The sequence below is a fragment of the Conger conger genome, chromosome 1, assembly GCF_963514075.1.
Source record: "Conger conger chromosome 1, fConCon1.1, whole genome shotgun sequence".
NCBI classification, from domain to species: domain Eukaryota; kingdom Metazoa; phylum Chordata; class Actinopteri; order Anguilliformes; family Congridae; genus Conger; species Conger conger.
In genome coordinates this window covers 60118943-60191031 of record NC_083760.1, presented here as the reverse complement: position 1 = coordinate 60191031, position 72089 = coordinate 60118943, and the positions used below count along the sequence as shown (strand labels likewise).

At 43.0% G+C, this 72089-nt stretch overlaps 1 protein-coding gene across 1 annotated transcript; it reads right to left on the bottom strand.

Moving 5' to 3' along the window:
• Positions 1-34386: 34386 nt before the first annotated feature.
• Positions 34387-71762, bottom strand: hace1 (HECT domain and ankyrin repeat containing E3 ubiquitin protein ligase 1). The gene is given in 28 exon segments (XM_061241516.1): positions 34387-35556; positions 36652-36765; positions 37507-37577; positions 41434-41532; positions 42103-42234; positions 47205-47254; positions 47257-47280; positions 47283-47396; positions 48011-48076; positions 48079-48123; positions 48126-48158; positions 48708-48795; positions 51275-51372; positions 54395-54506; positions 55808-55895; positions 56010-56078; positions 57563-57912; positions 60774-60924; positions 62086-62192; positions 62359-62460; positions 65279-65375; positions 66552-66634; positions 67357-67488; positions 68074-68149; positions 69158-69262; positions 69377-69466; positions 69871-69925; positions 71487-71762. Coding segments are annotated over 28 exon segments (2745 nt in total). The 5' UTR covers positions 71578-71762; the 3' UTR covers positions 34387-35453.
• Positions 71763-72089: the final 327 nt, after the last annotated feature.

Here is a 72089-nt window from a genome sequence, read left to right as displayed (position 1 = left end):
AAACTTCCCAAATGCACCCTGAGAGAGTACAGTAATGTTCTCTTTAAGTACAAATGAGTGCGTTTTCCAAGCAAAAAAGGTACAATTGGATTATATTGATGGCTAGGGATATAGCTTTATACATATACAGTACACTCAGTGAGCACTTTATTTGGTATTTATTTGACTTTTTTTTTTACTTTTTGGTCTTCTGCTGCTGTAGCCTATATCCACTTTGAGGTTTGACGCATTTTGTGTTCACAGATGCTCTTCTGCATACCACTGTTGTAATGTGTGGTTATTTGAGTTACTGTCACCTTCCTGTCAGCTTTGACCAGAGTGGCCCTTCTCCTCTGACCTCTCTCATTAACAAGGCGTTTCTGCCTGCACTGGATGTTTTTTGTTTTTCCGCACCATTCTCTGCAAACTCTAGAGACTGTTGTGCATCAGTTATTTTTTCTTTTTACTTTTCATACCTTTATTTCCAAAAGTGTGTTTATTTCAGTATTACTGCTCATGCACTCACATTTTCAGCCTTATAATGCATGCGAGAGCAAAAGGCCTAAAATCATATTAAGGAGATCAAATGCGGTTGGGTTGTGGTGGAACCAATTTAAGGGAGAGAACATTAGAGGCGAAAGCCAGAGGAGGTGAGAGAAGGAGAAGGAGGTGGTAATGGCCCCCTCAGCATTATGCATGCTGTACGCTTCCTGCTCCTCCTGTTCTCGCTTCTCCTGTTTCTCTACCACACCATTCCACCATTCTTTTTTTAATTTTATACTCACTGAAGCGGATAATGGAAACAGTACGTATAAATCATCCATATTTATACAAGGCTCGACCCTTCAGGGAGCTCTCCTTCGAAGGTAGCGCGTGAAAGTCTCCCTCTCCTGTTTAAGATAACTTACATCAAAGAAAGAGCAGGAAAAAGAAAGTGGTTGCTGAAATCATTCTTCTCCCTCACACAGGGTTTGGAATTGAGTATGGGTCTGGTCGGCTTGTTTACACATATAAACAGAGATCTCAAGATTCTTACTGAGGTGGGGGCTGTGCAATGTTAGGTGTCCCTGCTGAAAAAAACAGCTCAAGCTAGGTTTTGAAGCAGCTGGTAGCTGGTTGACCAGTTAGACCAGCACTATACTCAACATGGTTTGACCGGCTCAAGCTATGTTTTGAAACAGCTGGTAGCTGGTATTTCAAGCCGGGGTGCGCAATGTTTGTTTTTGTTCACTCTCACGGTTCACACGGTTTAATTTTTCTTGTTTCTATGTTTCCATGATTTTCCGTGCTGCTGCATCTGCATGTAGATGTCCAAGGCAGATGGGATAGCTAATCTCTGGACTTATCGTACATGCAGGAAAGTGAAGAGGTGAAGAGGTGATGATATAAAGCTGTGACGACTCAGGAGTGCAGCGCTGGAACGGCTGATTCTACACACTTCTCACTGCTGCCTGCAAATGGCCCGTGAAACCATTTCCCTCTGGGGAATATGGCATTATGGGAAATAATAGATTAAAAATGGGAAACATTCAATTATCGTTCGGTTGAGTGATTTCAAAATTAGTTTTAGGTGACACTATAAAGAATTGAAGGTGCACACTGAATTCTGCATATATCTACACCTACAAATATGTTGCCACCCCTCCAATAATTTGTATTTGATTAATCTAAACGGTCATCATGACTGAATTGAATGTTTTCCTACATATACTTTTTTTTTCATGAGAGAAAGATACATGATTTTAATCTACTAGGTTTTATATTGTATTAATAACTTTTTTTATAAACTTGAGGAAAACATATTATTTTTATACTTCCTCTAAAAATGACAAAACACAAAATGTTCCAAATGACAGACAGATTTGAAAAAGGAAATATATGCAGGAGATTATGATCATATATTTTAAAAAGTTTTGAGAAATTGGAATAAGTTGTGAATAAATTCCAGGCAAAAGGACAGATCATTTCATTCCTCTCAGTTCCGCAGCGGAAGGCAGCCAGTTTGACATGCGCGTAATCAGCACCACCGACTCAAGGCCCAATCAATCTCCTTCATTAGAACCCAGTGGGGAACCATCAAGAGCCTTAATTAGTGCAACATCATCTTAATTAAAATTGTAGCTCGTAATTAAGAGTCATTGTTTACCTTGCAGGGGTAGGATTGGGATGCATAGCATCATGCTCCTTTCATCCTGTTTTTGTTTAGTCCTTTCCCCACCCAGGGCGACATTTGTAACTTTCTTCAGTTTGTTTTATACCAGTTAGAATAACAAGAGCTGAGTGCCCCCCTCCCTCCCTCCCTCCCCCAACTCCATCCATCCTGTTTTCAGCTCCCATTTTGACATCTTAATATAAGAGACTGCTGGGTTCTTTCCGCAACCCTCAACTGGGAGATTAAACTGTTCGCAAAAATGTCATCCGCAAGAACAGGAAAATGAAGGTAAGATTTTGTGTGATCATTTTTTTTTCAGCTTGACCTCAATTATTTATTGTGCTGTGCAAGGATATGCAGTCAGTGTGAATTCATAGCGGACTGTAGTAAGCTGAATTTACACTTAAGCGCACACCCATGCGCACACCCGGACACACACACTTAGGACTCTTAGCCATAAATGTAAATAATATTGTTGTAGTTTCTCCTACAGTGTCTCTGATATTCTAGTCGTCTGTGCCAAGCGATCTGATAATACCTGTCTTTTCTGTGTCAAAATGGGAGCCGTCCTTTCAATCAAAATACGTCCCAGGTCTCCAAAGTGGAAATTACTTGCCCATCAATGCCAGCTCAAAAAAAATATGCTTTGGAACAATGAATAGACTTCACATTTGGATTTCTCATGGCTGGGGATATAGATTATGAAGTGACAGTGATATTACAGCACTTGCAGTGCCAGAGATGAAGTGCTGTACAAGAGTGTTTAGTTTGCCGCACGGTGTAATGGTCAAAGAATGCAGTATGCAAATGGAGACTTATAGATTCAACCTTTGTTGAACTGTAGGACTTCACCATTGTATTCACACCCTCAAAGAAGATACTTATCTTGAATTGCTCCAGTAAAATATCAGGATAAATGGAGAATATACAGCATTAAAAGGAATGGCCCTGGGTAAGGCCAAACAAATAAACAATTTGATTATAGTGCTGCTTCCATTGCAGAAATGTTTACATGGCTCTACCTCTCTGGTCTGCGGAGGGTCAACGGTGTTACGGAGGAATCTAATGACCAATGACAAAGAGGGAAGCAGTCAGTGCCCAGGCCAGCTTCCATTTTCTACTCTGTCTTTATATGTTTACCCATGAAATGCGAAAATCACTACCCAAACACTGTTTTCCTCACTGTGGTCCTTTTTATACTGTCATCTGGACCATAGGTGACAAAAAAACAAATAATGTTCCTAGCCTGCAAAGAGGGAGTATGGGTGTTGTTTGTTGTTCTTTTAATTATTTTTGTTGCTATTATCATTTCATCCTTTTACCCAGAGGATATGACACCAACTGTTACCTTGGCAGCACTGTGGGGGCATTAGCCGTTCTGTAATGGGCAGAAGTCCTGGAGACAAACCAGAAAGGAATCTCAAAGGCAAGTCTCCTGGCGGAATCTAAAGCCGGCGCATTTGTACGATCAACGTGAGCTCCTGTTCTGAGGGAGGCAGTAACAAGCGCGAGAAAGGCCTCCTTGGGACCAATTTCCCCATCTGCTCAGCGAGCTGCACCACGTCTTAGTCTTCTAAGTGCAAGATCAAATAAAAGATTAGGGTAATTGGCGAACGTGCTAGCAGCCAGCTACCTGCTGATATTTCGTTTCCTCTTCGATGTGTGCTTTTTGGTTCCACTTTGTTCATTTCAGATTTCGTAGCATTTTTGCACCTCAGAAGAGTGTAGTTATCAGAGCAAATATAAATAAAAAGAAATCTTCAATATAGAATATGATGTTCATATGAGGAGGAAAGGAGGAAAGTAGCTGGTTCCTCGAACAGGTTATCAATGAGCTTCACTCCACCTCCCTGCACACACATACACTCAGTGAGCACTTTATTAGGGATTTCTTAGACTTATTGTTTTGACTTATTAAGTCTTCTGCTACTGTAGGCTATCCACTTACAGGTTTGATGTGTTGTGTGTTCAGAGAGGCTCTTCTGTATACCGCCGTTGCAATGTGTGGTTATTTGCGTTACTATCACCTTCCTGTCAGCTTCGATCAGTCTGGCCCTACTCCTCTGACCTCCCTCATTAGCAACACATTTCTTCCCACAAAACTGCTGCTCACTGGATGTTTTTTTTCTTTTCGCACCATTCTCTGCAAACTCTATAGTCATTCCACGATCAAAGTCACTTAGATCACATTTCTTCCCTATTCTGAAATTTGGTCTGAAAAAGAGCTGAACCTCTTGACCACATGAGTGTTGCATGCTTTTATGCATTTAGTTTCTGCGACATGATTGGCTGATTAAATATTTGCATTAACAAGCTGGTGTACAGGTGTATACACATGCACACACACACACACTCACACACACACACACACACAAACAAACAAACTCCCTTGTCAGCAGACTTTGGCCTGTGATGTCTGGTCAGCGCTGTTCCTCAGGTCAGTGGTCATGGGGAGGTACAGATAGGAAGAGAGGCCCTTAGCTCGAGAAGACTTTACTGATTCATCACAGAAACCTTCTTACTGAACCCTAACCCTCTTGCCTGTTAAGACCACTACAGGCCTCGGCTGTACCTTCCTTTCTCTCCTTCCTTCTCTCTCTCTCTCTCTCTCTCTCTCTCTATTTCACTCTGTATGGGTCTGCATGTGTGAGATTAATTGAGGAGTCTTTCTCTCCACAGATGAGTGTTGAACCTTCTCTTTGCCATGCCCCTGCTCCATTCAGCAGATTACATGCTCTAGCTGCAGTGCACTGCACCTTTCTGAGTCAGATTCCACTGTGTCAGATTCCAGTGTGACACACTCCAGTGTGTCTAGATCCAGTGTGACACACTCCAGTGTGTCTGGATCCAGTGTGACACACTCCAGTGTGTCTGAATGCAGTGCATCTGAATCTGAAGTGAAGTAAAATGGTGAAGATTACATGGGCAGGTTGAACATTGGCTATGATACCCCCAGTCATTTGCAATCATTGCTATAAAGACCATTAACATGAGACAGAAGAAAGTGTTCTGCATCTCATATTGTGTCCCTGTCACTGCACAAGGACTAGGATTTTCTGATTTGTCCAGTGGGAATACTGCCCTCTACTGATGCGTCAAAATCACTCCCCACTCCCCACCAAGTACAAACAAAGCTTATTCCTGCCTAGTTTCGGGAATGAGGCACAAGAAAGTCAAAGGGTGCAATGGCTGCTGGCAAATTCATTCAGCTGGAAAGCCCCCCGTGCCCAAATATAACTCAATATGTTGATTTAAATATTTCAAACTGAGCTAAAACACATCAATAAATAAGAGCCTGGAAGTGTAAATTTATGATGAAGCCCGACAATAATTAAAGGTCAATATTTCCGCATGACCAACTCTCTCTACTGGTCTCACCCGGAGCATGAATTTATTAATGGTGTCCAGCACGTCCTGGGAAACAGGCAGCCTGATAGCATCGTGTGGCCATCAGTGAGCTTTGTGGACAGGTCAGGACTCCCAGGACCAAGCAGAAATTCTCCCTCTTAGGAAAATAATTGCGCTTCCACTCTCGCAATCATCATACTCAATAGCGTCTTTCATGCTGCCCCCTGCTGTTGCTAAGCAACTTTCTCTCTGCTACACAGCCGTCAATCTTGGTTGGATTTCTGTCATGTTATTTACTGAGTTCTACCCTACAAGGGTTTATTTTACATCCTAGAGGACCAATAGCTCCTAGGCCAGCAGACCTTCAGAGACGATTATCGTAGCCATTACCTTGGGTTCTGCATTCCTTCTGACACACACAAATCCTCATACAGTGTCCCCAAAACAGCATTGGGGCTTGGGTTTCAACATTTTTCTGACAGAAAATGGTTCCTATTTCCTCCAAGACACAACTTAGCTTAGCCACCTAGCCTCAGACATTTGGCTACCGTGCAGTATGGGCTAAGATTCTGAACAGGGGATATGTGACTATGTCTGTGTGCGTTTATGTGTAAGTGTGTGTGTGTGTGTGTGTGTGTGGTTGTGACTGCCTGCAGAAATAGTGTCACCGCCCTGCTTCCACAAAACACCCTCACACTCCCCTGAACTATGCTGTCTGCCTTCAGTACTGCGGGTGCTGGATCGACAGGGCGGAAAATTGCATCCTGTCATTTAATTTCCCCAAATCTTTGTTTTCACTGTGTTAATCTCCCCGCTTTGCTCCACTCATTTCGAAAGCTCAGCAAATGCAACGGGCTTCGCACCCTCAGTCTGTCGGGCTGAACCCACAGCATAAACCCAACCCCAAAAATTAATAACAGTTCGCTCCTGACACGAGAATGTTAAGGTTTACACCACATAGACCTGCCACCCTTTCACAAAAAATCCCACTCTTTTCCTGTTGTGTACCTGTTTTCCTCTGGGTACTGCATTTGCATTGATGTTATTCACAAATAACACTCATTTACTCATTTAATCAAGGTCTTTCCAAACAGATTTGTGTTAATGAATCAATGAACAACATTGAATGTTTGCTTAGTATTGTGTAAGTATTGTGCAATCCAATAGTTGATGCAAGTGTCTTGTGAGGAGCAATGACTTCATTTGGAATTAGGTGAGAGTCCCTGTCATGTATATTCTGAGCCACACACATCACACACAGGTGCAAATGGACACCACCTTTGCACTATATCTGACAGAAACAAAATGTCTATGAAGTGGCATTGGGAAAACTCGATTATTTGTATTCGTATATTCAATGCTGTCTCCAAATCATCCATGCGTCACTTCCTGATAGGGCAAAGCTTGGTTGTATGTCAGTTACATCACTTACTTCTGATAAAACATTTTGTGGAGAATTCACTTATGTTTTTTCTTCATGTTTGCCGTCGTGTACCTAGAACTCTTGGAGGTCAGTTGTTTCAGGCACCACAGATGGTGCAGTGGGGTGGCACGGATGGTGCAGTGGGTAGCATTGCCGCCTCACAGCAAGGAGGTCCTGGGTTCAAATCCCGCAACAAATGGACCGCAACAAATTCCCGACTGATTTGCAGTCAAGAGAAAATTTTTGTTGCGAGAGTTTTGCTAGGCTGGGAGACTACCGACACTGGGCTAACAAAACTGGGCTGAAAAAAGGTGCGTAAACATGTTTTTTGGTAAAGTTTGGCACCGTGCACCTGGAATGCCTGAAGTTGGAAATTTAGACTGGGAAATTCCGATCTCCGATGGAAAATGGAATGCAGCATAACTTCTGGAATTGAGTCTGCTTGAATCATTAAGAAACCATAGGGAGAAATGTTACAAGGCTGGAGTAGTCTCAAGTTTGCAAAAAACACTGCAGAAGCCCGATGCTGGTGACGCCATAACTTGTCATCTTATGTATAAACCCTTTAAAACAACATTTTTACATTTAACATTTACTCTTGACATTAAGACATATAGACCATGAAAGAAAGTACATTGAAGGTACAATAGGTAAGATTTTTGTATTAAAACAGGACCATTGTAAATCCCTTCCTATCATTGAAAAAAACATTGTATAACTGTACAATAATTGGTTCTAATTGCCACAGCCAATGGCGTTTCAACGTCAGTGCATTTACAGGGGAAGGTGTTTGTAGCTGCTATTAATTTCTTGACCATTATAAGTCTGAAATTACCAATTGTACCTTAAACATGTAGCCAATGTGGATGTTTGTGACTGGTGAATGGTGAATTCGTTTTTTATTTTTAATAAATTTGCAAAAATCTCAAAAAATCTTTTTTTACGTTGTCATTATGGGGTATTGTGTGTAGAATTTGGAGGAAAAAAATGAATTTAATCAATTTTAGAATAAGGCTGTAACATAACAAAATGTGGAAAAAGTGAAGCGCTGTGAATACTTTCCGGATGCACTGTATGTGACATTGTTTATTGCGACTTATGACCAATTATGATAGAACATTGCACATTTGCCTGGGGACCCCACAACAATTTCAAACTGGTTTGCCTGGTTTGTCGGCAGCCACGAGTGACGTGTAGTGATGTTTACAGTGACTGTGAGGAGGAAGCAGAGAAGACAAGCAGGTTAGCTTGTATATATTTAGCTTGCTTTCCTTCTCACTCAGTATGGTCTTGCGTGTGTGTCGATGTCATGTCCCAGTGTATAGCTACCGTCAGTTGTAGAACCAGGCCTATTTGCAGCTCCAGCCACACTTGCGTAGCCTTGGCAACCTTAAAAAAATGAAAAAAACGGTGTCGTGCAACCCAGCTGTGATTCTTGTTCTTTCCTAAATCGTGTAGTGTGCAATGAACAGGAGCAATTTTTAAAAGACAGGTGTGAGACAGTTCTTAGATGTGAGCTGCTCCTTTGAAAAGATTTTAAAAGTCGTGTAGTGTACACCTGGCTTAAGCCACAGTGTGTTTACTGAAACATGCTCAGCTTGTCTTGTGCAGTTTCTTGCACAAGACTCCACAATGCAAGTTAGTACCCCACCAGGGAACCAAACCTGCAGTATTTTCTGCGCCAAGTTGCTTCACATCTGCAGCCCACCTTTACCTTTGTTAGTATATATTTCTGGTAATCATTAGCAATGATTTGTCTGCCGGTCTTGAGGCCCCTGTTGGGATAGAGCTGTTACCCTCTCTGCTTTCTACCTGAATAAAGCAACTAATACACAAGGAAGAGTGCTCTCCTTTCTAAAAGGCAAACACGTCTTCAATGGCTTCCCACCAACAAATACCCCAATGGCCCTCAAAGATGAAGACTAATTAAAAGAATGGATTTCATTGACTCTGATGCTTTCAGGTTGAAAGAGGAATGAAAAAATATCTTGTTCAGGCCAATCGATCAGCTTTACAAGCCCAGATGCAGCTTACAATGACGCGACCTTAATGAAAACACTAAGGGGGGGGGGGGGGGAGGGTACATGAGGGGGTCGGCATAGCGAACATGAAACAGGGTTTAAGTCTGGAGAGATTGAAGGGGGAAAGAAGCAGGTTACACTTATTAACCTTTCTGAAATGCCCCTTGCGTCTGGGTGTTATTGATGACCTGGGTTATGAAGTCGCAATGATTTCTCTGGGCATCTGAAATGAAAGGTTAAACTATTCACACAACTTGGTCCTGTGGTCATTTATCGACAGTTCTTTAAGCTGCGAGCTACAGAATTCAAATTAAAATGTGGCCGTGGGGGTCGGGGGGGCTGAGGGCGTGAGCAGGGTTCGGCTTTGTGATTTTCATGAGAGTTATGAACAAACTCGATAGCGCTTTGCTCCCAAAATAATATCCACAAAGGTGGGCAGACGAGAGCGTTGTGACCCTCTGTGGATCTGTTTTCCATGAATAAAATCAAAGTGGACATACTGCTGAGAAACTATTTACTTGCACATAAATGCATTGCCCCTTACAAATGTGTGTGTAGCACCCTTTTACCCCTGTGCCTAGCTCTTCGGGATTAAATGGCACCCACACTCTGTGCACACAAGCGTGTAAGCGTGCAGTGTGTGTGTGTGTGTGTGTTTGTGTGTGTTTGTGTGCCAGTTCCGTGTTAAAGTACGACGGAACTGAAAGGAGCAATTTACCTGCCTTTCCATTTGCCATTCTATTCTTCTCATTGAGCAGTGACCCCATTAACCCCGCTTGTGAACATAATGGCGATTCAGGCTGTTATCGAGGTCCGCAAGTTGTCGAGCGATCGTTTATCTCCTCCTACATGTGCAAGCTCACACATACAGTACACCCATGCATGTGCGCACAGGTACACACACGCACACACACACACACACGCACGTTGAAGGCATGTGTGGGGGTCAGGGGGATTGGATGTGATTTGGCCTGCTATCTCTCTCTCTCTGCTTCCATCTTCCAATCTTAATTCCTTGTTCTCATTCATTCGATCACTGTTTAAGGGAATTTAAGGGGGGCAGGACCAATGGCCATTCCTGTGACAAGGGCCACACCAGGCTATCACCAGATCCTGTGCCCAGGCCCAGACCACCCATGTGTCTTACCCAGAACTAGGCATCCCTGAGTTCAGGGCACCACCATCTACAGTATATACTCCACAGGTGAAGCAAAACTTTACTTGTGTCACACATTTCATACGGAACTGCAACACAATGTGCTGTACATGAAGATAAAAACAGAAAAGAAATACAGAAAATATAAAAAGAAAAATCAGACTGTACTAGTTAGACTTATAATAGAAGCGCTCTATTTGGGGTCCAACCCTCATTGTCAGCAATAATGAGATCCAATCCCAGACAAGGCACCTGAGGCGAATGATGGGTCTAACCCTCTTGAGAAATTAACATCTTAGGCAAAAGCAATGCTGAAAAGATGTATCTTAAGATTTCTACAGATTGAAGTCCTGATGACCCATTAAGGACATGTTGATGGAATCCAGGACAAACTTTATACCGTATGTCTTCATTATAATCCAGCCAATAAATCTGCCTTTCTATGGCTAATTTTGCCACAATGTCACACTGCATATTAATACGTTTTTTGATGCATACTTTTTAAAGCCATCTGCTTTTGCTTTTTTATAGGTCAATTTGCTCACTGGCAGAGTGTCAGCTTGTTAGAGATATTACGCTGTGTTCATTGGCTGGGGCACAGTGGGAGCGTAGTGCCAATGCAAGGGGAAGTTGTAAGGAGGATAAGGTGAGGGTTCACCAGCGAGCCAATCACTGGATGTCGCCACAGATTGTCTGCATATGACCGATAAACATCCTCCAAAGTGACAGGCCATTAATCATTTAAACTTGGGGGACTGAAATGGTAACATGTGTAAGTTACTACAGTCAGCACTTTTTTTTAAATCCAAAGGAACATGATGTTATTTAGAGGGTACGGTATGTTCATTAAAAGAAAACACACAGTAATCATCCGCAATTTGTGTCCAAGCTGTCACATTTTGACCTGTTCACTTTACAAAACCTGCAACAGCAAATTTCAAAAGTAGCACTTTTTTGCGGCAATAGTGTGATGTATGCAATATATTTTACATTGTAACACTGCAGCCATCTAAAATGAAAGTGGCATTGAGGATGGTTTTCACATTTTTAGTTGAAGTGCATTTTTGCGTGTTGTTCTTAAAGGGCACCCTATGTGTCAAACACCATAAAACATTACTGTTTTAGTACTGTTGTAGATGTATTACGCTTTAATGCAATCCATAAATTAAAAATATACAATAGTTTATACTGCTCTTTCTCTTTTATGTTTTGTAAAGAAATTCCAAAAACATGTTTTAATTTTGTTATGATGGGTTACTGAGTGTAGGTTGATGGGCAACAATGGCAATTTTATCCATTTAAAATGAAATCTACAACACAATATAGTGTGAAAAAAGTAAAGGGGACTGAATACTTTCTGAAGCTGTACTCTTGGTTAGCATAGTTAACTTCCACTAGTGCTTTAGTGACTTCCTCGATCTATTGATAGCTACATCTGACGCCATTTCAAATTTTTATCAGGTGAATGTGCTTATGGTTCTTGTACACTGTAAGTTGTTCAGGATAAGCATGTCTGCTAAATTAATGTAATGGTCTGTACTGTGGCAACAAGAACATTGAACATGAATGACACCAATCATCCTACAGAAACCTATTTATTTAACTGAATATGTGCATACTAGCTAACAGGGTCAATTAGTTAACTAAATAGCCAGTTGAGCCATATCAAGTCAATCAGTCTGGATAAAGACATTTTCATGAGCTAAGACTGAAATAATGTTAATGTACAGTATGTAGCACTGCGGTAATGAAACAGATGAAATTGAGATTGATGCATTATTGCATGTTGATGGCTCCATGAACACAAGGAATTTATTTGCTAAAGATAATCTAACCACAGGGGTTGAGAGCGAGATAAGAATGAAAAAAGAAATAACTGGTAGAGCCATTTGCCATGCTACTTTGTTAGCTGCTTAGCCATTGGCTAGTTAACAAAAAACAAGAACACGTCTTTCAGTAGCATAGTGTGGAGAATTGCATCACACTGCTCCTGTCAAACTAAAAATGTCACTAAACCCCTCCCGTTTACATTATTAGAGTCCATTATTTACACTGATTATAGTGACTAATTGGCCTATTCTGACTGATACTGATACCCCCTGATATCATAGACACACTTATTTCATTGGGCCTCCATTAATGGTACAATAGGTCATTTCCGACTTTTAACTTTTGTGAGGAATTGCAAAAATCTTACCTATTGTACTTTTAATATCCTACTTCCAGCCCAGGGTTTGCCTAAGGTCCAAGCAGCTGTGTGGATCTTATTGTGGCTACACCAAGGCTACACTACAGGCTGGACCAGAGGTCTGTTATATCATGGCAAACTGTGATAGATAGTACTGTGGGGAAGTAAAAAAAATACTTAAATGTAATTTTTGGGTGAACTTTGTTCAGAAAATAAAAGACAATTTTTGTAATTAGGTTTCACCATTCATACAATATAATTTCTGAGATGTCAAGATGTCAATCCCATGCATATGTGTATTACATTGAATCCATTTCTTTCTTTCTCCAATCAAAATGCAAGTCCTTGCTATCACTTGTCAAAGTCGTTGGCTGTTTATCCGGCCTTTGCTGTTTTGCCATTTCTGTTCACATACTTCTTCTCCAAGGACAAGTACCTGCCATCTTCCATGGCAGTTCATTCTTTTTCCATCTATTTGGAGGACCTTGTATTCACCGCTATACCCACTCGTCGCTTTGACTGTTAACATAGGCACATCTTTTCTCTGTCCCCTGTTGAAGGATGTCTAACAACAGGGATTTGGGCTCCGCTTGTTCCCTGTACAAGGTCTTTGGTAGCCCTTCAGTCAAAACACATCAGACTAGTTTGGACACCAGTATCTTCTGAACAGGTTCTTTTCCCCACTGTAATTCCTACAACTTGTTAGCGATAACTATAATAAAAAGTTAACACTGGAGATGCTTTGGTTCAGAAAGAGATGATCCATGGTGGAATGAGGCCTGGTCTGTGATTTTGGCTTTTGGTGCGGATTGCTGTTGTTCAGGTAGTTTTGAAATGGCTGCTAATTCCTTCTTGGTGGGTACACTGCTATCTCAAACTGCTTTCTGGTGTTCATCACATGAGAGGTGGGTGACCAATGTTAATGAAGTTAATGAGCTGTTCCTTACCCACAGTACTGTGTTTGTGTTTCTGCATCACTTCATTTATTGCTGTGTGATTCCCTTAAATTCCGCACAAAAGCCCACTAGGCTATTTACGCCTGTGTATTGACAAGCAAGACATTATTCTGTCAATATTAATCTCTATAATAAAAAAAATCGATGTCACACACTGAAATCTGTGCCACTAGTGAGCGATACTTTATTTCTTCAAAACATATTTTATGACTGAGCTGAATAGTGATCACATAGAAAGAATATCCAGTAACACCAGCACTTACCGTACAAAGCAGAAACTGTTTCCTTGGATACAATACCAATAAAACACACATTACACACCCCAGTATCTTGGAGAGGCCCCAGTCATATGATTTATACTGAATTGTTCACATTTTTTATGCCCCGCTCTCTCCATTTTGCTTTTTCTTTTACAGCTTTGTGTTGTCTGGAAAGTGCATTGAATATAATATACTCATTTGCAATTTGAGTTTAAAATAAATATTATTTTGCTTGACTCTCAAAAAGTGCAGATTGTCTGTGTTGTGCAAAAAAAACAAAACATCAATATATGTAGTAATAAACAAATAAGGCTGTATTACATATAGTATCAGATTTTCCATATATCACCACAACAAGCATTTTAAGATTTGTCACAATGGCTTTGTGCCAACCTTAGTAGTTCTTGAGATGAGATATTTATAGTATATAGAGCTGGAGTACTTCTTTAGAGTACTTCTAATGTATATGGAAAAAGATTAAGAAATTAGGCAAGGATCTGTGTTTTTATCCTGAAACTATGTACTTAGATTGCATGCACAAATACAAATGTTATACTAAACATTTTACACTTCTCCAATTATTACTGCACATTTAAAACATTAAATAACATTGGAAAAACATGAAAACCCATGCCACCATATGTGTTCCCCTATACTACTGAAGCCGGAATACAGATCGTGTGAGAAAAGAACTGCGGTGCTGGGTTTGTGTCATTACGATGGGAAGGGAAGCCTGGGACTGAACAGGGGGAACTACACGGCATAGCAAAGCACATTAAATCAGGCCTGAAAGGCTCTATTATACAACCTAATGGAGATTAAAAGCTCAGTCATTCACCGCCTAGAGTGCTCCCCCACCTGGGTGGTCCAGCCATTCTCAGAGGGGCTGAAAGGTTCTGCTATTCGCCCTGATCACAACTGCACTCCACGAGACCAGGGCCCCACAAAGGCACAATTATACTGTACAAACATCCAGTCAACAACACGCTACCAAAAGGACAGGGGCTCGCACAGACCGACGCTTTCATTTTCTTTGGCTAAAAATGTCTGTGAAATAACAAATTGTAAATTGTGAATTGGACGCACGCAGAAACACACACATACAGGTATGCACGAGCAGAGATACTTGTATACACACATACGCACATTTATGCAATAGTATAGACCATATATTGTACATATGCACATACAAACGTGTGTGAGTGAGTAGGGAAAATCAGTTTTAATCCCAAAATTGCCTAAATTTGTTGAATGAATTATATAGCACACTTAACTACTGAGTTTAAATAAAAGGGGATCTTTAACAAAACATGTTCTTAAACTTAATTTAAATTATAAAAACTTGGCATTGCAGATCTTTTCCATGAAGGAGTTCTTCTACAGTATTCGCTATTTTTAAACATTGTTGATAAAATCTTTTGCCACCAGAGCATGTACACTGAGTACCTAAACATGAAGGGATGAGTAGGAATGAAAAAAAAATCATATCTTCTGTGTGGCTCAGAAAAATAAAGGGTCCCTGGAGAGTAATTAGTTCAGTGTTTAGAATTTGAGAATTTAAAAGTACTATCCAAAATATCTAGTACAATTTTGCCAGGGTAAATTCATGGTTTTGAATGGACTTCACTGGGGAAACTTGCTTTTTGGCACCAGAGGCTTAATAAACCTCAATACTTCTGGTAACCACTGGAGTTTGCAAGCTTCTGGGGGAACGTCAATCCCTGCTCCCCTGGGTGCTGCGTTCGGCAGTTGTTTTATTTAAACCAAGTTCGCCTTCTCTTGCTATGGAAGCTAGAGTGAGTCAGGGAAGTGGATGGGCCAATGGAACGGGCTCACAGTGTGCACCCAGTGCTCATGGGAGTTGTTGTATCATGTAGAATAAACTACAGTAATTTAAAAAATAGAATGCTACCAAAATCTCTAAAGTGGCGAGGAAGACATCACATCACTGCCAAATTCTACCCTCCTGTGTTGGGTGGAGGGTGGGGATGTCAAGCCCTGCAGACAAACATAATATTGTATTATTGTATAAGACAATGATAATGATCATAGATATAATCAGTAACAAAAAATGCCAGTGATGCTTTTGCTTTTTGCATTTCCAAAAGTCAAATTTTATATACCATCAATAGAAAAGGGCAGGGGCTCCAAGTACCATATATCTAGGCAGAAAATAAGATGAGGTTATGTACGGTCCTTGAATCTTTCCTCACCCTCAAAATCTTGTGAGATAGTTGAGACTATGGATCTAATTAATTTCTTAATTTTTTTACCTCAGCAAATATGTGACCTGCTCTATCATATTGACCCCAAAACGCATTTGGAGTTTTAGAAACCAATTGAAAGAGGATTTAAGTTTTCTAACTATAGAAAAGTTATCTCTCTACTCCAGATATCAATGGGAGTTGTGTCGCGTTTAATTTGAGTGTCACGAAAGCATTTTTTTATTTTTACATAAACATCGATTTACGTGAAATTGGCCGTCACGACTTACAACTGATTATGGCAAAGCGGGTCACATATTGTTTGATCTGACAGCATAAAGGTACATTTCACATTGTAAGCATATGCAGCTTGATCTGGAAATAGGCAAAGTTACAATTATATAACTGCCACAGAGGTAAAGCTTTCATTAAAAACAAGCTAAATAGCAAAAGAGTCAGACGTGCCCTGCCATTATCACGGCAGGACAGGAACTATGGTTTCATATCCCATCGCTTTCCATTACAAATCTGCAGCCGTAACCTTCATCGACAAACAACATGTTCGCAGCCTGCAATGCAATTAATCACAGCATGTCTCACCTTCGACAGTGATTCACAAAGCATTTCTTAGCAAGGTGTTGAATAATATGGAGCTACTCAATGCAGAGTTGTTCTCTTTTTAATACTCTTCTATTTTTAAATCCTCTTTCCCATCTTCAGATAACCAGGGTTGGGTCGTAATGGATTACATGTAATCTGGATTACGTGATAAGATTTTTAAAAATTTAAGTTGCTCTAATCAGCCCAGGACAGTTTTCTTTTCATTTGCATAATCTGATTACAGTTACTTTTGTAATACACTTCAACGTATTACATTTATAGTCTGACAAACACTGCTGATAACATTCATTGTGTGAATTTATAGCCACTTTGGTTTGTTTGGAAATGAGTTATGAAAACAAAATTATTTAAGAGGATCTATCATTATGCTTACATTTGGAACTGTTAATACAGATGGCAAAGGATTGATTCTTAAAAATGATGGCATTTGTTTTTATTGTTTTTGATATATTAAAGATTTAAAGCAGAACCTTAGATGGGTATTCCTATTTGTTCATGAAATTAGGCCTTTTGAAGCCAGTTTGATGGGATGATCAAATCTGCAGTAATACAATGCAAAGAGCCATCCTTGGGAGAACAGAACAATTAACAACACTTATTTTAAGAGTGCACTATCTCTTAACCTTATCTCCCTGACATTGTCATAATATGCAGACTGTAAAATGTCAATCAATAGTTTGTGGTCAGGAAAGGCCTTTGCAGTGAAGCTTCGTAAAAATAATTTGATGTTAGTGACGCAGCATGAAATACTCACAAAGTTGTAGTTTTGGGAAGCAGAGCTTCTATTCTTGGTTTGTAGACTCACTGCGTCTACAACAAACACACACCAGAGAAAACTGCCAAGTCCCAGTGTCATGTTGTTCCTTAGCTGTGAAGGTGTTTACCAACACTGCCAGCACGACCAGGAGAGGCATTACCTCCGTTTCAGATATTCGTATCTCAAGGACAGTAAATGATGGACGTAGCGCAATGCCATGGCCTTGGCACACATCAATCAAGCCTCGGCGAGACCTTGAGAACGTTAGAGAGGCAGACGCGGAAATCCATTTGACCTGTCCGCCGCTAAATTAATTATCCAATTACTCCTCTTCAACTGACTGTGGTGCCTAGATAACTGCAGGGCTATTTACAACTGACTGTGTCTCGGAGATAACGAAAGAGCTATTTACGCATAATCACCTCTCACGGTGAATGATCAGAGCCGCACAAACTTATCTGCATCTTTCAAAAAAAAAGTGCTCCTACTCTGGGTAAAAGAAGTGGAAGTCGAGTTTGGGAGTTTGTTTTGAAAAGCAGTCCAGTGACCATGGACTGTAAGGTACTTCTATTGTCATTAATGTTGTGAATGATAAAGTGACATAATTCGGGGTAATTCCATGCATCTTTTTCACATTATCGCCAGTAGAGTAAAAGATATTGTACTGAATCCATGACCACAGCTTTAATATTTAAACAAAGATGCTAAACATAAGCACTAAACCGTAATATAAAACCAAGGAAGATCAGTCACGTCATGGCATGATTTGCTCAAATGTAGTCAAATAAAGTGATAGTAAATAAAGTTTGCCGTCTTTAGTACACACAAACTGCATGGACAAATGGTTCTCCCAAAGTATCTAGTTTTCAAATCCTTCCATTACTCCACTCATATCCATACAGCACAAGATACAGTATAAAAATAGACTCACTGAGCACTTTATTATGTTGACCTGTACACCAGCTTGTTAATGCAAATATTTAATCAGGCAATCATGTGGCAGCAACTAAATGCATAAAAGCATGCTGACATGGTCAAGAGGTTCAGCTGTTTTTCAGACCAAATGCCAGTATGGGGAAGAAATGTGATCTAAGTAATTTTGACTGTGGAATGATTATTGGTGCCAGACAAGGTGGTTTGGGTATCTGCTGATCTCCTGGGAACAACAGTCTCTAGAGGTTGCAGAGAATGGTGCAAAAAACAAAAAAACATCCAGTGAGCAGCAGTGAGGGCAGAAATGCCTTGTTAATGAGAGAGGTCAGAGGAGAAGGGGCAGACTGGTCAAAGCTGACAGAAAGGTGACCGTAACACAAATAACCACACATTACTACAGTGGTATGCAGAAGACGCCAACGCCTCTAAATGTATAGGCTACAGAAGCAGAAGACTTAAGTCTAAAAAATAAGTTATAAATACCTAATAAAGTGCTCACTGAGTGTATTTGCTAGTTTGTCAGATTATTTCATTCAGTAAGGGGGCGACAAAAAAATAAGTCAAATGACATTTTTAAAATTATATGTAAATCTGTGTGTTCACTGGTTCAATTAAATTGTGTGTATTAAGCATAGCACTAATGCCCTTTTTCTGAAAATTGATTTTTAAATCTGCAAATGTTTTTGTTTGGCCACACATTCTCTACATAATACAGGCTCGAACTGGCTCGCTTGCATTAATACAGTCCATCTGCAGCTTCTTGTCACATATTATAATGTAGATTTGGTTTGCAAATATCCTGCATGAATACCAGCTTAACAAATAGACACTAATAAACATTAACACTGGGGGAATTTCCAGCTTTTGTGTGTAGGAGTTTTCGGTGAACGGCGCTGGTTTCTGAAAAGCTTCCATGAAAGGAAGAAGGGTGATACAGGAACATGCGGGGTTGATGAACGATATTACACGCCCCAGGAGAAGACCGGTGTAAACGAACGAGGGACACTCACCTCCCTCCATCCAACATCTGCTCCCACATCTCACTGTTCACCTCTAACAACACCATGTGCGAACGATGTTTTCATCTCAGCCACCATTACTGCCAAGGACCATTGTACAACAGCCAAGATCTATTGAGAGCCCATAATAATTGCGATGTATCAAAATGCACCATGCAACATCAGCACGTTGCCTGGGACGACGTGTCTCTTCCAGTTTGCGTTGAGGACACATATTTCTCTGGGAAAATAGAGGACACAAGCAGCTGAAGATGAGCAGCTCCATGTCTGACTCTTATCTATCACTCTATTTGGGGCTTCGGCTTCTTTCTTTCCAGCGTTGATTCATTAGTTCTTTCAGCTTGTCCTCAGGAAAGATAGTCCAAGTAAAGGACTACAAGCATGCCCTAAAAGGTGTGTGTGTGTGTGTGTGTGTGTGTGTGTCCGTGCGTGCCTACCCATGTGTACATGTGTGTGCGTGCTTGTGTGAATGTGTGTGTGTGTCTGTGTCCATGCGTGCCTACTCACATGTGCATGTGTGTGTGTGTGTGTGTATGTACATGTGAGTGCGTGTGCGTGTATGTGTGTCTATGTATGTGTATGCGTGCTTGTGTATCTGTGTGCATGTGTGTGTATGTGCATGCGAGTGTGTGTGTGTGTGTGTGTGTGTGTATTGGGAGTGCATAGAGGACAGTCCCTTGTGCTGAGCTTTATGTCTTAGAGATTGCTGACAATAGTTCAAGGTCACAGCATATTTTTTGTTGCAGTATTTTTATTCAAAGCTTGGCATCTGAAGATGTACAGTTTCTTTTCAAGTATTGTATTGCACATGCACTCTCTCGCCCTCTCCCCCTCTCTCTCTCTTTTTCTCTCTCTCATGCATCACACAGTAGCCATATAAAGGGTGTTTCACCCTCTCCCTGGCTCCAACATGTTCACTCACATATTGGCCTATATGATTCTGCCACACTGATCTACAGAAACATTCTCCTGAAATCCAGCCTATTAGGATTCATTGCTGAATGTATCCTGCTTCAGTGGCATTTGGGGGGAGGGGGGGGGGGGGGGGTTGCTGTATGTGTGTGTGTATTGGGGGGAGGGGGGTCACACTGTAAGAGTATTTCATCGCACATTTTGCCAGGAGCTGAGTGTAATTTCACCAACTAATTACTAAAATGCTTTGCAAGGGGCTCTGCAAATCAATTCTCTGGATTTGTTTAACAGACCAGAAACGTCAATTATCATCACAACAATTAGCCAGAGACAAACATCTGCTTTCACCAGGGTGCAGTGCTGAAGTGGAGAGACAGATCAGAATGGTGGGCTACAATCAAGCATGCCGGAAAACATATCCAGGATAACTTTTTAAATGAAAACTGATCGGAAGAAACTATTTTGTTCAGGAACAACACAAAACTTGCCTATTCGGAGACAAAAGAAACCCAGTGTTTTTGATTATTTTTTTAATAGCTGTATAGGTCAGGGCACCGGATCTTTGGGCACTTCAGTTTTTCTTCTGACAGCAGTATTTTCAGATTGAAATGGAATTGGAATATGAGGGTCGAATTTACCTGGCTTCAGAATTTAGAACTCCAAATCTATCCCAGAAGTCCTCTCACCTTGCAGCATTCTATCCTCAGACTCAATCATCCTCTGGCCCTCTCTACAGTGGCTAGAAACATAGGAGATGCTTCTAGAAGAGTACTAACAAGCACGCTCAGATGCCAGCAGATTTTTGAGAGCAGCCTACAGGATCCTGGGAGTCTGACATATTTTACTGAGATCTAGTGTGGCTGGAGGAACGTGATTGCCTAGCTCAACCCTAATGCAAAAGCAAGACCAGAAATGTTTAAAGCACAGAATAAAGGGGTTGAAAGAAATAAGCGTGGTTATTATTCGACCTTATGCCTGCGCTTAGTAAACAACAAATGAGCATTCATGAGAAACAGTATGCAAAGAACGGGCCCAGGCCCAGTTCCAAAGCCAAGCGCAGATAGCACTGGGCTCTTGGAAAACCAAAGACCCTCAGACCTCATTCAACAGAGTTTGACGCCCACTGACTACCGCACATCAAAAACAAAGTTCCCTGGCATCCGTGCTGCTTCTTGGAAGCTGACCCCTTCAAAGAGCCGAACAGGGAAAGCAGCGCATTGGTGGAAGTGGTTGACCCCTTCCTGCCGTCCGCCCTGGAGACTACATCTCTCGCCACTTCCCCTCGGGCAGAGACAGCGCAAACAGAAAGGCCTCCAAAATGCCCCATGGCACTTCCTGCTCCAAGGGTCTGGCTCCATGCGTCACCCTTCCCCAGAAACATCCCTGGGGTTGGCTGCCCACCGACCTGCTGAGCTGTGATTGGCTTCCCACAACTCTGTTGACCTCGGATTGGCTGCCTTCACAGTGTCCTCGGTGACTTATTATGAACTAAAAGCTTCGATCTAGTCTTCACTGGCAGGGGTGAAGGAAGGCCAAAGCTAGTTGTTTTCACAATCTGCCTCCAGGGGGAGGTGGAAAAAGAAAGTTTGAAAATGAAAAATCTAAAGTTTTTTTCATTTTAAAAATGGAAGAAAGGGTTGCGATGAGGTACAAAGCTGGTGCTTAAAGTACAGCATGTCCTTTTAATACCCATACAAACAGTTTTCATGTCAATATCAAAGCCAGGTCATAGAAAATAGAGGTATCATCAACAACAAATGATGATTCCATATTGACCAATGCGTATTGATTCCCTTTTCAACCCAGTAATACAAAATCCTACCGAAAACCCCTTCTCAGAAGGTTTAACTATAATGTTCTGACACCCAAGAGAGAAAAGATCATAGAGAGAGTATACTATGAGTGGGTTGTCTGATCATCTCAGAGATGAACGGACAGTCATGTGAGGTCCATGTCAGGTCCAAATGACAGCTTCTGACCAATCTGACCAATCCTCCATCTATCACTGACACATCAACAGCCTTCATAGCTTCTGAATCTATCTGGAGTGAATCAGGACCATCGTGCAATGACTCCAGTTTTGAGGAAAGGTGGCTCTACTCTCTTAAGATGAGCTAAGAACATTTTTGTTCAGTTATTTTATTTGATCAAATCCTGCTAAATTGACATGTATTTTCAACAGAGTTCTATCAACATTGTGTCAACTTCACAGCAACTCACAACTCTCAAAGTTTCTCTTCAAAAAAACTTTGGCAGGTTCAGCTATTGGCAAACTGAATTAAATATTGTTGGGGTCTTTTAAGGAGTATTTGCATTTGTTTATAAATCAAAGCTAAAACAAATGTTGAATCAATGCAGGATATAATGTGGCAGTCTCAAGCATCTTGGTTTGGGTAATAGACATCCATCAATGTATTATAGAGATAAAACAGTGTGAGTGCAATATGCATCTCACTGAAGATAGTAATCATATTTTACAGTGAGTTTATTGTGCTTTTTATGGAAATGCATACAAATGGGTATCAAAGCATTTCCCCTCGTTCAGAGTAAACAGTAATAAATGAAGAAGGAAAACTGAAGATGTGAACAAATGGACAAGCGCACAAAAAAATAATGGCTTACAGAGAGAGCGATAAGGAGAGAGAGAGTGAATGAAAGTGAAGGAGGTGAGACAAGGCAACTAATTAAGGGTGAAACAGAACAAAAACAAGAGAAGGGAAAGGGAGTGAAAGAGGGGCAGAGAGGGAAGAAGGGAAAGAATGAGAGATACGTATACAAGGGAGAGATATAAAGAGTGATCAGGAAATGTGGGGGTAGAAGGTTGGGAGTAATTGAACAGGAATGAGTCTGATATCATTAACATGTGCTGATGGTTGATGCCCACTGGATAGTCACAGACTACCCCCCAAAGTTAATACTATCCCATGTCACAAGCCTTAAAACACTGTTGCCTGCGTGAAATTGTGGTGCACGACACGCTGTATGGCGCTGGAAGGTCAAACAACATCAAAAAGTGGTATTGTTTGGGTCAGACTGCATAGAACAGAAGCTGAGCCTCCTGTGGATGGTGGTGAATGCTGATTGGGTGGTACGATATTGACCGCAGTGATGAATGCCAGATTTGTTATGGAGCTGCTGAACGCACATTCAGTAGACTTGGCGCGTTCGCAGGTGAGTATCGATCGACCGGGTTTGATGCAAAAACGGGTAAATATTTCAGCTCAGTTTATTGAGCTTGGTTTGATGATGTCATCAGACGTCTCATCACACGCGGTGCCATGAAACGCGTTTACCGTGGGTCAGTAATCCCAAGGGAGAGCAATGGAAAGTAGCACGTTTATGACTCTGAAAGCTTTTTCAGTCGCTGCGCTGTGTCCGCGTCTGTCAGCGGACGCAAGTCTCTCAGAACGACAGAAAAAAATGAAAACATTTAGAGACAGGGTGACAAGACAGGGGCGCAAGGCTCAGACGTCAAAACGGCGTGAAAAAGGCACACAAAGATCTCTCCCTGTTTCAAATGGCATAATTTCTTAAAAGGAAATATTAATAGTTAAGTAAATGGCTGTGGTTAAAGATATTGTTTGAAGTATTCCTTGTGCGCAGTCAACAAATGTCACTCTGTGAGCTCCCGTTTCTGTATTTAATGGAGCTTATGCAAGGGCAGATTAAGCTGGCTGAGTGAAATGCATATAGCAAATGATAAAAGACATGCCACACACTGGTTGACAGGAAAGGTTGTTTGTTGCTGACATGCATATAGCAAAAGTTCAAAGGCGAGGGAAAATATGAGCCTGTCGATGTTTCGTTTTTTGGTTGTTCTCGAGAAATTAATTGGTAATAATGAATGAAAAAAACATAAACTTCCTTTGGTTAGTTTTCTCAATCGGTTTAACTCGTAGTTAACTCGTAACTCGTAGTTTTCAGTGTAAAAGGGAAAAAAAGGATATTATCTTGCAGATGAGCGTATGAGAGAGCGAGTAAGAGAGGGGGGAGGCGTCTCCACATGAAAAAAAACCGACCACATAAAATAATCATTATTTAATATTGAATCGCAGTCATTTTAAAGGCGGGATACCAGCTGAAAGAGAGAGGGGAAAAAAATGGTTTGGGAATATAAGAACGTATACAATGATTACCCAAAATCAGTGTCAAAAGCAATCGAGGCAGGCGGACACATATTGAATATTTAATACGGCTCGAAACAATACAATCTGGCGACCCCCCGCCTCCCGGCCCGCTTGTCGGAGCGCGCGAGCGATGAGTGAATTAACAAGGAGTCCTCCGGGGCTCTGGCTACGCCGGGCAGGTAACGAGAGTGCCAGAGCGCATTAGCCACGCCGGCCAATCACAGTAACTGGTTGTGAAACCAGCAGTCTGTGTCATATTGTAACCACCTACTTTCAGCTCAAGTGTGAGGATGAGGAGAGGGTTGGGGGGGGGGGGCTTTGGATCCATCCCTACTTACAGTTTAAATTAGATGGGTTTGGGGGGGTAAAGGGGGGGGGGGGGCACCCAAACCAATTCAAACACTATGCGCCACTCCCTAGTCAACCCCCCACCCAATGTAAATACAATATTAATCAGAGGAGTAGATGGGGGAATATCAATGCATACAGTACTGCAAAAATGACGTTATTGTGAACATGGAGTGGCAGATTCATTCTGATACAGTGTTAGCCGAGATCATTTACTCCTTTGCATTGATATTGCCTAGCTTGTCGCAAACTGTCAAATGGCTACCCTTTCAGCAGGCAGACAGTAAGTATCTCAGTAAGTATTATATTGAAAGAAAAATTGATGCAAGAGAGAAAATGTCAAAAGAACATTTTCCAATGGTGGGGGGGGGGGTTTCACACGAGAGAGTCAACGGAAAAGGAGTATGACAATAACAGCTTGGCCACCATCTTGTTTTTTTATAGCCAGTTCATTGATGTTCTTCTTGTTGGCCAGAAGACCAGAACACAGCAGAGATCTTCTGTCTGCAACCAATAACCTACTGTGCCTTCAAAACATTAAAAACAAATAAACCGGAGGGGGAGGGTACAAAACCTCTTCCTCCTGAGCAATAAGGGGTTGCATTTTCTCCTTCTGCATGAAGCATACCAAACATGGCCTTGGGGAAGGAGGGGGCAGTGAATGTATGTGGCCTCACAATAGTGCTGACTGCCTCAGCACCTTGGCCCCTTCCTGCTTACTAAGCTCCATAATATCCCCACTGCATACACGCTTGACTTTCACCTATAATTTAATAAACGCTCCACAGGGACAAGGTGATGCCGAATAACAATTTATTCTTCTCTGAAAATTGTGCTGACAACAGCAATAATTAGGAGAAGGACTCTGTGGTGCAACGGTGATGCTGTTTTTGTGATAAGCACGGAAGCTTCCAGAAGCTTGTGTAATGAGAAGGAAGCTGACACCCTCCTCTCATGTCCTACTGTTGAGAAGGTATTGATCCAAAATAAGGAAGGCTCATGGAAAGGGGCACATTTCCACTTGGATTGAGGTGAATCCACAGTGTTGAGAAATGTCACATGTTTATTTTGTATTCTTTTAAAAATAAATACAAATTCATATTACCTACACATTCATGGATTCTGCCTCCCTGTCTGACTCCATTACACTATTATTATTATTATTATTATTATTATTATTATTATTATTATTAGTAGTAGTAGTAGTAGTAGTAGTAGTAGTAGCACTATTATGATTATTAATAGTAATATTATTATGGATTCCCTTATCATTTTAAACATATTTTCACTATGTATTGTTTTGGCAACCCTGTTATGATATGAAAGGGTAATTCTTATATAATGCATTTCCCAGCAGACACAGTTAAGTGAAAAACAGCACAATGTGACTTTGAGATGGAGCAGAGGTAACAGTGCTGTCTTTATCAGGGGGAGGCATACGGCTTCCCTGCTAGTGAACAGCAGAGGTGCAGAGCCCCTCTCTCCTATCTCAGAGACGGACAGACAGACAGACAGCTCCTGCTGTGGCTCTCCAATCGATCCGGCTTAATGAGCCACTGACCACTGATCAGCTGCTCTCTTAAAGAGAGAGAGAGAGAGAGAGAGAGAGAGAGAGAGAGAGAGAGAGAGAGAGAGAGAGAGACAGAGAGAGGGGGAGAGAGAGATAGAGATAGAGAGAGGGGGAGAGAGAGAGATAGAGACAGACAGACAGACAGACAGAGAGAGATAGAGACAGAGACATTATTGATATTATTGTTATTACATTATTATTAATAATATTGTTATTACTGCTAATAGACTACATTTGGATTTAGAATTATTGTACAATTATTGATTTTTGTGTTTATTGTTCATTGTTGTTTATCCAACAAGCTTTGTCATGCCAATAAAGCATTTTGAATTGGATCGAAAATTGAGAGATTATATTTTGTATTTGTTTTATAATTATAATTAGTATTATAATAATATCATTATAGTATTATAAGTATTATTAGGAGTAGTATTAGTGCGCATTTGATTGTCTGTTATATTTTAATCCTTTATATTTATTATTGTTGTTAGTACATTTATCTTTGTTGTTGTTATTTTCATTGATAATAATGCTTTGGCAATATGTATTTGTCGGGCCAATAACGCAATTTGAATTTGAGAGAGAGAGTGAAAGTTGGAAAAGAGTGAAAGAAGCAAGACAACTAATTACTGGGTGAAAGCAGAAAACAAGCAGGGGGAGGGAGTGAAAAAAGGGCATGGATGGAAAAGGGGAAGAATGAGAGATGTGAACATTGGAAAATGGAAAAACAGTGAATGAGAGTGAAAGAGGCAAGAGGTTTTTTTTCCAGACAGAGGCAGAGCTGTACTAACAAATCGTGAGTAACACTGGAAAGCATGAGCCACTGTCTCCAGAATTCACACAGATGAGCCATGTTTGCTTGTCATACCAATAAAGCAAATTAAATTTAAGATTGAAAAATTGAGGCAGATATATAGATATAGAGAGATGTACATGTCTCTCATAGTTTATGTCTTTCAATGTTCACACATCCCCTCCTCATCAGATATGCACACACAGGCACACACACACACACACACACGCGCACACACAGGCACACACACACACACACACACAGGCACACACACACACACAGACACACACATAGGCAGACACACACATGCACACATGCGCGCGCACACACACGCTCGACATGCAACACTATTGTTCCACTCTTTCTTTTTCCATTACAATGTCTTAATGGATCTTTTTTCCCTCCCTCAGCTCCTGAGGAATTCGCTCCAAGTGTGCGGAAATACAATTTCCATTAAACGCATTGTAGAGAATAAATTGGCCCTCATGATTTTGGCCACGGTGTGCGACCACGCATTTTTAGGGGGCATAGATCACAATTCCAAAGTGTGGCGTGACATTTTATGACAGGCTTGCCCATTTGCCATTACACTGAGTGCACATTTAGGCCAATTAATACTAATTTACAGGCATTGTCAGGTTATTCCAAAACATGCTGGGGGTCACACATTTTTAAAGCCATTTGGGTTTTTATTGTGCGTGACACACATTCCCATTAACCGTGTTCACGCAGCTTTTGGAAAATCGCCTTTTCAGCAGGGCAAATTCTCTTTCAAAAGAAATATTTCACTTATGTAAAGGGAAGCAACAGTTGACCATCTCCATGTAAAACTGAGCTTGGATGGTCAATCGAAAAAGCCAGCCCATGGCTCACTACTATTCTGGAACATGGCTTACCTCAGAAAGGCCAGCATCTGTTTGATCACCAGCAGCTGACTGGGCAGCCACACTGAGTCAACACAGCTGCCAGGTTCAGCCAATGAGGCGTCCAGTACAGAAGTATCGTGTGGTTCTCCATGGACCCGTTTACTGGCAAGGTTCCATCAGACACAAACCATCTCCGTGCCTGAACAGTGTTGCCAGCTTTGCCTTTATCAGCCAAATTGCTTGAATTGCCACTGACTTTGCAAGGACTTTTGGGATTTTTGGCATTGCGGGGGCTTTTTTCTCCTGGTGAAGATGAGACACTGCTCATGTATGGTCACAGTGCTTTATTATTTAGTGTGCTGTTTCCCTGCGGCCAAAATTAGCTTGAATCTGTTTTACCTACAGTGGCTTCAGAAAGTATTCAGACCCCTTATCTTTTTGCACTTTACTCTGTTGTAGATTTAATTTTAAATGGATTAAATTGCCATCAATCTACACTCAATGTCCCATAATGGAAAAGTGAAAACATGTTTTTAGAAATAAATTAGAAATCTCTAACTTATAGAAGTATTAATTTGGCAAAGTCCAACCGAGCTGTCATATGCTGTCTAGCCACTCAACCATAAAGGCCTGATGGATGGAGTGCTGTTGAGATGGTCATCCTTCCAGCAGGTTCTCCCACCTCTTTGTTAGAATGACCTTTGTGTTCCTGGTCACCTCCCTGACCGGTTACTCAGTTTGGCTAGAAGGCCAGCTCTAGGAAGAGTCCTGGTGGTTCCAAACTTTTTCCATTTCACAATTATAGAGACCACTGTGCTCCTGGTTACAATCAAAGCTTTATACCCTTGCCCTGATCTATGCCTCACCACAATTTTATCTCAGAGGTCTACAGAGAGTTCCTTGGAATTTATGGCTTGCTTTTTGTCCTGACATGCTGTCTGAATTGTGGGACCTCTTACACACAGGTGTGTGCCTTTCTAAACTATGTCCAATCAATTCAATTTGCCACAGGAGGACTCCAATCAAGTTCTAGACACATCCCAAAGATGCAACGAAGCACAATTTAGAGTGCCACAGCAAAGGGTCTGAATACTTATGTAAATGATAGATTTCAGTTTATGATTTTTAATAAATATCTAAAAACATGTTTTCACTTGGCTTATTGAGTGTAGATTGATGGGCAATTTTGATCTATTTAAAATGAAATCTACAACATTATAAAGTATGGTCTATATACTTCCTGAAGCCACTGTATTTTTTTCTATTATTTTAAGGCGTGCATAGCATAAGTAATTTCTGTTTGATGAAACTGTGGTTGTGTGTATGGGCAAGTACTGTATAAGGGCGCATATTCACAGAAAGACACCCCTTCTCTTTTTGTGTTCAGCTCAAAAAAAGGCTTACCTTGGCACAGCGGAAGCAAATGTGTTTGTGAGTGGGTTGTAAATATTTTATTATTTGGTGACTGCTTTCTGTAATGTAAGGTATGGTAATGTGTACACCCATATTGAGAATATTTCTGTTTATTGTTTATGATGTGTCTTTGTATACCTGTGTAGGAAATTTACAGTGATGTTCTGTTTTTACCTGTTTGCCATTTCCAATGGTATAGCCCCCCAGGGTTTGCCTTCCAACAACAAGCTATTTAAAGCAGTCTGTTTTAGATGGTGGGGGGCAGTTGTGGAGAACTGTCATCTGTTTAGTGATGTAGCAGGTTCTTGATGTTAAGCAATTGTTATTTTATTTTGTGGGTAATGCTGATGTACGTAGGTGTTTATTATTTTCGGGATTACACAGGGGGTGAAGATGAGGACTAGGAAACCGCTGGCTTTGACCAATCCAAGGATATCCATCAGGGGTCAGCAGACCCAGACTGCGAGCTGCTGCTCTTATCCCAACCTGATATTTTATAATAATTTCTTAATAACTTAACTTAATGAATAACTCTTTTTGCGTGCATATATGGAACACTTGACTGCCATCTATTAGTGAACCAGTGTTGGTGCGCAGAACTAATAATCTAAGTCAGTAATTGTTAGAAACAAAAACTTTCATTTATGCATCCAGGAATGGAATTGGAATTGTCTAAGCATGGTGGAAGGGCACCCAAACCAAATTTACTCCATGCCATTGATGGTCTACAAGAACCTTTCACAGTTGGAACACTTTTCTGTTGCCTACTTTTTCCACTATGTGTACAGACAGACATGGAAATCCACCCACTTGTGAGTTTCCGTATCAACCCTAATTTGGCACACATGATTCTGAGGCTTGCCATTTCAACAAGCACTCAAGCTGTAGAATGAGGTGCTTTGTGTGGTTTGGAGTAAAAACCTACAAGACAGTAGATCTCCTCCAGGAACAGGATTGGGCCAGTCCTGGCCTAAAACATGGAGCTTGTTTAAAATAGTGTGAATTAATCTTGAGAAAGAGCTACACCTTGTAGTTTCCTTGTGTTCTGACAACTTTATTATCCATCTTTTTTAGTTTATTTCTTTTATTTTGTGTTGAAGGAATTGGATTTTCTTTTTCTGTTGGAACATCATAGCTTTCATATCCTGGCTGAATACATCACTCTGGCCTGGGAATTTGGATTGTGAAATCAGCCTGGCAACCCGACACACAGCACAGCCTGCAGCTTTGGAACACTTCCTGTCTTCCGCCCAGACAGAGGTGCTAAAGCAGCATTAAAAGAGGCGTTCTTTAAAACAGACTCGGCCAAATCGGCACTTGCGCTACCGGCGTCATATCTCGCCAAGAATCCTTCGGGAGATATCAGCAAAGAGAAAGGGGGAAGAGGGAACTGAGAAGCAGGTTTAGCTGTAGCTGTTGATTCATTTCCTGTAAGGTGCCGACTTCCTATTTTCAATATGTGCGACGCGGACCGACGACACTCACAGTCTCGCATACACACGCGTTCGCACTCGAAACACAAAGGTGGGAGTCCAGAAGGTGTAATCATTACACGCGCACAGAGGTAATAACTGCATTGACAGGGGAAGGCGAATGTATTTATCTCCATTTGAGCAACGGAATCCGGGAGAGAAAAGCAATTGGAAAAGCATCAGCCGACCAGACGAAGAGTGGAAGGTCAGAGGTCACCCAATACCTTCTCTGATGGGTGTGTACGCCGGCCCCTCGCTCTCCCCCCAAACAATATCACGCGAGGACGGAGGAACGCCCGCCATGCAGCGGAGGAGGGTATCGCTGTGTAATTATAGAGATAACACGGACCCGCAGAGCTGCACCTGACACGAGCGCGCGAGTCAGCTCTGATGTACTCCCCGCCGCGACTCGGACACCCACCTCGTATTTCAGCGGGCCGGGCGGGGGGGCAGGGAGCCGAAACGCGCCTCGGGGGGGTGGGGTGGGGGGACGGGCGGTCCGATAACGGCGGGCGGAGGCACATATCTCTCTGAAGCTCTGTATGTGCAACCGCCAGGGACGAGGACCGTCGACGGGGGAGGCCGCCATCTCGGGGAACGGACGTGACCGCACCGACGCCGCAGCGAGATAAAAGATAAAAAGCGCACGCTCCCTTTTCTGACTTCATTGTTCTTTCTTCTCTTTTTTTTTTGACAGGGCCGGTTGTAAAAAAATCTGTTGATTGCATTTCACATAAATGTGAGCATAGACTGTGCAATCGGGCCATTGGCAATCAAAGACCATCTATGTTGTGTTACAAGCTTATTTACATGCAAGATTAATGGGTTGATTTCCTTACTCAATGGTTGGGTGTTAGTTGTAACATTGTAGGGGAAAAAATGTCGGCATTATATTTACTTGGATATACTTGGAGCTGACCAATGAAAGACCATCTATGCTGTTACTAGCTCATTAATGGGAGAGTATCAGTTCTGATTGGTCAGCTCCAAGTATATAATGCATATATAATGTGAGCACTTTTAGTCTGTGACGCAGAACTTGGTTTGAAGAACACGAGTCATATCACAGAAAAAGTCAGTGTTTCAATGTCTCTCATACAAAAGCCTCATAACATGAAGAAGGAGACAAAACTGCTCAGCTCATGAGAATGCAAGTTGCAAATATCCACAATTTGTATGATTTCACGGTCTGGAATGTGAGCTGAGGTGGAACAAATTAACAGTGGGACTGAAGGAGAATGTAAATGAGTGTGTGCAATGGACTGAGCTCGAAGAAAAACCAACAAACTTGCTGAATTCCTACCTGATGTGGGTCCTGCCCATTGTATCTACCTCAGTCAGTTAGCAGTGAGGTGACCAATGACCAGAGCTTCAGGGGTCGGTTAAGTCAACCAGACCTCCTTTAATGAAAGATATCTTCTTGCACAGAGTTCGATATTTTCATAATCTAGCCTACAGCAGAACCTCAGAGATTCCAGTCTTGCATTTTCAAAAAAGAAAACATTACAAATTATAAGTAGAAATGGCAGTGCACTGCCGCAGCAACATCCATTCGGTCTCGCCATGAAAAGGAAAGCCCTTCAAACTGCGGACGACTGCTGCCATCCACTGCCCTCTGGTAGGAGACTAAGGGCAAGGAAAAATACCTACAAAAAGTCATTTGTCCCCTCTGTAATCACCATCCTCAATAATGGACTAACCAGAGACTTGGACCTGCGGATGTAGCTGACAGTGACCAGATGATATTTGAATGGCTGTCTATGGTCGTCTAATGTCTGCTGGCCTGCTTTTAACCAGTGTATTGTCTGTGTTATCTATAATGAGGAATGAGCTGAAGGAAAGTTTCCATTTTATTTTATATTTAATGGACAATAAAGTTTTTCTATACTGCTCTATAATGTAGTGTGTTGATTACAGAGAAACTGAAACAGTGATCTGGCAACGAGTAGGCAGCTTCCAGCTACCCAGCTAAATTTAAACTTCTATTACTATTAATTAATAAAAAAACATCCATTAACACGTCGAGCAATGCATTAAAACTCATTTTATTGCACACAAGTTTTTGTCTTCTTTTGCGGCTCCTTTAGAAACTTGCTTCCGACTCACTGATTTTAAATGGATCCAATATGCAGTTACAGATATATATTGTTTTTCCAGTTTTCTATTAAATAAAAGTAGTGAATCATTTCCATTTAATGCTCACATCAGTGATAACAAAGAATCTATGCATTTTATATTAAGGTGCTTGAAAATGCATAACTGTTTATTTCTGGGTTCATAACCTGTTTTATTGACCAGTCGTTCTGTAACCGGGATTCACATCTCGTTCACTGCTTTTTTGTTTACTGCATTTCTAGTTTACTGTAGTAGCTAACTGAACAGCCGTTTGGGGTTTTTCGGTTCCCCGTTTTCTGCGCCCTCTCTGAGGTTGCCACACTGCCAAAGTGTTTATGAATCTCATGCATGAAAATCAGAAACTCCATTAGAGAAGCAAATCAGATTTTGATTTCGGAATTCAATCAAATTTGTAAACAACGTTGACAAACAAATATGTTCGTAAGTGCACAATTTTATCCAGACACAATAAAAACACAATATACTGTATGACTTCCCTTTTGTAACTGATGAAAAACTGAACACTGGAGTCAGTAGTGAAAGTTAAGGCCGAAAGTCATGCCTGTATCTTTGGGAATGTCTGAACGGACGTGTGCGGCTCTGAAAGCCGTTAATCCCCCTGGCTGCCGCGGTGACATATGGCGTGTTGGCGGTCTCCGCCGGGCCCCGGGGCGAGGGCTGTGTCCTGGCAGCGGCGGCGGCGGGTCGGCTCGGTCTGCGGGCGTTTAGCGCGGGGGTCGCCCGCTGCCCGGGGTCGAGGCCCCGGCTGGCCTCAAGCGGGGAGCGCATATGTCCGCCCAGCGCCGCCTGTCCCCGCTCCAGCGGACCAGACGCCCCCACAGACCCGCCGGCCCGGCCCCGCTGTAGCCGAGGCAACGCTGCCTCCTGGTGTCAGGGTTCAGCGCTGCTCTGGACGGAGAGGGGGCCGAGCACGACACGCATGGGGGGAGAGAGAGGGGTGTGACGGGCAGACGCTATGAGTGGAGTGCAATCGTGTGTGTGTGTGTGTGTGTGTGTGTGTGTGTGTCCATGTGTGTGTGTGTGTGTGTGTGTGCCCAGGTGTGTGCGTGTGTGTGTGTGTGTGTGTGCCCAGGTGTGTGCGTGTGTGTGTGTGTGCCCAGGTGTGTCTGCGTGTGTGTGTGTGTGTGTCCAGGTGTGTGCGTGTGTGTGTGTGTCCAGGTGTGTGCGTGTGTGTGTGTGTGCCCATGTGTGTGTGCATGTGTGTGTGTGTGTGTGTGTGTGTGTCTGTGCCCAGGTGTGTGCGCGTGTGTGTGTGTGTGCCCAGGTGTGTGCGTGTGTGTGTGTGTCCAGGTGTGTGCGTGTGTGTGTGTGTCCAGGTGTGTGCGTGTGTGTGTGTGCGTGTGTCCAGGTGTGTGCGTGTGTGTGTGTGTGTGTCTGCGTGAGTGTATGAGTCTGTGTGTGTGTGTGAGTGTCCAGGTGTGTGCGTGTGTGTGTCTGCGTGAGTGTATGAGTCTGTGTGTGTGTGTGTGTGTGTGTGTGTGTTTGTATGCGAGTGTATGTGTCTGCGTGAGTGTATGAGTCTCTGTGTATGTGTGAGAGTGTGTGTGTCTGTGTGAGTGTATGAGTCTCCGTGTGTATCTGTGTGTACCTGTGTGTGTGTCTATGTATCCATGTGCATGTACGCATGTGTATGTATATATGTGTGTGTGTGTGTGCACGCGCGTGTGTGCGTCACAAACAGTAGCAGTGGCACCAAGAAGAGAGAGAACCAGGAAATTGAGCCAGTGGACAGTTTATGATAAAATATGTCATTTAATGCATTTTCGTATTGGTCTGCAGAAATATCTATAAAGGTACTGTATACTACAAACATGAACATCTGTTTACAAAGGCATTACGGATATACATCAAAAACAATACTGATAAATTACATCAAATATGACACATTTACATTCATTGTTTAATCTTAAAAAAATAATAATAATTTGGAGTTGTTGGGGAAAACAATGACAATGAACATAAATGGCATGACACACTTTTAGTCTCTCTTCGTAAACCTCTCTTGATGGTTTTAACACATACCATGCTATTACTGATTGGACATCAGTCATGTTTTGGCACGTTTTACCATGTATACGCCCATTATGTATTGCTTTGACAACGGTGGTTTCCCTCACGGTCATGTTATTCAAAATATACAATAAATTTAAAAATAATCTAAATCTAAAACGTAAATCGCTCAGCAACAACACATTGTGTTGTGTGGCTGTTTGAACACAGAAACCAAGGAGTCAAAGTCAACCTGAAGACAAGCCAAACCCCCAGCTTGTGCCCAGTGGGTCGACAGTGGGCCAACAGAGCCACTCTTAGAATGGTCACAGAACAGCCACGGAGTGTAAAGGGATCCCTGTTTCACAGAGGGGGTAACACAGCCATCGAGTGAGGGGACAGTGGCACAGCGCCATATGGTGGCGGAGGCCAGAACTGCACCCTCGGGGTCCACAGCGCGAGGGATTACTGGGACACGGGGGGCCGATGACAGTGCTGAGGCAGACTTTGGCAGCTGAGCTCGGCCAGTTTTTTTGCCTTCGCTAAAGAGCTTTAACTTTAACTGATTACTCCGAGCCCCAGTTTTTGCAAGAAAGGCATGTAGATAATTATCGTTATGAATAACTGGCTTAAAATAATGCTGTATAAATAAGAGGGCTGAGATAAGAGGGGGCAGAGCGAGTTTAAAATGAGTTCCCTGTTGCAAAGCCTGAACACTAATTGTACGGCATATGGTTGGGTGCCATTGTAGGTGTGCGCACGCAACACACACATGTGCATACATGTTCCAACACAAAATACAGACACACCTCATGCCATGGTGTACCCGTAACTCCCACAATGCAATGCGACAAGCAGCCGGTCTCTGAGGACTTCCTGACTGGGGTATTCTGGGAGTTTGAGCATGTTGATACTGGAGAGGGAACAGAAGAGCAAGGGGGTTATGCTTAACACTCTTTAACAGGCTTAGAGAACATCTTTCTTAGAGAATATCTGCCAAAAGGTTAACAAAAGTTAAACTGCAGATGTTCTTCAGAAGGCCTCGAAGGCATTTAACAGAAGATAATGATAATGCATAAAGATAACTGAATTTAATAGACATTTTTCTCTTCCCCCAATCTTGGTCATATTCAAACCGCCTACATTTCAAACAGCATAAAGTTTCGGTTTGACATTATTTTTATGACTTAAGATCACCGATCTACCACACAAGGATAATTTAACGCAAATACAGCTTATGTAGCTTTACATTTATTGCCACATTACATGGCCATAAAAAGTCACTTTGTTTCAGGTGCGACTCTTTTGCTGGCCTTTACGGAGGGAGCATCTCAGTCACTCGGGCAGTGAATCAGTCTGTGAGAGAGAGAGGCAATGATTTCCAGGCCTGCTGCCTCCTGTCGCAGTCAAACCACAGAACCTGGACCGTCTAAAGGGCAGCGCTGTTATTTTCCCTCGGTGCAAAAAAAGGCCAGTTGTTTACAGTCCAAAGGGCCACTGATTTAGTGCAACCTTTAAGCTGCTGAAGCGATTGCATGTAGGAGCAGGTCTGTGGAGAGCAGCCTTCACTCTCTCCTCACACTCTGCTTTTATGTAGAGAAATCCCTCGGTGATCGACACACGCACATGTACACACAAACACACACACACACACACACACACACACACACACACGCTTGCTTGTGGCACTGTGTGCATATGATCCGTTTTCATATACTTTCCTGTGTTCAATTGATCGTGCCTGGTGCAACTGAGCTAACCAGGACCAGAAGGCAGCGTCTGCAAGTTTTGAGTATTTCATAGGTTCCAACACACCAGACAAGCTCAGTAAAGCGTAGAAAGGTATTTGAATACAAAGCAATTACATATGTGATGCATGTGTCTGATTCACATGCGTAGCCTATGTGCAGGGTGTGTGTGTGTGTTGTGTGTATGTGCGTGTGCAAGCGCACATGTGTGGATATGTTTGTGTGAGTGTGTGTGTGTGTGTGTGTGTGTGCACACTCACCAGGTGCTGGATGTGGGCAGTAGGTTGGAAGTGTAGGGCACAGCAGCGATGGTGAACTTCTGTAAGCCGCTCCCCCCCATCAGGTATGCAAAGCCACCATGGGGCACCCGGGAACTAAGAGTGAGAGAAGGGAAGAAGGAGAAATAAGGAGGGAAGGAGAGAAGGTGAGAATTAGGGAGAGTGAGATGGAGAGAAAGAGAACAGGAGTAAGAAAGGAATAAAGAAAAAACAAGGGGTAAGAAGACAACATGATGTTATCATACCATAAAGAGCTACAAAGTGACGCATGTCTCTAGAAACGGACAGGATGCTTTGCCCAAACTCAGGGGATGAAGGTTTTCATTTGAGCTGAGGCAGAGCTGATGCACATTGGAGAAAGGCACTTATCCCAGCAGCTTCACTAACACACCCTGCACATTAACCAAGTCAGCCGGCATGAGAGAGAAGAATAATGCAGCTGACACAAGCAAGGCCCACCCCCATGTCACTCCAAATCAACAAAGGCGTTTGTTGGCACTGTTCTCAAACTCATTCTGTACTTGGTTGAAAGCGGCTCAAACTGGCAGCTACAGTCACTGGGTTCAAATAAGTTGAATATCCTAGCCTGGGTGCTGAGAAGCGGCTTGTTTTCAGACACATGACAGTGTTGCCTGAGTAGTTTGCCAGAGTTTCTAAGACTAAACACGGCTGATAATGAAGAAATAAAGGGAGCGGTCACTCATGCATTTCCCAAAGACAAACGGAGCGTGTCTGACTGGGGCATCATGGCCCCCACCACGCACTCCCCGCCCCCCCCCCCCCCCCCTCTTAATTACATAATCTGTGAGTACGAGTCAGAGTCCTCAGGTAACCCACCTGCCAGTGACAAACTGAAGCAGCAGAACTCTCTCCTCCTGCGTCAGACTCTGCACCACCTCCCAGAACCACTGCAAAACAACAACCTCAACATTAAACCCACAAAACGAGAACCCCAACATTAAACCCCAAAAACGAGAACCCCAACATGAAACCGCAAATAAGAACCCCAACATTCAACCACAAAATAAGAACCCCAACATTCAACCACAAAAACAAGAAGCCCAACATCAAAACCCACATAAGAACGCCAACATTAAACCCCAAAATAAGAACCTCAACATTAAACCACAAAAACAAGAAGCCCAACATCAAAACCCAAATGGGAACCCCAACATTAAACCCCAAAATAAGAACCTCAACATTAAACCACAAAAACAAGAAGCCCAACATCAAAACCCAAATAAGAACCCCAACATTAAACCCCAAAATAAGAACAAAAGTTGAGCGCGTAACTACCGTTCCTTGAATTCTAGATGACCGGCAGAGACTGTGCTTCAGCACATTAGGATTCTCGCACAGGTTGAGGCCACATAACAATAGTCACCTGTGACATGGATGACACAAGGCAGCCCCCATAAGTACCTAGGTCACCCACCGAACTGTTCTCACGGAACCTTCCTACAAGACTTAGAGAGACAGGGAACTCTGATGGTCATCCAGAATTTATAGACGGTGCTTTAGGACATTTGGATGACTCTTACCAACATAGTCAGGAGGAAACTTATCCTTTTCATGACAGCAAAGGTGTTGGCAATATGGCCACTGAAACATCATGGTGAGGAGCTACTTTAACCCTATAGATGCAGGAAAAGGTGCATGGTGAAGCCTTTAATTTCCTCAGGTATAGGAAGGGCTTTTGACAAGACAAAAAGGTTGTCAGACCTATGAAGCCTGGCCATCAAGGTTGCAACGCATGCATCTTGGCCTAGCTGATAGGGCGTGAAGCATCACAACATGCTTCACTGATGCAATGGTCAAGAAAAGTAGTCTTAAGACAACCACTTGAATTGGGCCACCCCATAGGCTCAAAGGGGAGGACTGGCAAAGGGTCTCACAACTGTGGGTAAGTCCTATGCACACCCAGTGCGGTTCAAGGCAGATTTAGCCATCCTGAAGCCATGCTTCAGGAAGCAAGCAACCAATGTGTGTGTGTTCACAATGTCTGATTGCCCACTTGGCATGGCAGCTATACTCCTTATTTTAGAGGTAGACTTGTTAGCATATATCACGGGCACTGAACAAATACTGGACTTCAATATGTGACTCATACCATGTTGCAAGAGTTATGCTCACAAAGAATGGGTGGAGAGTTCCCGGGACTTCAGGATGGTGTGCGCAACTGCCTGATCACATGACATCAGTAGTGGCTCCGGCCCCTCAGAGGTCAAACACAAAATCACAGGCGATCTGGGTCCGGATGCCATAAGCGACCACCAGTTGTGTTTGGAGACCCTGGCATGAGTAGAGCTTCATGTACCCGACTCCGTGAAGTGGTCAGCACATGTGCTGTGACCTGATTGTCATGTGTGGTGTCCTAATTTGGCTACCTGGTCGAGCAGGTGGGTAAGAATGATCAACATTGGCTCAGGAGGTAAGAGCAGTCGTCTGGCAGTTGGAGGGTTGCCGGTTCGATCCTGCCCTAGGTGTGCTGAAGTGTCCCTGAGCAAGACACCTTGCATAGCAGCCAATTGGTGTGTGTGTGCATGGGTGAATGAGAAGCATCATTCACCCATTCACCCAGGTGGGCGGTTCAAACGTAGGAGGCAAACAAATCCGAATTGGCCTTGCTGAATCTGCGCTAGATTTGTTCCACCACCTGGGTCTCCATTCCCCTGGGGAGGGCATCTGGCAGGACAAAAAAGGTGCTGTACCTCTGCTGTCTATCAGGTCAACCCCCAAGGAGGAACCAGGTCAGCAGCAGCTGCTGCACCACCCCCAAAGCAGAGGTACAGTCTGTCTGCACAAGAACATGCTTCCCCTCCAGGACTAGCAAGAATTGTTTTAGCACCATGTACAGATCTGGCTTGCAATGGTGCAAGAGCCCCTGCAATGCCCTGGTGACACTGAGGGACCAAGAGGCTGAATGGAAGAATTAAGTTGATATGTTTGGCCCATGAAGACAATGGAGAAATATATACGGTAATGGGAACCGGAAAAAAATCCTCTCGGTCCATGGATGAACCAGTCCCCTTGTGTGACACTCTGGAACATGTCCCCTACGCGCAGCATATGAAATAGCAGGACTTTTATAAATCTGTCAAAGCCCATCAGCTCAAGGATGGGGCGAAACCCTTCCCTTATTGGATTTGAAAGGAATGTCGAGTAGAACCCACTGCAGTATGTGCGGTCCTACTCGCTCTATAGCATCCTCCCCCAGGAGGGATGTAACCTCCTGGGAGAGGGACAGGGGGTGTATGGAATTGCTGACCACAGACATTGCGATCCGTTCCATTTTGGAGGGCGGTGACCAAATTGCAGATGGTGCCTCTGATACAGAGTAGACACCACCCAGGGTCTGAGGTTTGGGATGCCCAGCAACTTAAGTGATGCTGGCAGAACCACTGGACAAGGCATCAGGCGACCCGACTGCTGGAAGTGGGTGCATGTGCGGTGACCTGACTGCCACATGTGTGGTGTCCTTATTTGGCCACCTGGTTGGGCAGGTTGGTAAGCCTAAGCGTCGCCCAGAAGGACCACCTTGCCCAGATACAGGTACTGGCCTTCTCCGCAAATCAGCGACTGCCGTTTAGTGCAGTCAACTTGCATGATGTGCTCTCACTGGAACAGAGCAAAGAACCCTTCACTCTGCCTCCAACAGGGCGGATTGAGACAGCCAGGCTTGGGAACATGCCAGTGTCATCGCCAAAATAACCTTCCCAGTTCCCTTGACATAAATGCAAATGCCTGCAGCGATGCATCACACATTGACAGAGCCGCTGCGTCCTCTGACCCCCATGAAGTCTGGGGTAACGGCAGAATAAGGTGCTATGTCTCATGAGGAGACCGTTGGTCATAGGGCATTGTGGCTGAGGAGTGTGCACATCCACTCGAGGGGGTTCATCAGGGAAAGAATGCGGGAGGCAAGATTCAAACCAATAGGGGGCACTTGCCTGGCCCTTAGCTACCTGCATCCTGCATAGCAGCCAAATGCCTGCCATCACCCTGGAATGTTGTATTGGACACAAGAGAGTTTCATCCTCTATCCCTTTCTGGTCATAAAACCTGACGTAAGAGGCTGCTGCTTTTTCTTTTTTAGCTTAGAAGTTTTTAGAAGCAACGGCAATGGAAGCTGCAAGTGGTTTACAGCAGACACGCTGACCCGAGTTCATGGTTTCATTTGGATCAGTAGCTAGCAGCAATGGCTACCAGCTACCAGCAGCAAGAAAAAGTTTCTCCTGCCTTCCAATTGCAAGAAAATGTTTAGGAACAGATGGGCAGATGACGTGGGTACTCTGTTTTATAAGGTCTTGACCCGCACGTACGCGAGACATAGAGAATCCAAATGTGCTAAAGCACCACCTCTGATGGTCAGAAAGAATTAAATAGACCCCCAACACTGAATCCCAAAACAGCCCCCAACATAAAACCCTAAAATAAGAAGCCCAACATTAAACCCCAACATTAACCCTCCAAAACAAGAACCCCCACATTAAACCAACAAAACACAAATTGCAACATTAAAGCCCCAAAAGACCCCAACAGTAAACCCACAAACAGAAAATCAACGTTAAACCCCAATAGGACTTAAATCCACAAAGATGGGAGCCCTAATGTTAAATCACCAAACAAGAACCCCAAAATTAAATCCCCCAACAATACAACCCTAAAATAAGACATTCAGTATGATCATGTGATCACACCCAATTTCCCTCAACACTAAAGATGCAACAGTGATATTTGATATTCCACAGTGCGGCAGCTCACCTGGATGACTGGCTCATCCAGGTCATACCCGCTGGTGTATTCCGTGTTTCTGTTCCAGTCCGTCACATCAATCTCCGGCATTCCCGAGAGGAGCAGCTCCTGTCAAGCGACACGTTGCAGAAGGAAATCTGTCAGGAAGTGTGTGTGGGAGAGGCCCCCAGGGAAATGAGATTTTATACCAATTACAGGAGGAATGCTCAATTTGTAAATAGCACATGAAAACTCAACTGCTGCAGAGGAGCAGTTAAGAGACGCACGTTAAGATGGAAGGTGACATTTAAATAAAACACTTTTGTGCCATAACCCTGTGCGGTCAGGTAGGGAGGTGCCCGTAGGCTTTTATCCTTCCGTCCTGAAGTTTTGCTAGCAGATTGACTGCGTGCCCCAGACGTGTCTCCGTACAGATACACTCAATAAACACACAATGCAAACGTTGCACAATCTGCAGTGGAGAGGATCGATCTGGTAGAATGGGGGGTTGGGTGGGGGGGCGTCATCTCCAATCAGTCAACTCCGGCGAAACAGCAGTGAGAGGAAATTACAGCAGAGTGAACCCCTCCTGCTCGTCCCGAAGGTGACACTTGAATGGGGGGGGAGGGGGGTTGGGAGACAGTGAACAGGATTCTGAGCGTGAGACAGGGGTGCGGCGTGCGAGCTTGCGGGACTCACAAGCTCGTACTCGTCGAACAGCTGGATGAGGGACGGGGGGATGAAGGTGTGGAAGCCCTGCAGGAAGGCGTTGATCTGGGGCTGGATGGCTCGGGTCATCCTCAGCTCCGTCACCAGCTGCACGTATTCCGCCTGGATACCGGAGAAAGACACAGAGATAGAGAGGCACACTCAGTCCAGAGACACGATGAAGACAGTGAAGTGAGAAAAGCAAACGCACAGAGTCAGTCACCAAGACGCATAGACACAGTAGCAAGTCAAATGACGACTAAAGGCAGACCGAGTCACAGAGAAACATGGTGTCACAGAGGCGACAGAAAAACTTTCCCATTTATTGAGTGAATTTTCCTCATTACCGTTCCTCATCCCATCTCTCTCTGTGGTTACGCTCGGTGAAGTGAAGCTCTCGGGTCAGCACCCCACCCCCAACCACCACCACCTCGCTCACAGGTACCCCCTGCCCACACCCACCCACGGTTAGGCTGAAATTGCATGTGCACTGTCAAACAGAGCTGCACCACAATGGAGATTCAATACATCTCCCAGAGAACAAGACGAGAGAGACAAAGACAAAGAGAGAGGGAGGGGGGGGGGAGAGAAGGGGGGAGAGAGAGGGACAGAGGGAGAGAGAGAGAACAGGAGAGTGAGAGAGAGAGAGGGAGATAGGGGGAGGGAGAAAGGCAGACAGAGAGATGGAAATAGGGGGAGATGGGAGAAAGAGGGAAGAGAGATGGATGGGGTAGGAAAGAGAGATCGAGTGGGTAGAGACTAGAAAAAGAAAAAACAAAAACAAAAGAGAAGCAGAGAAGAGAATGGAATACAGATACACTCCTGCAGTCAGAACAAACAAACACACAGCAAGCTGTTTTAATTTGCTCCTCCTGTCCTGACCCACTGCGTGTCTGCAGCTGGATGCTGGCGCTGGCCGGTCTGAGCAGACCCAGCGTGGTTCAGGATCGTTTCTACTGACCTGCAGGCTCGCCCACCTGTCCATGGAGCTGGCAATTAGCTCCGAGCAGAACGCGGGCCTGTGGACATTCTGGCATCAATGACAGCGGGATAATGGCTCGTCCACAAACTATCAACTTCAGAGTGCGCTGTGCGCGTGTGTGCATGTGTGTGTGTGTATGTGTGTGTGCATGTGTGTGTGTGTCTGTGTGGCCAGATATAGCAGATCAAGCCAAGCACACCAGATCTGGCAGACCCTCAAACACATCAACGCACTCACCTTCAAACAGAACCTAGAAAAATGATTCTCCGTTATGCAACACTGGCCTCTACTGGTCACTTGCAGTATTTTGCGAGTGCACACGTGCACGCACCAAGAACACTCGCACGCGCACACACACGTACGCCCACACGCCTTTATACACACACACACACACACACACGTACGCCCACACGCCTTTATATACACACACACACACACACACACACACACACACACACACAAACCAACGGTTATTGGTTGCTATGTGTGTGTGTGTGTGTGTGTGTGTGTGTGTGTGTGTGTGTGTGTGTGTGTGAATGGGTGAATGACAAGCATCAATTGTAAGGCACTATAAAAATGCAAACCATTTACCACACAGACATACATACATACAAATACACATACACATCACACACCATATATACTTACATATACTAAAACAGACTTGGGTTCCCCTGTTAACTCAAAAGGGAGAAATCTAACCCCTCTATTTTATAAAAGGCTTGGAAGATCTGAATGAGTCATCAGAGAAGAGTGGAGAGACATAAGATCAAATATCAAGCAGCCAAATCCCTTCCATTGAGGGCTTCTTTATATGGGAAAAATTACTACTACTGTAATAGCAGAAATACTACTGCCGACCAAATTGCAACTTACTAATCAATCCAGATATCTCTCTCAGCTTGTGAAAACTGAGGCACTTAAACAAACTGAAGAAGCTGGTCACGTGACCAGACAGGCAGTCATAACCAACATCCTGCACAAACCTGTGTTCCCTCCCACCCTCAGACAAAAACTGTGTGCCAATGACAACCGTTAAATGACAGCACATTCACTTCATATAATAAATGCAGTATTTAAAGAGTAAGCACAACCTGGGAATAGCCCCAAGCAAACCTAAATAAAACTGTAAATCACTGCCTTAAAAGTAAGACATCTGCCTTTACAAAAAAAGATTACAATCTCAAATGCGCATCACAAATCTAACTTGTATAATTTTACATTTAAGCCACAAAAGCCTGAAAAGAAGATGCTGGCACACTTTAAATAATATCATCATATCAATAACATTAAGAACAAAAATGATCATATGAATACCAATGCTCCCATCCAATTTCCCATAAAAGTTTCAAACAAATGACTCATGCAAACCCTTTAGCAAAGTAGTGACAAACTGCTGAAACTCATGTCCCACACACTATTGCGCCACAGGATGTTTGTTTAAATACCCCCAGCTAACTGCGCTGGGGGCAAGGCGAAAGCTCCCTTCGACCGAGCAGCTGTTCTCTCCAGCTGTGCCGAGGATAACCGCGTTTCAACGCCTCCGCCGTCGCCGCCGATGGAAACAACAGGAATGACGCGCTGATTAAGAAAGCGCCATTAAATATAAAATATGCCCAGAGTCGCGGCTCACAAAAGGCCGCTGATAGCTGGTGACCGGAGATTTAAACACGGCGGAACAGATGGGAATTTAATGTCGTTCATTGTTTTAAACTGATGAAAACGCATACGTTTTCATCTTTACGGGCGTATCAAATTCAAATACGTATCTCTACAGCACACAGTTGGGAACGTGAGCCGCGAATCCAACAAAGAAGAAAATTCCACCCCGGGGGGAGGTTATGTGCTCTGGGACCAGTCCCGAAATGAGGACCTTGTGCCGAAAGGGGATTAATGGAGTAGCCACGGTTGCATAATACGCGTGAAAGACAATGTTTTGCTAACACTCAAAGAGACGCAATGTTGTCATCATCCATTGCCTGCAAGCAGGGCTTAAGTTAAGTGTGCCATTTGTGACCATAGCTTCTTCTGCCTTGATATTATTTCAGTAGCAGAGTAAAATCCCAACACTTGACTGTTTATCATGATAACACATATTTCATCTGACTGAATTATCACCAAGGAAGATTAACCTATTTTTGTGACATTTAATAATGTGATTTAAGCTACAAAAAAGGAATAATTTTACTTGTCTTAACATTTTAATGAAATTGATGGAAAAACCAGCAAAACCTGGTCAGCGAATCAAACAGCAGTTGAAACTTCAGTCAGAGAACTAATATTCTAATTTCTCCCCTTTCTCTTCAATTGAAATCGCCATGTGCGCCTCTCAAGTTAAAGCTATAGGATCTGACCCTGCCCACCAGGAAGGCGAATGAGCTCACCTGCCAACCTGGCAACCTTAACACCCTACAGAGACTGGCAGGGTTGTACATACTGTACGCCTCCAGGCTTGATGAAGACTGGATCACAACTAAAATACTTTTCCTAAAAAAAAAGGGACTTCAACTTCTACAGCATTAAGCAAAAGCTCAGTTTTAAAAACAAGCAACTTATCCAAAAGAGACTCAAAGGAGAAGGTGCAGGGGAATTAGCTGTGGGAGTTCCGAGAAACATTTCTGAGTCGTATTGTGGGGAATAGTCGCGGAACCTAAGAATATATAATGTCGAGAGCAGGCCGTTCTAGAGAGTTCCCAGCACTGTGTCAGGCCTGGATTTGAACACCCCAGGGGTCCTCGCCTCTATTACATGACCCAGCATGCTATTCCAGGCACTGACAATTCTCTGTGGGGAAAAAAACTACTTCCTGATACCAGTGTAGAAATTACCCTCAACTAGTCCAGCTATGCCCCTGGTCTACTCCTGTGATTTATACTCAAGACTTTTTGCGATATATCCCTGTGTCACGCTGGCTTTTTAAACTACTACAGTGCAATGCCTAAGTCCTGCTTCAGTCAGCTACTATGAATTTTCAAATGGATAAGACTATAATTTTATTGAAATTAGAATGTTAATTTTGTGTCCCCCACATGCATACAATTACACACAGCTATTTTGAATGCAATTTGCTGGGTTTCTGCCCATTTCTGTATTTTGTTTAAATCTTCTTGGATTACCTTGTACTAAATACCAAACTGCTGACTAGACTCACTTTTCTTTCTCACTTTTTTTGGCAATTTTGTAAATGCAACCATTTTGCTACCAACACCATTACTGAGATCACCATTTGAAAAGGAAAAGCAGGGGTCCCACCACTAATCGATGTGAGACTCCATTTCCCACAGCTCCTCACTTGCAATCCATCCTCCAGGTATTCTTTGTATTCAACTGTGCAGCCAACTTTCAAACCAGCTCTGAAATAGCTCCTACAATCCCATGATTCCAACTTTAATTTAATTTTGACAATGACACCTCTCTCTTGTGGTACTAATGTGTCAAAATGCTTTTTGAAATTCCAAATGTAATCAAACTTGCTAGGCTGACAGAGTACTTTAAATTGCCTGGGTAGACTGAAGCTTAAGGACACAAAGCACCACTACTCTTTATTAAGAGTGTGTTAGATGACTATGTAAAATGTTTTTTTTTTTTTTTAAAGAATATAGAGAACTGAACAGAGGTGCAGTAAGAAAAGGCAATTCACCCACAGTTTGATATTCAACACACAACTACCCCTCTAGAATAGACCACTCATCTGTTCAGAGAGTAAAACATCACATCACACCCCAGCAACAAACCCTCTATGCAAGCAGCTGCAGGCTTTCACTCAAACCCAAAATTTGGTACACCAGATTCTACTAATTTAGCAATGAGATCTCTAGCTGCTGAATGAGGTGTGCTTTGTTGGGGTTGGAAAGAAAACCTACATGACGACAGATCTCAGGAACAGGGTTGGCCAGCCCTGCTCTAGCTGTTGAATGAGGTGTGCTTTGTTAGGGTTGGAGTGCAAACCTATAGGACAGTAGATCCCCAGGAACAGGGTTGGGCAGCCCTGCTCTAGCTGTTGAATGAGTGTGCTTTGTTAGGGTTGGAGTGAAAACCTAGGGACGATAGATCTCCAGGACAGGGTTGGCAGTCCGTGTTAGCAGCAACACTGAGGTTTCTGATTGGTCACCTTATTTTCCTGCGTGACGAGGATGCTGACCCCGCCCGGTTTGAGCGGGACTCCTCCATCGCTCCAAACACGTCGTTTCCACAGAGAAGGTCAGCTCCAGGCCCAGGTCGCTGATGTCGTTGTCAAGGATCCACTGGAGGTTCTTGGCATATTCTGGGTCGATGGACGCACATCCTGTAGTTAACTGGGATCCTACACACGCAAGTACAGATAATTAGACCGCATGAGTGCCTGCACGCACGCACACACACAGTGAGTGCTTACAAAGTAAGATTAAGAGTCTCATCCAGTATGTGCTTGTAGGTTGTAGGGTATTTTAGCCACAATGCGCTAATAGATGCAGGGGTGTTTTCCCACTATGGGCTAATGGATACAAGGGCAGTTTTTCAGATGCTCTACTCAATATGTGCTTGTTGAAAAAGAGAGCTTTACTTAGTCTGTGCTTATAGAAGGAGCAGGGCTTTACCGAGTCTGTGCTTGGAGAAGGGGCAGTGCTTTACCAAGTCTGTGCTTGGAGAAGGAGCAGTGCTTTACCGAGTCTGTGCTTATAGAAGGAGCATTGCTTTACCGAGTCTGTGCTTATAGAAGGAGCAGGCTTTACCGAGTCTGTGCTTATAGAAGGAGCAGTGCTTTACCGAGTCTGTGCTTATAGAAGGAGCAGGGCTTTACCGAGTCTGTGCTTATAGAAGGAGCAGGGCTTTTACCGAGTCTGTGCTTATAGAAGGAGCAGGGCTTTACCGAGTCTGTGCTTGGAGAAGGAGCAGTGCTTTACCCAGTATGTGCTTGGAGAAGGAGCAGTGCTTTACCCAGTATGTGCTTGTAAAAGGAGCGAGTGAAGTAGATGTTGACCAGCTGTCTGTGGTACAATGCAGGCCCAGGATCTGACCAGCAAAGCGGAAGTAGTTGAGGTGGTCAGGGTCACTGAGGAGTTACTGTTGGGCTGGAAGGTGGTTCCTGTAAAGCACACACAGGCACACAGATACAGAGCTCAGTCTGGTCTGTGCAAACACACCTCCACCTCTCTATCTGCAGTACGGACATATTAAAACACACACAAAGAGAGAGAAGCTTCCAAACTGGCCAATAAGCATCAAACAGACCTTCCAGACCCAGCTTTATGAACAGTCTTATGGTACGTGTACTGCATACTGTAATACATTACATGCAGTCATGTAATAAAACCATATAGAATGATTTAATTAAAGGAGGAACATTGCAAACTATTTGTAGAGGACTTTTCTTTCTTGTAATGTACATCTATGCTAGCTCTTCAGTTTACACAAAAACACACTGTAAATACAGTAGATTCAAACAAAAAAACACACAAAAAAGGATTGTTTCATCTGGAACCACATGCAATGCATTTATTACATACATATAACCAATTAAACATGAGCAGAAGGCCACACATAGGCGGAAATCCCTCACATCAATGGCATCAGATCCAATTATCACATGACCCCGTGAGCGTCCGTCTCAGCAGGGCTGGAATGGGGCACTCACCATCGGCGGACTGCGTGAAGAGGGCGTAGTCGGGGTTGATTATCTCATTGGACAGGATGTCAAACCACTCCCGTACCACGCCTTGGCCCTGGGGGACAGAGGAGGTGTGAGATTAAAATGTCCAGGTTGAGCCCTCAGGCTCAGAGAGAGAGAGAGAGAGAGAGAGAGAGAGATGAGAGAGAGAGAGAGAGAGAGAGAGAGAAGAGAGAGAGAGAGAGAGAGAGAGAGAGAGAGAGAGAGATGAGAGAGAGAGAGAGAGAGAGAGAGAGAGATGAAGAGAGAGAGAGAGAGAGAGAGAGAGAGAGAGAGAGAGAGAGAGAGAGAGAGAGAAAGCAAGCCTGGTTTTAGATATGGAGAGAAGAGAGCAGCCCTGCTGCAGTTGGTCTGCCTCAGTGGGGAGGTGGCAGGGGGTGTGTGTGGCGTCTGGCTGCCCCGTGGCAGGTACGCACTTCAGAAAACCATTTTCATTTCGCTGGAGAGGCAGCGTTTGCGGCATGATTCCAATCTGTCTGGAGGTGGCAGGGAGGTCCCGGCTACTACGACTGGCCTACGGTGCGCTCAAATGAGTGCCTACAACACACACACACACACACACACACACACACACACACACACACACACACACAAAGAAACAAGCATAGACACACAGACACACAAACATAGACACATGTGCACATAGGTATAGATACACACACATGTACACACTAACAGGCATAGACACACACACACTCATATGTACAACATGCACATGTACACACATACACACACATATATGCACATAGACACATAAACACACAAACACTCACATGTAAGACACATACATGTAGCACATAAGCACTCACATGTAAGATACACACATGTACCACACACAGACACATGTAAGCACACATACACACAAGTACACGTACATCACACGTACATTTATGCCATCCCACAGACATACATACACCTTACATTTTTCCACATTCTTGCACAGCCTAAAAAGGCACAAATCATTTAAACCCTCACACACCAACATTCACATACACTCACAAAAATCACACACATGCTCTCTGAACAGGAATATGCTTACACTAGAAATCAAAACATATACACAGTGCCAGTAGAATATGAACACCTTTACACTGTAAACATCTCACAGTAATAACACAGTATCAGTGGGACTTAGCATTCTGATCAGGGGCACAGACTAGCTAAGAGGGGGGTGTAGCCACACCCCACGCACCCCCACTTTCGCTGTCCCAGTGTATGAGTATACATGGACACATAACAGGACAGACTATATCAGCAAAACACAGGATTATTAAGTACAGTGCATTTTCAGAAAAAGGAACTACACTATCAGCAAAAGCAAAAAGGTACACCAGATACGACAGGAGTAAGAGTAAGATATCAGTAGAAGAAAAAGACCAGAACAAGTGCTTTATATATGCTCCAGAATTAATTGGCAATGTACAAAAAAACATTTGAGATGAACTCAGAAGCTCCAATGTGAAAAATACTGTACTGATGTTTCAATAGAAATGTTAAGCAAAATCAAGGTTTCATAATTATTGGCACCCCTGGGTTAGTACTTGGTACAGCCACCCCTGGTAAGGATGACAGCATGGAGTCTGTTCCTCTAATGCCTGACAAGGTTGAGGAACACATTTGGGGGGATTTTGGACCATTGCACAATGCAGATCCTTCCGCCTGAGGTGGCCATTGTAGAACATTAATTTAGTTGTCACAAAACCATTTGTGTGTGGATTCTGAGTTGGGTCATCGGCTTGCTGTATTCTCCATCTCATCTGACCACAGCACCTTCATTGAATCATCATTTAAATTACGAAATGAGACCCATATGTCAGATGGATGGGAATACCCTCAAATTAAAAGTGAGTGTATGCACTTCAACCTCATATTCACTGTTTGATTTCAAAATGAATGTCCAAATACTTAAGGACTGCACTGTAAGTGCATGATATCAGTATGCAACAGGAATAAGTTTGAGACATGAGTGGGTACACTACATCAGCAGAACAGGTATAAGTTTGAGACATGAGTAGAAACACAACATCAGTAGAGTACAGGAAGAAGTACACGGTCACTGACTCGAGGGTGGAGGAAGAACTGTGGCTGCTTTGGCCCTGGGGAACTCACTTTATCTTGTAAGTGACAAAAGTTTTTGCAGCCAGATCATTGTCTGGTATTGATTTGTGTCTGGGTCAGGTTTCACACTTCCTGTCCACACAAGCCCAGATGGGGAGTCTGACCATCTCTGCACAGCGAGAGGAGCAAAGGGTGGGAGAGAGAGGAGGAGAGGAAAGAAAAGAGGGAAAGGGGGAGTAATGCTGAGTAGCAAGACGGAATGGTAAAGCGGTAGAGGAAAGGTAGAGGGTAGAGGGGTGGAGGAGAGTAAAAAACAGAGCGGAAACAGAAAGGTGAATAGAAAGGAGAGGGGTGGACCAGAGGAAGGAGAGTGGAAGTGTGAATGAGAAAAGAGATATAGAGGAGAGGAGGAGGGAATGAAAGAAGCCATGGGAAAGCAGAGGTGTGGGGAAAAACGTTATGTTCCGAACACCCACCATGCCTTCCTCGCCATGGAAACGCACAGCGATGCCCTGCTTCAGCTTCTGGTTGCTGGATTTTGAGACAACCTCACAGCTGCTGCGGAAGATGGACTCTGAAAACAACAAGCAAGCCCTTCATTTTACAACCGCCATTTCCATCTGCAACAATGAGCATTTACTTTTATTTTCAGAGAACCATAGACTGTAGAGAACATATGGACCAAGTGCCTGTTACGTCACTCACCGACTACCCATGGGCTTGTGAAAAGCCTTTCAAAACTGTGCAACTCCGCAATTTTGTACAATTTGGAGCCAGAGACTGTGCATCAGGGAAACTGAGTGCGGCAGTTCCACTAAACGCATACGATAGAGTGACATAATCGGGCCCTGATTCGCCCACATAGTATTGCTATATCGTCCTAATAACACAATAACTTAAAGACAACTGGCACATGGGGAGATATTATGATTAAAAAAAACCATTGTGAATACATTTTCTTTTGGGAAACAATTATTGATTTGAATTTTGACAGCATTTGTACCATTGACTTTACACTGAAAATGGGTCTGAATGGAACTAACCGCTGGAGTTAACCGCAGTGGCGCTAATGAGCATTATCTCTCAACATGACTAGGAATTGAGGTTCAAAAAAGAAGCCCAGTTTTGGACGCTTGGTTGCCATGCGCTTGTGCTGATAACGACCACCAGGTGTCTCTGTACTCCTCGAGAGTACAATCCCACCACCGCCCCTCTCTCCACCTGCCCCCACCCCAGAGTGACATCCACATCATTTACAACCCAGCGCAGTGTCCCAGTTCAGACGTATACAGGAACAACCAGAAGAACAAAAGTTCCTCGGGGGAAGACATACTAAAACACAACGTGGCAGTGAAATATAATGGTTAGGGAGTCCATCATGTAAATTCAGCTCAGAGGCCCACTGCCCTGTTGGGGCACTGAAAGGTACCTCAGTTCATTGTTTCAGCAAAATATCCAACTGGACAAATGGGTGTGCTAAAAAACTGCTGTGTGTGTTGCGAATGCTTTTCCCACCCCTGATGTTTTATTTAGACTACATCTGAAGGAAAGTCTGTTGTTTGTGTCATCAGCAGTGTCGGTGGTGCATCAGCAGTGTGTCGACCGCAGTGTCAGTCAGTGTGTCGACCGCAGTGTCAGTGTGTCGACTGCAGTGTCAGTCAGTGTGTCGACCGCAGTGTCAGTCAGTGTGTCGACCGCAGTGTCAGTGTGTCGACCACAGTGTCAGTGTCGACCGCAGTGTCAGTCAGTGTGTCGACCGCAGTGTCAGTCAGTGTGTAGACTGTAGACTGCAGTGTCAGTCAGTGTGTCAACCGCAGTGTTAGACAGTGTGTCGACCGCAGTGTTAGACAGTGCGTCGACCGCAGTGTCAGTCAGTTTATCAGTGTTAGTCAGTGAGACATCAGCAGTGCCAGTGCATCAGTTGCAGTGTCAGTGTGTCAGTAGCAATGTTAGTGTGACATCAGCAGTATCGATCAGTGTCATCAGAAGTGTCAGTCAGTGAGACATTAGCAGTGTCAGTTCACCAGTTGCAGTATCAGTCAGTATTTCAGTCGTGTGTCATCAGCAATGTCAGTCAGTGTGACATCAACAGTGTCAGCCAGTGCATCATCAGCAGTGTCATTCACTGTGCCATCAGAAGTGTCAGTCAGTGTTTCATCAGCAGTGTCAGTTCACCAGTTGCAGTGTCAGTAGTAGTGTCAGTGTGACATCAGCAGTGTCAGTGCATCAGTTGTAGTGTCAGTCAGGTAAACTCAGTGTCTTCACTAACTTCCCAACTGAGCAGAGAAGGACAGAAACCACACCTGGTTACCATAATGCTGACATAACCTTAACAGAAGCACCGAACACTGAGTTTAAATCTTGTTGTTTTTGCTTCTGAGTAAAAATGAACCCATAATGCGGTCACACTATGATCAAGAGTGAGCGAGCGAGCTTCCTGCTGAGACTAGAGACCATGAGGAGAGGGAACGTGTGCTCATCTCTCTAACACTACACTTAAACATAGTGTGGGGTGAGTGAGTTGGAAATATTGCAGAATTTCATGTCGGTCAAACAGGAAAAATATATAAACATATATTATATAATATATTATTATATAAACAGCACACCCAAAATGACCATTTTTACATGTCGTGGTAATTGAAACAAATTTCAGCGATAGGTAGATAGATAGATAGATAGATAGATAGATAGATAGATAGATAGATAGATAGATAGACACTTTATTCATCCCGAGGGAAATTTTAGAGGTAGGGTGGGGAAGACGTGTGTGAGAGAGATGGGGGAAGAGGCAGAGGGAGAGAAGAGATGAAAGAAGAAACATTCAATTTTCTCTTATTGATAATTTTTCCTTAGGTAGCAATGACATTTACGAGTGGTCCCACACTGTCATACGAGTCATGTGAACAAGAGCCTTGCAGTGCATGTAAGTGCAGCTCTCCTGGCACACCGAAATCTGGATCAAACTTTCAAACTAGGCATTGCACATCAAATATGAATCAAGAGTCGGCAACTGCATTACTTATTTCTCACCTCAAATGTTTTCAGAAACGTATTTCAGTGGATCGTTTAGGAGAAAAAAGACCTAACCACCCTTCCTAAGACCTAACCACCATATTATTATGTTTCACCAAAAACGAAGAACCACAGTCTACCCAATCAGGTATCTGTTGTCATCCATTACATGACATTATTACATTATTGGCATTTGGCAGATGCGACGTACAGTTGATTAGACTAAGCAGGAGACAGTCCTCCCCTGGAGCAATGCAGGGTGAAGGGCCTTGCTCATGGGCCCAACGGCTGTGCGGATCTTATTGTGGCTACACCGGGATTAGAACCGCCAACCTTGTGTGTCTCAGTCATTTACCTCAACAGGCCGCCCTTGTTCTTGTTAATCCCACTGGCCATCTATCCAATGGAACCCACCTACAGTACCGTATATACTGTATTATAACAGACTTATTCATGTAGGACAGTTGTCTTAAATTCATTAGAAGAATACGAAAATGTTCTTGCATGAGGTCCACTGAGAGGAAAGACAAGGGTGTGAAGGTGAGGGAAGGGAAGAGGGAGAGAGAGAAAGAGGTGGCTACCTCTGTGGATGAGCAGAATGTCGTTCTCGTTGATGGGGCGGTGGACCATGTCCGAGTCGGGCTGGCCAGCCAGCAGGTGCTCGTAGAACCACTCACACCTCTCCTTAAACGGCTGCAGGAGAGAAACCAGGCGGTGAAAAACTGCAGCTCATCACAGCTCGTTAGGTCTTCTTAATTACCCGCACGCACCCCGCACGAGGGGAGACGTCCCCGTTTCAAATTCATTATCTACTCGTTAAACTTTTAAATACTGTAAGCAGAAGATATCTCAACTGATAATTAAAACATTGAGGGGAAAAAAAGTGTTGAAATAACACGCCACACACATACAAATTCATTTGCATGATATTTCAATCACTTTGTCTCACCGGCCAGAATGCCGTTAGGGAAGGTATAAATTGACAACACGAGGACCTCGAGGAGAGAGAAATAAATGAGGGTAAAATGGATTCCTTCTCCCCCGGGGGAGAAGAGAAGACACTATCAAAGGCAAGTGGGAAGATGAAGTCTGATTGGTCAATTTAAAGGAACCAATAATTAAAAGTGTTATTCCCAGCAGGGCAATAATAATCCAAGGGTAACAGGACCTGTGTAGGATGAGCAGAAATATGAACACTAAAATTGTATGAATACTAAAACTGCAAAAACACTTAAAATTTATGAACCAATACAAGGGGGCTTAAGACGAGCGAGCGTTTCCCCACCTTAATGGAAGCAGTTTAACGATTCAGCCCCCTTGCAATGTGGAGGTGTCATGGTGACCTGCAGCTATATTCCAGAGTGTTCCACAGGGAGTTTACGGGGTACTTCACCATGTGACGCAATGCTGCATAGGGTTTACCAACAATCCCACCCACAAATAAGCTGCCAGCCAATCATAGCATCCATGCTCTTCATTGGCAGGAGGAGCAAGACTCCAAGTGAGTGACAGTGCAATGCCCAATAGCAGAGAAGCCAATCAGTAGGCTATACTTCCATTTTGAATCCTTCTGAATCGACCTCGTAACTACTCTGTCCTCGAAATATGTCCTGTTGACTAAACATACTGCCTACGGTTTAGTGCATATTTTTAGCACACATTGGGCAGTATGCACAAAATGTCTCCCATACGGCATGGCAGAAGTGTCATAAGACATCCTGTCCTTGCAGTAAAAAAAGTCCCGCCTATTCCTATCTGATTTATGGGACCCAAAGATGGCTCCACCTCTTCTACACTCAGCGAAACCTTGGAAATAAGTATCACTCTGGGATTATTAAAAGTACACTACATTTAGTGTACTCAATTTATATACACAATATAGTAGCAAGTAAGCCGTTTTGGACACTAGGGCCCAAATTATGGCTGATATAACCTGCAGGTTATGATCAAACTATTGACTGAATGATGAGGGCTACCTGGGTGCCGGAACGTACCTGAGCTTTAATGATGTGCATGAACCTGGACATGAGCTCAGGACATTCCAGCAGGAAGTGGAAATGGTTGAAGATGATCTTTGGGTTCCTGGGTGAGATAGAGGGAAGACAGTAGAGAGACTAAGCATTTTCCAAAGAGCCAATTAGTTTAAAAATGTTTAAATTAGTTTAAATATTTTTAAATAAAGCTCTGTTCTTTCACCTTGTGACGAAACATTTCAGCACCTCGTCGTGCTTGCAGACGAACTCTATGAAGCGAGGAGACGTCATCCTTTAAAAACAGAAAGCGTAAGTGAGTGAGCGAGTCGAGAGATTAAAAATATTCTCTTATAGGAGAACGGAAGCACATCAGACTGCCATTAGAACTGGAAAATATGCTTTGAAACCATCAAATGAAAAAGGAATTATTTTTCAGCTGAAATTCAGGGTTACAACCTGCATCATTTCAAAGTGAAATTGAGTTTTCTGAAGAGAGAAAAGGACATGCTTCGGTTTGCCAATAACAACATAATTCAGTGTTAATTAAAGGCTAGTTCATTGATGTAATTACTTCGAATTAAACACCTGCACGAACACAGGAGACAGACAAGACAAACAATGTTTTACATCTGAGCTACTTCCATCACACAGAAAGTATGTTTTGACGTTGAGGTTGGGAAGCCATTTTGAGACAGTCTGTTTCTTACTGACAGCAGAAGCAGTTAGCCACCATATTTCACCAGCAGAAATGCATTCTGCCAGACAGATCACCCATCATCCACTCTGCGACTCTGGAAATGACTGCTGAGCTCAGAGCATGCTAAGCAGTCAGGGTTTGAACGTGCTCAGCCGATCACGCTCCTATGACCGCGGCTCCTGGATAGCGTGGTTCTGCAACCTTCAGTCCCAGCCCCACCCTTCATCCCGGGACGGCTCCTGGGGGGTCTTTGTGGGGGTAATGAGTTTTCCGGGCGTCCCAAGGATAAAGCGCAGATAACGGATGGTTCACCCGCAGGGTCGGGGAGGAAATGGAAGCCGTCGTTGGAATTTTGCCACAAGTAGAACCAAGGTCAACCAACGAGGCTCAAGAGACCCAACACACAGACTTATACACACCGCGCATGCTAACACATCTTCATTCCCACGTTATCACTAAAGAGTTCTCAGGCGACCTACCTGGGTAAATGCAACTATAAAACAATGCAACAAAAACTCAAGTTGCAGCTAGACAGCTAAAAACTATTTTCCCCTTTCTTCAATTCCATTCATAGCATTTCACAGTCGAGATGGTGACATCACAAGCTGACACCCACCCACATACTGGTTAATATACATGACTGGGACCTGCAAGATTGGTAGTTCAAACCCCAATGTAGCAACAATATAAGATCTGTGCAGCTGTTGGGCCCTTGAGCAAGGCCCCACATTGCTCCAGGAGGGATTGCACACTGCTTAGTCGAATCAACTACAAGTCGCTTTGGATAAAAGCATCAGCTAAATAACATGAAATGTAATGTAACAGAATCAAACGAAGCGAATATCACAGCAGAATTTTGGATTTAGATGCCATGTTTGTTACCGAATTTGGTTCGATTTAGATGCGATGTTGACTGAACAAATACATTCTAAACCATGATGCATTTGATTTGAACACAGACTTGGTTAGTGTCAGAGGGAAGGAACAGGATGCAGGACGCAGTCAGAGGGAAGGGACAGGAAGCAGGACGTTGTCAGAAGGAAGGGACAGGAAGCAGGACGTTAATGCAGAGGACGTACGCTTGCGGCATCTGACAGGAGCAGCACATGTAGAAGGCCTGTATGACCGCGCTGAGGCGGCTAGCGGTCATGGATATGACGTCCTCGCCATCGCAACACGTCTCGGGCGTCACCATCACGTCCTCCGGGTCCAGCGGAGGTCGTCCGGGGGGCGGGAGCTCGGGGGGATCGGCGCCGTCGCGGTAGGCCGTCACCGCGGTGATGGACGTGACGGACGGGTCAGCCTCACGCTGCTTCAGCAGGAGGGAGGTGATGTCTGCTCCGGAGGCCGGGTCACTGCGGTGCTTCTCCAGCTCGGTGGAGATGAGGACCAGCCACTCGTCCAGGGAGTGCCACAGGAGCTCCAGAGGCTGCAGCAGAGACAGCCAAGGCTGACACAACCACACCACAGAACCACCATCAAAACAGCTGACCACGGAACAGCATGCAACACCATTTCAACACAGCCAACAGCAGTATACCGTACAACAACCACACAGCAAATATCACCCAACATGGACCAAAAACATTTACATTTCAAATGCACTTGCTTTCTCACTAAATGCTTTACATTTTAAATTTTATTGGTGACTACTAAAGTTTCAATAAAAGGTTAAATAATAAAAATTCACTAAAGCAAATAATATTACAATATTGAGATGTTGATTACACAAAAATAAACATAGGAGAATATTTAAAACAAATCCCACAAAACAAATATTTTCATACATTTAAATGTTGAAATGTAAATACACAGCAACCCATTTCGAAGAATAGAATCTCATTTGTCCAAGCTGTATAAGCAGAGAGCATTAACATGAATGGAACATGCTAATGTGTGAAGAAAACACAATTGTTCCATTATATTTTTGCTTTGACATAACATCAGGCAAAGCTTTGCTTCTTTCCTATAATGCTTGCTCTAAAATACAATAGTTATAATATTACAGTACAGTCAAACTAGATCACATGAGATCTAGATGATGAGAATTCATAGCATGCAAACCCCAATGTGATAAGAAAACATAAAATAAGCACATCTTTAGGCCTGAGCTGTTAAGAACTAAAGTTATACAGAATATCTAAATGTGAGATAAAAAAATTGCAGCTACAAAATTAACTTTTTAGACATAAATGGACCATTTCAGTCATATCCTTTTGTGATTTGGCAGCAATCACATCACCTTTTGAAAAAGCGTTCTTAAAGACAATCCCTTCATGTTTTTCATGTGCTCGTCAGATTCATTTTCAGGCCCCCTCACTTCAAATGATTTTGTCTGAGATTTTTTGAGCATGTAGAATGGGGAATGTTCAGATACTCAGCGACATTACATTTTTATTTTTAGACTAGTATTCAAATGGGCAACATTTTTCTTTGGCACAAAAAGCCTTTCTTTAGTCTGCCTTGTAGAAGCACAAAGACTATTTCAGGTTATTCCTTTTTGTCTAAATTAGGCCGCGAGACATTCGGTAGCAAGAGGATGTTGAGATTTTAAATAGAAATGTCTGTCATTGGTTCATGTACTTTGGGGGAAAATTATGAACAGATTGGGCGTACTGTGTAAACTTTTGTTTCCTAGAACGAGTACTTTATTATTACACACAGCATCTAATCAGGCTTTCAACAGGGACAAATGTGCCCTTGATTTTCATCACGACAGCCAGGTTATACTTGCACCCTGTAAAAGTAGATTATATTGTATACATTACATTTGATAAATGAAATGTAAATTCAGGATAATAGTTAAACTGACACCACATAACCATATACTCGATACCATCAATTAACAGTCATACCATCTCCACAGTTCTGCTCGCCACAGTAACATTCAACATATCAAGATAATATTAATATCAACATGTAAACAGAAAATATTAAACACAGTAATGATCTAACCACCTCCACAGTAATTACCCATACCACCTGGATAATTAATCATCTCCATAGTAACGGTTGGCCTCTCCCCAAACTGTGTTTGCTATCCACCTACACAGTCTCTTCAAACCTAATCGAAGTAATCTTCATATCCTACCAGAAAATTAGAATTTAGACAAAAGGACACAGTGTGTGTTGAAGAATCCATGTTAAATACACCTGGTCTGACTGGTTGGTTCTGAATAAGCCTCACACTCTGCCTCCTCCGATGGCCTGAAAGCTCACCCGCAGGAGGCTAAAAATTGGGATAAACCTGCCTCCTCCACAGTGCTTTTTACCGACAGAGATTAGAGGCCAGCCGTAGCAATATATCTCAGGCCTCAAATTCAGAGTGTCTTTTTCGGGAGTTTATCTGTGGAAATGGCAGGTTTCATGCTTTTCAAAAGCAGGGAGCCTCGTCAGAGAGAACCCAGCAGGGTTTGAAAACGAGCCCGGCTCTGGTAAGCCAGAGGCGGTACGATGGTGCTTTAGCACCCCCTTTTGTAGAAACTGAAGCACTACAGCTGGGAATTTTCATGTCCGACTCAGTCATGTATAAGGTATGGATGCCCAACTATCATGCGGGCCATTTATCCACAACGGTCCCTTTCACCTGGTTTAGGCAGCAACTAGAAGTGTCCCACTTCAGCTCAGAGACAGTAGACCACCCTGGTTGAATAAGCAGGGCTGGGTTTTGTTAATGCTTTGATGGTAAAAATCTGGTTGTGGCTATAAGTGGGGCAGGCTTGCGATTAGAGGGTGGTCTTCCCCCAGGTCTGATCAGAGAAGCCCATTTTAAATGGGATTTTGGACTAGACATTAAAGCTAAAATCTGATTCAGCAGGTCTACTGAGGAAAGAGTAGGAGTTTCCTCAGTGTCCTCAATCCTGCCAATCTAATTATCTATTGTAATTATCGTGCTTGAGTATACTTATATTACAATTTCTAGCATTGTGCAAATTTGTTTCACTGTTGCTTTTTGGTTAGTTTGTTTTCATCAGATTAATATACAGGGTTCAAGTGTTTATCTATGTGGTCACTTCTGGCACTTGGAACTACAGTACTTCCCTCTAGGATTTTCAGCGCACTTGTCCCAGTTTATGGTTACGCACTTCGCTGTAAATTGCTCTGGATAAGCCATATTCCTGTAATACAGCATCATGTGATGTAATCATCCCTTAGTACAACAGGACAAATTAATTTCTCCCTCTACAATTCGTCGTTCAAGTTTCCCCGTATCCCCAATTTCTATCTACACTCTCCTAAATGGGGATGTTCTACAATCTTTCTCCAGTTCTCTCCCTCCCCAGCTCTCACCTTCAGAACTTGGCTCTTGGGCGTCTTGTTGCCGTTGTAGCCCATGTCGTTCCCGTTGTTGGGAGAGGAGGGCCCCAGCCGGAAGACGTGGCAGAATATCCGGACGATCCGGAGCAGGCTCTTCATCTGCGCCTCGTAGTTACTGGAGATGCTGGAGGACGGGGAGCGGGGAAAGAGACCGTTTCATCAGCGCACAGCTCGTCTTATCAAAAGGCATCCATCTTGGGAATGACACTTTAAACTCGGGTCCTGACTCAAGGCAGTCGGTAAAAAAATCGCAGGGCACTTATAGCCAAAGAGCCAGGCTTTCCCTGGCCAAATTCCCAACCTGTCGCTCTCAATCTGCCCATTACATCATCCTTAGGCTTAACCGAGTTAAGAACTCCCTCGCCACCTCAACTGATGTGTGGTGAGCATTCCGCCGCAAAATGGATGCCATGCATCACCCAGGTAGTACTGTGGACAAGGACCGAGGGGGGAAAAAAGCTTTTAATCACAGTGTACCTTGGCCTTCGACCAACATACAGAAAACTGGAGCTAGATAAACTGTTTTCACTCAGTGAATTCAAAAACCTGCCATTTTCTCATTTTTCTTTGATATATTTTTATACACGTACTTCGTATAGCGGTTGCTATAGGGACAGTGTTGCTGTGTAAATTGGTTTTATATGCTGTGTAAAGTGTACTGCAGCTCATCTTGCCAGCTCTCACTGGTGACATAAATAAAAGGTGGGTACTACATATTGCTGGCACATAAGGTGAGCTTCCATTTTGTGGACTGTAAAGCACAGTGAGAAAGTCGCTATATAAACGCCGTACATCAGACCACAGCTCCAGCGTCTGAGCAAGCACCAGGGGTGTAAATCAGTGATGGGGACAGGGAAGCCATTTCATGAACCCTGCCATAGACCGAACAACCTTGTCCAGTCAATTGCAGACTTGTTTTGAGCAAATCAAAATGGATTGACCCGTTAAAACTTATCGTCCATATTAACTCCACCCATTTAGGGGGGATTGTGACATCATGCTGCGTAGTTTAATCGAGGACTGTTGTATTAGTATTCATATTGTATCTGCATTTGCATTTATCTTGGCACTGTAGTTACAGACCTAATTCATTACTGACTTGGCCTATTTGGCACATGAACTAGACTTCATGTTCATGGCTGTACAACTGATTCTATTTGAATTGTATCTCAATCGACCTGTTCAGTGGTATGTTCGAATGACCTTGGTATGCACTTTTTTTTAATGTTGCTTCAGATAAAAGTGTCTGCTAAATAAAATGTAGTGTGATGTGGAAAGGCAGTACCTCAGAAGCTTGTGCCCGTTGGTGGTGGCCACCTCAGCCAGGCTGACCAGGATCCTCTGGTAGTGCAGCTCACTCTGCTGGGAGACATGTTCCAGGACCTGCCTCAGCTGCAGAGAGATGCACAGACAGACACACCGATGGACAGACAGACAGGAGGACACTCCATCAGAATCATCGTGCAAAATGCCAATAATGTAATGTAATGTAACCCAGCAGACAGGGGCAGAACTCACACAGATACAGACACAGGGAGAGATAAGAGAGGAAGAGTACCATGTTCTCTTTGATGTCATCGTTCTGTGTCATCTGGATGAGGGTCTGGAACAATCTACCATGGTGCTGAATGAGAATCTCACACGTCTCACCATAGCCGCCCTACACAAGGATACAGTCAGACACACAGCAGGAATTCAACAAAGCAGTGTGCATAAGACTAAAATAGAGGTGTGTAGGTGTGTGTCTGTGTGTGCATGTGAGTGAGTGTGTATGTGTATGTGTGCGTGCCAGCGTGTGCGTGTGTGTGTGTGTGTGTGTGTGTGTGTGTGTGTGCGTGTGCATGTGCGTGTGAGTGCGTGAGTGTGTGTGCATGCCTGTGTGCTTGTGTCACCTCATGGGAGAAGCATATAATCCGACAACATAATCTTTTCAACAAAATCAGCGCATGTACTGAAAACAGTCCCAGAATAGTTGCTCCCATAAGAACACTGGAGAGTGCAGATTGATATATTCATCAGTAGTGAGATGCCACTCATTTTGCAGCAATTACAATCACTAAAGAATGCATGTATAATCACGGATACAGCCGATCGTCAAGAAACAAAATTGCGTGTCCAAGAATATTTATTGCAGTAAACACCGGAACTCCTTATTATGGACAACAATTAAGCAGAGTGCTGATCCCACCACATCATTAAGGAGGAAAAACATATTTTCATGCATGTGTGTTAAACCATGTGTGGTATAATGACCCGGTACAATCACCTTTTCTTACATTTGAAGTGTTCATTAAGTAACACATAAGTACACGCATTTATGAAAATGTAAAAGCGGGAAAGTAACTTCACTTTCCTTTTGACAAACAGCAGTGCTCAAGGTCTGACAAGGAGTGTCTGTTCTGTATGGATATTCAGTTCCCTTCTGACTGGCGGCACAATACCAGGTCTTATTTCTCACAACGCTCATTTCTCACTGCTCACTTTCTCATAATGATAATTAGTTTCCCACCGAGTGATTGACACCATGGATCGATTCTCGTTAATCGGTTAACATAACTCAGAATTGCCTTCTAGTGCTTAAAGTGTTCTTTGGGGCGCAACTTTCTAACACCCTGGCAATGCGATAAAGAATTACTAATTAGGAAATTTCCAATTAATTTTGCTTCTCTAGTTTCTGCTGGTGTTCATTACAAATGCAGTCTAATGTTCAAATCTACCACAGCTTGAAAACACAGTATGCATTCTGTACCTCACTGAGATTTTTAAATGGTCGGATTTTAATTAAATACAGGCCTGTGACACATGCAAGCAGGACTGTTTATTTGGAGAACCAAAACAGGTAGGAGCAGACACAGAAATAATAGAGACCATTTGGTTACATATTTTGCCTATGGCAGTAGCAGCCATCATTATTAAAATATTTCTTATCCATATGTAGACGACTTTGCACACAGAGCTTTTCATTTCCTTCCCACAAAGTTAACTTGGTGACACAAAACTGTCTTTGGTGTGCTACTGCCAGTTATTATACAGAAAGGTATTTTATTAAAAAAATAAAAACATTTATGTTTTCCTGTGCTACAAGGAATGACAGAATGCGTGTGCCTGAAGGAACTGATGGAAAAATCTATTTGCATACAATGCTACAGTAGACCAGCGTTTCACAACATTTTTCCTTCCATGGCACACATCTAAAATATATAGAATCTCACGTCCGAATGAGGCCATTATGAATACCTGTTCTTTCGGGGGTTTAGCCAACTGCTTAAATCAGGCATAAGCTACAGTACTACACATACAGTGCAGTCTAAGTATTTGAACAGTGGTAAAATTTCTGTTATTTTGCCTCTATACTCCAGCACATTGGATTTGAATGGGAACAATGAATAATATGAGGTTAGAGTGCAGACTGTTATCATTCATTTGAGTCTATATGCATTCATATCGGGCCATCCATGAAGGAATTGCATCCCATTTTATACAAAGTCCTGCCATTTTAGGGGACCAAAAGTAATTGGACAGTTGGCTTCTCTGCTCTTTCTGATTAGTCGGGTGTATTCAATCGCTTCCTTAGCGCAGGTATAAGAAAGCTTTCAGTATATTGTCTTGATTGTGAGCTTTTGATTGCCTTTGGACTTATTTGTCAGACAGCACTGTTAGGTGTGAAGGAATCTGCTAGTATAGGTGATATATAGAAATATAGACTTGCTTCAAGTAGCCATCATTTGTTCATTTATTTCTAAGCTACTTAGTAGTCTAGTGCCTATCTCTCCCTGTAGAACCCTTTGGCAACAAATGGCTTAATTGTGAATAATTGTCTTGGTAGTACAGTCTCACAGTATGCAGAATCACTCTGCTTGTGTCATGGTCAACCTTCACACATAGGAAGACTATCAATTTTGAAGGACAAAGGCTAATATTATGCCATACAAAGTATTTGCAAGTAATTATGTTGATTATTGCATGTGGGTATAATCCCTGACCAAATATTAATCTTTTGCGGTTGGGTTAGGGCAAGTAGAGGTGAGAATTATCTCAGGGGAAAGAAATCAGTCTGTCTACCAACAACTTAATCCAGCCATGAGCGGTGTTATAATGGAATTTGGGACTGGAAAATATACACTACAATTTAAATTTGACATACATTATATACTACAATGTGTACATTGTTATGACATGAATGATGTAGAGATATCCCACACATTCCTTGTAAGCCAAAGATACATCATACAAGATACAATAAAATTATGCTATTTTCGGAATGTTTTGAATCCTATTTGTGTGTATACCCAGGTGGTATGAAACAAAGGTTGGAAGTAAGGTATGCCATTTAACTGTAGATAATTATTCTAAAGGTAAGTTACAATGATACAGAAAGATTATGACTGCACCACGTTCACTGAACTACTACCATTGCCGGTGAGTGAAGGGATAGGTGACAGGGCGTGTCCCACCCACCACAGGAGGTAACACCTTACCTGCACACACAGGTCCAGCGGTGTCACCCCGTTCTTATCAGGCAAATACTTGGCCCCGCGGGAGAGGAGAATCTGCGCCGTGTCTCTCTGACCGTGACTGTGAAACATCAGAGAAACGTTCTGACCATGAAACAGAACCAAAAATGCCTTTGGAACATGGTCACACTTGAGTGTTAAAGGTACAATATGCAAGATCTGTATATTAAAACATTGTTACAAGACCATTGTAAATCCCTTCCTATCATTGAAAAAGGCTTACTGACATGTTGCCTGTGTTTATAGTCCTTAAATTCGGGTTTCAAAATATGCAGTTGACGGGCTGGCACTCTGAACCAAAACATCGTACAGCTGTACAATAATTCAAGCTCATTGGTTGAAAGTTGGCTCTAATTGCCACAGCCAATGGTGTTCACAGAGAAGGGGTGGGACAAAAAGTGTAGTGGTTTGAGCGTGTTTGTTGCTGCAATTCCTCTCTTGACTGTTAGAAGTCCGAAATTACCTATTGTACCTCTAAACTCAGCAGAAACATGGTTCCACTCCTAATTGTGACTAAAGACACGTATCCCAAGGTTGACAGGTGAAATTTTGCCTAACTCAAACACATTTACAGAAGTGGTATTAATGTGCATTGACCTTGTCAAATAAACATTTGAGTGTGAGCCTGGAAATGGGAGTTGGAATGGAACCAGGAATGGGAATGGTTCCTGAGTGGCTCTGATTACAAGCACTGACTGTGCCTGACAGTAAACACATCACAGGTCTGATTCAGGAAAGGTCATTAGATGATAGACCAGGACTGTGAATATGATCACGGCTGTGGTTTCAACAGTCAGACTTTGGACAGGCACCCATTTAAATACAATCCAATTAGACTCCTAAGGCAAGGGGTGCACAATTCCGGTCCTTGAGGGCCGGTCTGCGTACTGGTTTTTGTTCCAACCAATTTCCATGTCTTTAAAATTGGTTGGAACAGCTCTATAAATTACCCTGGTTCAAGCCTGTACTTGAGCACAGTTAAATCATTAGGAGACACTTGCAGTCTGCAGCTGTAGCCAGTACTCATACACATGTCAGATAAGATATGAGAGTCAATTCAATAATTAAGACCAGAAGTTGGCACAAAATCCAGAAAAGGATCAGCCCTGCCCTAAGTTTGGGTAGCACATTGATTTGAAATGCCGCAAATGTAAAAACAAATGTTTGCACCCTGTAGTGGTTTTAGGGATTTTGACGATCCTTACTCCACGCCCGGATGGTGTAGGCAGATGCTTACCTACAGGCGAAGTACAGGGGCGTGGCTCCAGAGACATTGGGCCGGTTGATGTCAGCACCACTGTCCAACAGGCAGAGTACAGTCTGAGGGAGTCACACCAGGACAGGATTAGGTCCCATATTGTGCAAAACAACATTCCCCTTGCTATGTGGATTATACAGGAGTTTTATTTATTTATTTATTTATTTATTTATTTATTTATTTATTTTATATATATATATATATATATATATATATATATATACATATATATAGCTATAAAAACACAAACATCTTCTTCTGGATATCAGGACCTAACATAAATCACTGGAAAGGCTTACAATATCAGACCTTTAAAGGACATTCTCTTCATCCAGCCTCATACCATGCCATCTCCCACACCAGAGCTCCTCCCCCGCAAGGAACAGAGCTGAATTCATCAGGCAATACGACACCTCATTCCGTGACCTCATTTCCTCATCTTCCTTTTATCCAGAAACCACTGGTTTGTCACCGCAGGGTTATATGAAAATAAGCCTCTGTTCTGACACTGTTATTTTCCTCAGTTCTGTCCAAAATTGAGACTATAAAAAGCTTTTCAAAGCATGAGCGCTCTGACAGAGACACATATGGATTCCAGTAGTCACATTCTTTCTCTTTCTCACATTCGTCTGGTAAATTATACTCCCAGTGACTCATGAAGCTCTGAACTTGGTATCACGGCAACGGAAACACAGGCATCTGATTCTGTCACCTGGGAAGTGGTTTTTTTCTGGACTTATTTTAGTTTGAGAAACCTCATCTTAAGAATGAATATGGGGCGCACCGTCTTGTGGCCGTTCTGGCAGGCCACATGTAGGGCGGTCTGTCCCATGGCGTCCTCCACATCCACGTTGGTCACGTGCTGCACCAGGTCATGCAGCAACTCGGTCCGCCCGTTTACCGCAAGCCAATGTATCTGTGACATAGAGAGAGAGAGAGAGAGAGAGAGAGAGAGAGAGAGAGAGAGAGAGAGAGAGAGAGAGAGAGAGAGAGAGAGAGAGAGAGAGAGAGAGAGAGAGAGAGAGAGAGAGAGAGAGAGAGAGAGAGAGAGAGAGAGAGAGAGAGTGTGTGTGTGTGTGTGTGAGAGTGTGTGAGAGAGAGGAAGGGAGAGGGAAAGGGAAAGGGAGAGGGAAAGGGGGGGAGAGAGAGAGTGAGAGAGGGAGAGAGAGAAAGAGAGAATAAAGTGAGAGGGATGGGGATGGAAGGTGACTGACGAGAGTGGTGGCAATAGCCAAAATACTTTGGGGTTTCTTAACTCTCCCAACTGATTTAGTTAATCAGTTTCCATGAAGTGATTCATTATGATACATTACAGATGTAGACTGCACATATGCGCTAGACTATAAATACTGTCCTGTTGTGGCTGTTCAGAAATGTATTGCTGAATATATATGCAGTTTGTCAGCGTATTGGACCAATGAGGTCAAGAGTAATCCAAGAGTAATGATAAAACCCCGCCCTATTGAAAAAGAGCAATGGACATACAAGCTTCTACACTTACTGCAGTCAGTCCCTCATTGTTACAGATGTTGACATCTGCGTTGTATTCCAACAGTCTTCCCATACACTTCTTTTGTCTGAAGAGTGAGAAAGGTGGAGGGAGGGATTTAACACATATTTGTTTTAATGACATTTAAAAAAGCAACAGCAACACAGCACTGCTCATTTTCATGTTATTACACCCTGTGTTAAAAGGCAAGTGCCTATTCAACCAGGATGGCTAACGGCCTGAACACAGTCAACACTGGCACAGTCAGAACTTCTGGATTCCTGCATGACTGTATGCTGAGGGTCAGATGTATGAAGCCCTTTTGTGATGATTCTCAGGTGCACATATGACACATTCTGCCCAGGAAACACGCGTCTTACATTTACATTACATTTTTGTCATTTGGCAGATGCTTTTAATCCAAAGCGACTTACAAGTGCATAGGTTCTACCATAAGTCAAAGCATCAAAGTGTCAAAGTGTCTTATGTATGAAACTGCCGCGCAGGGCTGGATCCACAGTATGTGTGTCATTAGGCGAGTCATTGCGAGGTCCTCTCACTGCCAAATGACCAAAGCGATGGAAACAGAATGCATGTGCAAGATGAATGTTGCTACAGTGCCCTCTGAAATTATCGGCAGCCTTAGTAAAGATGAAACAGGCTGTAAATATAACACAGGCAATGACCGATACTATATGCTCAAAAAATGGGAAAGTTGTTATCTTTCATACTAAAATAATTCCCCAGCGAAAATGTAATGAAAGCCTGATCAAGAATTTAAGTCAACAAGCACAGACCAAAGGATCTATGGATATGTTCACCAATGTCATACGACACTGCAGAAGATGACTCAGTAGTTTTAAGGGAGAGCACACAAAGTACACAAAGTAAATTTTGTATTCTAGATCTGCAACTGTAATTGGCTGCAAGTGATTTCTGATCTTTGCAAACATTTCTTTCCAATTTTACCTTTCCTGCTTACATATGTTTAGGTATTCATTGATGTCCAAAACAGAAACATGTAAAAATAAATCAAAAATATTGTAGAATATTTGTTGTAAATCTCAGCAGGATCATTCAGTGCAGTTCCCCGTACCCGTTCCTGGCAGCCAAATGCAGTGGGGTGCACCCTGAGATGTCCTGGTAGTTTGGGTTCGCTCCCCTCTTCAGCAGCAGCACCAGACATTCCACCGATCCACAGCTGGTAAGGAAGAGGACGCAACACCGACAATGACCACTCTGTGCTGCTTTGATTCGCTACGATGATTAAAACAACTCTCCGCTCGGCAGCGATGAATAAAACAATGCTCCTTACTTGGCAGCGATGTGCAGCAGACTCCTTTTCACTCGCCCGAAGGCGTAGTTCACGTCAAACTTTGAGTTCAGTAGCAGCTCTGACACTGACCTACCAGTTTAAGGAGATAATGATAAAATACATTAACTGCACACTGCAGGACCATAAAAAACAAAGTGAACACTGGCACAAAGAGGCAAGTAACAGTGACCTGATCGACCTGAAAAAGTGCACATTAAAGTGTACAAAAGTAATCTCAACATTACACATAGGGCGCACAACCTTACTCAAGAACAGAGCATACTCTCACCACACTAACATTTAGACTAATAGAAATCTATACTGTATAGGCTACCATAACCTCATAAAAGTGTTGTTATTAAACAAACACCATGCCGACTCAACTATCTCTAAGAGCCACAGGGACTGAGGGCACGACAGTTGCATCCAAAAGTCATGTTGCCAAGTTTGTATGAGAACAAATCACCCAACAAATCACATTACCCAGAACACACCTGTGCTGGTCAGCCATCACCATTGGCATGAGAGTGTATACAGCAGTCTCATTATCTGCAGAAACAACAAAAAAGTCTAAATGAGAAGACAGTTTAAGATTCCTTTTAAAATGAGCTGCTTAATCTGGCTATTCTTCGAGAACCTTATTGGAGCCATAGCAGGTAATCAGAAAACCATCTGAGATCTCATCTTCCTGTATTTCATTGTGCCTTCGATCCACTTAAGAGGTTTAGCGTCTTTAGGAAGCAAGCTTTCAATGCCATGATGTGAGTGTATTGAAGCACTGCAGCAGTCTAATCTACTGGTAACAAAGGCATGTACAAATCTCTGCATTAGCCTGTCACAGGAAATACCTTACTTTAGTTATGTTCCTGAGGCGATAAAGACACTTTTATCACATTCTTCATGGGATTGAAAGCTCAGACCCATATCTATAATTATGCTTAGACTTACTACATCACATGTTGCGTTCAAAGCCCTTACAAATTAGACAGCATTCATCTTTGACCCATTGGCTCATTGAAAGGACAGGTCATGCCAGTGCATGTTACAGGTAGCCCACCAAGCCCAGACTGGACTTTAATATAGACAGGATATAATATATTCATCACGCTTGAAGAAAATGTAAAAAAGGGAGACTAATAGAGTTTTTTTTTTTTTTTTTTTTTTTTTTCATACAGTCCCCACTTGAATGATTAAACAACGTGGTGGTCTTAATAACATTTACCTTATCGGTTTTAGAAATGCTAGATTCAGATCACTGCAATGACTGACAACATCAAATGTTGATATAGCTAATAATGTGTCAACAGGCAGAACTCTTTATTTTGTGAAACAGAATGATAGCTGAAAGCCCATTTTGTGTTTCTCTGTATCCTGGAGACAGTAACTTCACGGGGCAGCATGAGTAACCACTCGAATCTTTTGGTTGTGACAAATATTTACACTTGTGTGCGGTGTCAGCCCCCTATTGCTTGCCTTTGTGTCTCTGGTATGACAAGATTACAATAAATGCAAGCCTTTGCGTTATCAAATTCGTAGTTCGTGGCTTTTTCACTATAGCCTACAGTTTAGCAAGCATGTGTTAGTATGGTTTGGTAATGAATGGTTACTATTTATACTATTTAGTCACATAACGTTCTGTACAGCCAGCCAATGTCTAATGATAGAGAATGGTTAGCCTAGTTATATTAGCTAAATATATAGTGGCTATAGGCTAATATTAACATTGTCATATAACAAAGTTAGAACCTAAATAGAGCAAGTTGAAGGAACTTTTAGGAAGCGTATGATACGGTTATTAAAGCAAGCCATCATTTTATTTTGTCCCACAAAAGACTGATTTAAAATTCCGTCTTCAGAGGCTACTTTGTGAATGTTAGCTAGCTTATCCTAGCCATCTTCCTGACAAACAAGACTAGATAGCTATCCAGGTAGTTAGCAAGAATGGCTAACTACCTATACCCAGTGATTCAAGTTTGCTGCCAAGTAACATTGGCTATAAGACGTTGCATTACCCGACAACGTTTCAGCTCCATGTGTTCTCAGATGCAATAACATTTATGCATAGTTTTACCTAGCCGTTACATTCTGAAGATAAAAGCTATTAGCCTACCTTCCGGTAGTTCTACGGTCCTGGCGCGGCGTAGTGAGCGCGTTAGCCGATTCAGTTGTACGTTCAACTGCTCCATCGCCCGTTCCATCATATGCGTAAAATCAACCGGAAGAAACGGGGGAATCGAGCTTATTCTTTTAGAAATATATGGGCAAGTATCGTGGTGTCATCCATCTAGATTACGTTAGTTTGTTTTTAGAATAACTGGTTCTGTATTCAGTGATTCCGATTACGGAACACAAGAACCTCTGCTCCTCTGCCTATGATTCATTCAGGATTTCCTTGTGTTTGACGTGCATGCTTCCTGTTTTCATTGCATATCGCCGCTGTGGACTCTGGGTATTATCGTTCTTGCGAAGACGCAAATTACATAGAACCAGGCATTTGCGTGCATTGATGTAGCTTGTCTACCAATAGTAAAAAATACTATCGACCGTTCTGTGTAAGTAAAAATCCTAATAGAAATTCTATGTAAATAATGGCATGTGCAGTGTGAACAATAACCGTTGATACATAGGATGGTAAAAGCAAAATTATGACTGTATCAGTTATGATCATACACGCACTTTATTAGGAACACCTGTACACCTACTTATGCATGCG